Source organism: Oncorhynchus mykiss, chromosome 2 (assembly GCF_057628025.1).
Source record: "Oncorhynchus mykiss isolate SJ-2025 chromosome 2, ASM5762802v1, whole genome shotgun sequence".
Lineage (NCBI taxonomy): Eukaryota > Metazoa > Chordata > Actinopteri > Salmoniformes > Salmonidae > Oncorhynchus > Oncorhynchus mykiss.
The window spans coordinates 83,352,646-83,412,383 of NC_143023.1; the positions used below are offsets into that span (position 1 = coordinate 83,352,646).

A 59,738-nucleotide genomic window follows, 5' to 3' on the forward strand; every position below is an offset into this window, starting at 1 on the left:
TGTGCCCAATCATCTGCCATGATGAGGCAGTCCCTCCTTGTGTGTTCTTTTTATTTACAGCCTGACGAAGACCTTCAGGTCGAAACCGTTGCACAATAGAACTACGGGACTTATGTAACAGACGTGGGCAGTATTTGGAGAATTTGTAAATCCTGAATGATTTCATGATCAAGTGGACATATTGCCCGCTGTCCACCAGAGCAGACCCCAGCATCACGTCTGTTATCCCTCACCATGGGTGATAAACCCAAGAGAGAGGGGACCCAAGGAATCATGGGTAAGGCATTGCTAGGGGGTCAAAGGTCACAGTCTATCACTGTAGTCTTCTTTCTCTTTTTGGATTGGGTTGGAAGGGAGGGAGCGGGTGGGTGGGTGGAGGGGGCACTCGTGGTCAGGTCAAGGTTGAGAGAACTGCATGTTCCCAATGGAGTAGTCTTCTAGGAGTAATTAGGACTGTTTCTGGTCGAAGACACCTTCAACTGGTTGCACGATAATTTGTGAAAAAACTTTAAACTTGTTCCAGCCAGGTTTATGCTCTGTTATGTAATGGAATGCTAAGACACAACACGTTAACTTCAATTTAAATGTTACCCTGATTGTAAGTGATTATCACATTTTTAAATAAACATCACATGGTTTATATCTTTTTTTATCACCTATTTGGAAAGATGAACTGTTCTTTCTCTCGCAGCCTCTTGCTAATGAAATAAAACATATAGCCTTTTTGAAATATATGCCCAGGTTTGAAACCCTTAAACTTAAGATATGGAAGCTTTCACCATCTTCAAAGTCTCTCCAACTCCAACTTAACACGTTTAGAGTGGATGATTTATTTAAGTCGTACAGCTTTAGAGACTTACGAAGAGTGGGGAGTAACAGAAGAGTTCGCATTTTCCCCCTACTAAAGCCGTCCCTCGTTGAATTAGGGAATAACGGAAACTGATGCAGACACACGTGGAGGAGGGAGGGCTGAGGGCAGAACAGTGAGGCTGAGCTCTGGGGGTGTTGGTTGTGAGGAATGGATGTGGTGTCAGTGTCGAGATATTTTCTGTTTATGGCTGTTTTGTCAGGGATGCCAGGGAGCTCTGTGGTTCAGACTGACTGGGCTGCAGGCCCACAGACAGGCCTCTGAGAGACTCATGGCTTCCCATGTGGTTGGGGAAACATAGTAGGCCACATAGTAGACCACATACATCCAAATATATAGAGATTTTTATATACAATAGTAGTATTGACAAAATGTATTGTTAGATCAAATTCCTTTTCCACTTTTCCACAAACAACTGATCAAATTCATTATTATGCAATTATAATTAGATTCACATGCAATAATTGCTATATCGATACATGACTTTAGCGCATTATAAAGAGTTACATTTTAGGATCCAGCTGAGATTTACCTTACACTTTAACAGGAAGCTCTGTACCAATAGGGAATTTGGTTTATGAGTTTCAACCAATAAGGGTACTTGTTGAATTTATAGTGCCAAGTCACTTCTGATCCTGAAATATGATTTACTTCACTTTTTAAAGTTGTTAATCTCTGTCTTTGGAAACCTCTTCCTCCGTGTACTTTTCAGCAGAATGCAGGTGTCTTTAAATGTTATTTCAAGATAGACTGAACTGAAGGGAGGTGATGTGAGGTCCTTCTGTGGGTTGGAAGAGGCAAGGAAGGTGTGTGTGTGTGTGTACATGAGTGTACATTGTGTGTGCTGCTGGCAGATGTGCAGGGTTATAATTTTACAGGATGTTTTTGGGGAACTCTGTCGGGGTGACCCCGGTCCCCTGTACCTGCTCACTCAATTACTGGCCATGATGATGTGTTTAAATCTACATGATGCTCTGGTGACCTCTTGGTAATGTGAAGCATAATATACAGTACCAGTCAAAAGTTTGGACACACCTACTCATTCAAGGATTTTTCTTTATTTTTTAAAATTATTTTCTACATTGTTACTACAATGCAATTTGCAATTCGTTCAAGTCATTGGCAGCAGAGAACTGGAAGGAAAGGCGGCCAAATGAGGTGTTGGCTGATAGTCAGTTTTGCGGCTTGAGTGAGGCTTTGTTGCTAAATAGGAAGCCGATTCTAGATGTTTAATATTTTATCTGTTATTTTACCAGGTAAGTTGACTGAGAACATATTCTCATTTACAGAACGACCTGGGGAATAGGGGGGAGAGGAGGGGGATGAATGAGACAATTGTAAACTGGGGATTATTAGGTGACTGTGATGGTTTGAGGGCCAGATTGGGAATTTAGCCAGGACACCAGGGTTAACACCCCTACTCTTACTACAAGTGCCATGGGATCTTTAATGACCTCAAAGAGTCAGGACACCTGTTTAACATCACATCCAAAATACATCACCCTAAACAGGGCAGTGTCCCCAATCACTGCCCTGGGGTTTTGGGATATTTTTTAGACCAGAGGAAAGAGTGCCATCTACTGGCCCTCCAACACCACTTCCAGCAGCACCTGGTCTCCCATCCAGGGACTGACCAGGACCAACCCTGCTTAGCTTCAGAAGCAAGCCAGCAGTGGTATGCAGGGTGGTATACTGCTGGCTATCAGTCTGGAAGGAGAGTTTACAGTCTAGCCAGACACCTAGGTATTTGTAGTTGTCCACGTCAGAACCGTCCAGAGTAGTGATGCTAGTCAGGCAGACGGGTGCGGGCAGCGAATGGTTGAAAAGCATGCATTTGGTTTTACTAGCGTTTAAGAACAGTTGGAGGCCATGGAAGTAGTGTTGTATGGCATTGAAGCTCATTTGGAGGTTAGTTAACACAGTGTCCAAAGAAGGGCCAGATGTATACAGAATGGTGTCTGCAGCGATACGCCACACCATCCCATCTGGTTTGCTCTTAGTCCCACTATCATTTATTTTTCAACAGGACAATTACCCAACTCACCTCCAGGTTGTGTAAGGGCTACTTGACCAAGAAAGAGAGTGTTTGGGTGCTTCATCAGATGACCAGGCCTCCACAATCACCTGACCTCAACCCAATTGAGATGGTTTTGGATGAGTTGGACTGCAGAGTGAAGTAAAAGCAGCCAACAAGTGCTCAGCAAATGTGGGAACACCTTCAAGACTGTTGGAAAAGCATTCCAGGTGAAGCTGGTAGAGAGAATTCCAAGAGTGTGCAAAGCTGTTATCAAGGCAAAGGGTAGCTACTTTTGAAGAATCTCAAATATAACATATATTTAGATTTGTTAAACACTTTTTTGGTTACTACATGATTCCATATGTGTTATTTCATAGCTGTGATGTCTTCACTATTATTCTACAATGTAGAAAATAGTACAAATAAAGAAAAACCCTTGAATGAGTAGGTGTGTCTAAACTTTTGACTGGTACTGTATATACAGTGTGCATACATAGGCATATTATTTATTCAGCCGATGATATAAGGTAGTGAAATATAAAGTTGTTGTACTTTCCTTGAGGGTGAAGAAACAGTGAAAAAATGATTTAACTTGCAAAATTCCAAAAAATGTTTTGCTTAAACTATGTTCAATTTAATGCGCATCTTTATGTTTTTTATTCCCCCCAGTAAAATTGGCATATATAAGAGTCAAAAGGCCAACAAAAAAAATATTTATTTATAGCCTAAAGAGGTTGAGGTTCCTTTAAATTGAAATATATTTGCTTGAAATAACACACGCATATGTGAATGCATGGTGTAGTCAGTGTTGATTCATTATTACTATGTATTATAGGCTACATTGTATTGCTTTAACAATAACTCCAGACTGATACAGTATATGATGAACAGGCTCGTGCATGCTGAATGCACATTTGAAGCTGGGGATATCCTTTCTTTTGCTCTTCAGAGTATCCTTGAATGAGAAGACAGATTCACTTTTGTTTGGATAGGGGGTGTCCCTCCCTCCACGCTTCATGTGACAAAAAAAAAGACCGCCCCCCTTCAATTCCCATGGATCGAATCACAGAACCCCAGCTTCAAGACATCTGTTCCTCTACAAGAGAGCGTGTCCCGCATTCAGAGCTGTGACCGACTGTCTGTCGTGGTACCCTACATTTGCCCGTGATTATCAGCCGAAAATGAAAATAGACGTTGACCCAAACTCACCCTGCTATTCTTTTCGCAGTTTATAGACCGGGGGGAATCGGAACGAGGGTTTTGCCTCCTCTCCATCACTCGCGCCCAAGCAGAGAGAGCAACCGCCGTGCGTCAACCCGGTGCCATAGAGTAGCAGATTTATTTTTGTCTGCCCTCTAGCCGGGAGTTTCGCATCCTCCGCGTCTGGCTTGGAGGGTGAAGGACAACGAAGAGCTTATTAAAATATCGTGATATCCGATGTGTTAATATTTAGCGTTTATGGACATTTATTTTCTCGCATTCAGTCATCGTTAGAAGACGACTGTCATAATGGAGTCAGTGGAAAAGGAGTGTGGAGCGTTGGGTGGATTATTCCAAGCTATCGTCAACGACATGAAGGTACCAGAGCTCGATGAAGTCGACAGTTTTTTCCGACCTATTGCATGGATAATCTGACTCAATTTACTGCCTTTGTTTCCTCTCATATTCTGTACCGCCTCACTGGCTATGCGAAAGGAGAAATTGTGATAAATATTTTTCCTTTATGTTACTTGCCTAGAGTGGCAGCTGCTCTGATGACGACCAACATGTCTTTGAATATAATCAAGCTGTTGATAGTTTGAGTTAATATTTGTAGGTTATAGGCTACAGAATTTGTTATACAATTATTCCATTGAAAATATGAGTTAGCCTGTACTTTTCAATAATTAAACATACTTTAAAAGGAAGTCAATAACTGAATATCAGAGTAATGACTGAACAGATTAGACAGTGTTCCAACTGATCCACTGCTAAATCAGTAATGGTTACAACAAACTGTAATTGTGGATGTCTTATTGGATATATGGCAGCTCCCTAACCTAATCATAACAAAACATGACAAACAACTGCTGTGACAGGGACATAACAAGTATGAGGCACACACTGATCACATGTTTTTAGTTTAGTGTGTGTGTGTGCCTACACATTTTCCAGTGTCTAACATCAGGCCAATAATGGAGAGGGGTTAATTGATCCAATTTGGCGACCCCTTCTCATCCAGGAAAGCAGCTCTTTGACAAAGACGTGTCAAATGAAATGGCCAGTTTGGCCACTAGGCTGTGATCCATGTTGACCATGGTCTGACTCGCAAGATTATGGTCCCAATGCAGTGTCCACCAGCAAAGATTATGATGTCTCTCTTTATTATTAGATACAGGGAGGGAGGGGAGCCTATTCAGATTATGGTCCCAATGCAGTGTCCACCAGCAAAGATTATGATGTCTCTCTTTATTATTAGATACAGGGAGGGAGGGGAGCCTATTCAGATTATGGTCACAATGCAGTGTCCACCAGCAAAGACTATGATGTCTCTCTTTATAATTAGATACAGGGAGGGGAGGGGAGCCTATTCAGGTCAAGCAGGACAAGTTCACATAGGTCGAGCAGTGGCCTAGTTTGGTCTGTTGTACAACAGATGGAAAGTGTGAACTGGCATGGTAATATGGAGTACAATGTTAGGCCATAAATAGGACTAGGAGTTTTTCTTGACCACATGATCTGACCAGGAACAACTCTGGGCCCCAGTTATAAACTATATAAATATAGAAAGTGTCACATGATCTGACCAGGAACAAGTCTTGGTCCTAGTTATAAACCTTATATATATATATAATAAAATTATTATATATAAAATGTGTGAGTGTATACAGTGGGGAGAACAAGTATTTGATACACTGCCGATTTAGCAGGTTTTCCTACTTACAAAGCATGTAGAGGTCTGTACTTTTGATCATAGGTACACTTCAACTGTGAGAGACGGAATCTGAAACAAAAATCCAGAAAATCACATTGTATGATTTTTAAGTCATTAATTTGCATTTTATTGCATGACATAAGTATTTGATCACCTACCAACCAGTAAGAATTCCGTCTCTCACAGACCTGTTAGTTTTTCTTTAAGAAGCCCTCCTGTCCTCCACTCATTACCTGTATTAACAGCACCTGTTTGAACTCGTTACCTGTATAAAATACACCTGTCCACACACTCAATCAAACAGACTCCAACCTCTCCACAATGGCCAAGACCAGAGTGGGTGTAAGGACATCAGGGATAAAATTGTAGACCTGCACAAGGCTGAGATGGGCTACAGGACAATAGGCAAGCAGCTTGGTGAGAAGGCAACAACTGTTGGTGCAATTATTAGAAAATGGAAGAAGTTCAAGACGATAGTCAATCACCCTCGGTCTGGGGCTCCATGCAAGATCTCACCTCGTGGGGTATCAATGATCATGAGGAAGGTGAGGGATCAGCCCAGAACTACACGGCAGGACCTGGTCAATGACCTGAAGAGAGCTGAGACCACAGTCTCAAATGAATCCATTAGTAACACACTACGCCCTCATGGATTAAAATCCTGCAGCGCACGCAAGTTCCCCCTGCTCAAGCCAGCGCATGTCCAGGCCCGTCTGAAGTTTGCCAATGACCATCTGGATGGTCCAGAGGAAGAATGGGAGAAGGTCATGTGGTCTGAGACAAATATATCTTTTTGGTCTAAACTCCACTCGCCGTGTTTGGAGGAAGAAGAAGGATGAGTACCATGGGGCCATGTATACCGAGATCTTGGCCAACAACCTCCTTCCCTCAGTAAGAGCATTGAAGATGGGTCGTGGCTGGGTCTTCCAGCATGACGACCCGAAACACACAGCCAGGGCAACTAAGGAGTGGCTCCGTAAGAAGCATCTCAAGGTCCTGGAGTGGCCTAACCTGTCTCCAGACCTGAACCCAATAGAACATCTTTGGAGGGAGCTGAAAGTCCGTATTGCCCAGCGACAGCCCCGAAATCTGGAGAAGGTCTGTATGGAGAAGTGGGCCAAAATCCCTGCTGCAGTGTGTGCAAACCTGGTCCAGAACTACAGGAAACATGATCTCTGTAATTGCAAACAAAGGTTTCTGTACCAAATAAAGTACCAAGTACCACGTTCTTCTTTTCTGATGTATCAAATACTTATGTCATGCAATAAAATGCAAATGAATTACTTAATCATACAATGTGATCTCCTTGATATTTGTTTTAGATTCCGTCTCTCACAGTTGAAGTGTACCTATGATAAAAATTACAGACCTCTACATGCTTTGTAAGTAGGAAAACCTGCAAAATCGGCAGTGTATCAAATACTTGTTCTCCCCACTGTATATAGAATTATTTATGCCCTTCCTCTCTCTAGGCTTCTCTGCCTCTATAAGAGGCTCAGGCTGGGATCCAGACCTGAAATTATAAAGTCGAATTTGAACTCAATTACTTACCAGGTTAAGTAAGGTCATGTCATTAGGTACACAGTATTATGTGTGTCTATTGATAAAACGTATGTCTCTGAGTAGGTGTGCTGATCTAGGATCAGGGCCCCCCTGGTCCATTCATTATAATCTAAAAGGCTAAATGTATCCTATATCAGCACTCCTACTCTGATCCCTGATATTGATCATCTACTCACAGTGGCTAACTGACCATGGCCACTCGATAACCTACCTTCTATTTATGGGGTGTAGTTTGCCAAGCACTGTAAGATGCTCAATGAGAAGCACTAAATATCAGCATTTCATACATTATTCTTTTGTCATTGTGTCTACGGGAGAAAGACAACATTTAGAGAAAGGGACCTATTGATAGTCAGCTGGAATCAATGGTCCAGATACAGAACCTTACTCAGCAGTCAGCTCATCTGGCTCGTATTCACTAGGGCATGCAATGGAAAACATCAAGTGTATTGCAACGGATAATGTAAATTAGCGTTTCTTATTGAACAAGTCCAAGTAGTCCCTCCCTGTTTTATTCAGTTTTCTACCGTTTGGTGCCTAATGAATACTACCCTGGTGCATAGTGCTTGGCTTCCTCCCGAGCCAGTCAAGGAGAGAATTAGCCATATGGTTGAACCTGGTGTAGGCTAGGTACACACTGTCAGTGTTGCAGCCTGTTGAGAGGTAACTCTGCCAGTGTATCACTGACTCCCCTATATCCAACAGTGCAACATGACACAGACAAGCCGCTAGCACCTGATGCAGTTGTATAACAGCCTGCTCTGCTCCCTTCAGATGAATTCATTAACTGAGGAAGGAAGGATCTGCCTGGATTTTGGGAGCTGTGTGTGTGTGTGTGTGCATCTTTCTTCACTGCGCTGCATGGATATCTTAACCCTACTTTCACCCTGCACCCTCAGCTGTCCTGTCTCAGCCTCCTCCTGCCATTGTCAGGAGTAGGGCTGAAAAGCTAATTAGCCACCTGTTGCAGTCCAGTGAAGACAGACGGAGAATGGCGAAGCATGGAGAAAACATTTTAATAGTGAATGTGATAGTCTTAATAGTGAAACTTGATCACTTTGAGTTCATTTTCTCATAGAAAGATATCTTGAAAACAGGGAATGATCACTTCTTGGATATGATGACGAGAGAAATAGGAGTTGAGTGAATGATCTGGGATGTTTCTTTTGCCTATTTTCCCCTTTCTCTGCAGTCTTTTCACTTCTCTGCAAGAGAAGCTGGTGAATATGTATATAGACAGCCTGTGTCCCTCTCTCTGGTCTCTATGAGGCTCAGGCTGGGCTCCGATCCTAAGCGTGTTTTGTGTTTTGGCTGGGGCCTGGAGGGAGGAAGGCAGGCAGCTGCTGGGGCCTGTAGGGAAGCACACTCTTAGAAAAAAGGGTTCCAAAAGGGTTCTTCGGTTGTCCACATAGGAGAACCCTTTTGGGTTCCAGGTAGAACAGTTTTTGGTTCTAGGTAGAAGCCTTTTGAGTTCCATGTAGAACCCAATAGGGTTCTAACAAAGGGTTATCCTATGGGGACAGCTGAAGAACCCTTTTAGGTTCTAGATAGCAAATGTTTTTCTAAGAGTGCAGGCTGCTGCAGGGGCTCAGGGCTGGAGGGAGGCAGGCTGCTGCTAGGGCTCAGGGCTGCAGGCTGCTGCTAGGGCTCAGGGCTGGAGGGAGGCAGGCTGCTGCTAGGGCTCAGGGCTGGAAGGAGGCAGGCTGCTGCTGGGGCTCAGGGCTGGAGGGAGGCAGGCTGCTGCTGGGGCTCAGGGCTGGAGGGAGGCAGGCTGCTGCTGGGGCTCAGGGCTGGAGGGAGGGAGGCAGGCTGCTGCTGGGGCTCAGGACTGGAGGGAGGCAGGCTGCTGCTGGGGCCCAGGCCTGGAAGGAGACAGGCTGCTGCTAGGGCTCAGGGCTGGAGGGAGGCTGGCTGCTGCTGGGGCTCAGGACTGGAAGGAGACAGGCTGCTGCTGGGGCTCAGGGCTGGAGGGAGGCTGGCTGCTGCTGGGGCCCAGGCCTGGAAGGAGGCTGGCTGCGTGTCCTCAGGGAAATCTGATCCAGCATGATTCCTTAAAGAGCAGGCACACTACCTGCCCTCCCATATTTCCCCCTCCCTCCCACACACCCCAGCTTTGCCCTGCAGTGAGTCAACTGTATTTTCAGCATGGTTAGGTAAGAGAGAATATGCAAGCTTGATTGGATGATGATGTATTATGTTGTTCTGAGTCATATGAGAAGGCTGAGCACAGGTTTTCCAAAGTGCTGGTCCACTGGAACAAAACATGGTGTGTGTGTGCGCGTTTAAACTAACATTTGATTCCTCTTTCATCCAGAGTTCATATCCAGTATGGGAAGACTTCAGTGCCAAGGCCACTAAACTACACTCCCAACTCAGGTGAGACCTTGATTCTACAGTATGTCTGAGACTGACTATCATGTCCTATCCATCCCACCTTCAATAGATACAAGTTGGCATTTATTGGGATGACATATATACTGGAGGCAGCTCTGCAGGGTAGTCACTAGCTGGCACAGCCACAAAGTCATAACATCGGATTTTAAACCTAACCTGAACCTGAACCCTCACCTGAGCCACACTGCTAACCTTATGCCTAAGCCTAACGTTAAATTAAGACCACTAAGCTAATTTTGTTTTCATACTTATTCACAATATACTTTGCACAGCTCTGTCTTCAGGACAAGATTAATCCCAATAAATGTGAACCTGCTCAGTAGACTTGCTACTCTAACTGTCCAGTGTTGACATTCTGGTCTATTCATAGTTTCTAGTCACTGTTGAGGTTGAATACTGACTGCTGTGTCCTCCTGTGTACTTGTAGGACTACAGTTCTGGCAATAGTGACATTTCTAGATGCCTTTCAGAAGGTGGCAGACATGGCGACCAACTCAAGAGGTAAGGAGAAAATAGCAAGATGAGTGACTAAGGGCCTCTTAAACAGTAAAAAAGAAAAGTGGTTTCCTATCTCTGTCTCTTTTCCTTTGACTGCACTAATCTGAAAACACAGGAGAAGTGAGACCAGAACCAACCTAATTGATTCCTATGTGCTTTTGCTTTCACTTTTTTAGTTATTTCACACTGAATGAATAAAATAAGAAGAGGGAGAAGCCACTTCAGACTTTTGGGAAGTACACTGTGTCTGCTCTCTGCAGTATGTAGGCTCTTTGCTCTATGAAGTGTTCCTTCCTCCCTTGATTCCTTCCTTGATTCTATCATGACATGATTGTAGGAAGGATACATTTCAAGAGTATTTGAATAGGGCTTATATACAGAGTACATTCTCCAACATGAAGAATCATGCTAGGTGAATCTACATGGAGACAGCCCACTAAACTGATCAAGCTGAGCTCATTGTATGTAGGGCTGGTGATGAGGATGTGTTGTGATCTGCTTGGTCACTGTATGGAGCGGCAGACAGATCCTCTGTAGAGCAATGATTAATAAAATTCTCCACCCGGTTGATCATCGAAAGCAGTATTTAGGTGAAAAATCTATATACACACAGATGCATGTATACACACACACACATACACACACACACACACACACACACACAACTAATGATAGTTTGCTGAGCATCTACAGATGGACTATCCAAATATAGTGTTACCATGAATATTGATACACCAGCTAATAACCAAACATATGTCTCCATCCCTGATGAGGCTGCATCACTAAACCTAAAGTGAGCTTAGGTGCTGTAACAATGGGCCGCAAGGTGTGATGAGGCTGGCCAATGGCCCACAAATAAAAAGTCCCAGTATATCTGTCATCCTTACAGCAGGCGAGCTCTCAGAGGGGCTGGATCCTGGCAACATCTGGCAACCTGAACCTGTTCTCGCTAGTAATGTTCTGACTGTGCCAGGGCAACTATTCAGAGAGAGGGAGAGAGAGAGACTAATTACTTTAAACGCTTACAGATAGGACATGATTATAATCTCTATCACTCATGTGCCAACTCACACTCCAATCCCTCTTCCAGTGACCTTAGCTGTAGGATTAGACAGACACCATGGAATCCATGGCAGCAACATCCGAATGTGGCATATACAAACAGTATGGAGAGAGATGTTATAAAACTAAAGATTAAAGAACAATGACACGGCAAGCTCAATCAAGCCCAGATCAAATATTTGAAACTATTTTAAATAGTATTTGAACTCAGGTCTTTCAGAAGACACACAGCATCCCACTGATGCCTGTGTCTATGTGAAGTAGATGGAGGTTTTGAATGTTTGTTTCTGGATCATTAGCAATATGTCAGTGAACCAATTCCATTCCATTTGTCCTCTGGGAGCCCTTTTGTGCTCAGCGCCAGTCAGCGGACTTCACAACTGCAGCCATTCATTTGGAAGGAGGAATGTCGATATTTATTTTAACCGGCTGGTGCTGGAGAACAAAGACCCTTGAACTCTCACTGCAGGCTGGGTAGTGGTTTGGGTCATTTCACCTCCCCCAGTTGATGGTACTACCGGGTTCTCAGGGTTCTCTACAAGTGTTTAAATTGCTGGTTCAAGTCAGGAAGATGTTATAACAGTGTTGTAGATAGCGAGAGAGACAGAAAGAAAGAGAGAATGAGTGATAGAAAGTGTTAGTCTGTGTGTGTGTGTGTGTGTTTATTAGTCTGTGTGTTTGCGTGTCTGTGTGTGTGTCTGTCTAGGGGTTATTGCGCCACAGGGATCTGCTCTGTGGTATGTAGTGTTGGCCATCAGGCCTGATTACCTCTCAGCATCAGGGGATGGACCACAGCTGCTGGCACAGCTGGAGATTTCACCACGTTCTTCTCCTCTAATCTAGCCCTGACACACTCACCCCATAACCCCTTTAACTCACTACCCATCCCACACACTTACAGTATTCTGTCACTCCATTTACTCATCCTGTCTTCTACCTCTCATTCTGCACTCAACCAAACACCCACCTGTCACTGGTCTCACACCCACAAATTGAGAGAGGGAATGAGAGGAGAGCAAAGCAGGAGGAGATGAAGTACTGCTTGGAAATGGACACTGGGTATTATTGGGAAATAGTCTATTTATATCACCATAATCACTGACAGGAAAAGTCTCCTGCATCTCTCTCTCTCTCCTTTCTTTCTCTTTCTCTGTCTCTCTCACAATGTATCTCCACCCAGCTCTCTCTCCTTTCTCTCCTTCTATCTCTCTCTGTCTCTCTATGTATCTCCACCTATCTCTCTACTTTCTCTCCCTCTATCTCTCTCTGTCTTTCTCTGTCTCTCTCTCTCTATGTATCTCCACCCCCTAACTCTCTCTTCTTCCTCTCCCTCTATCTCTCTCTGTCTTTCTCTGTCTCTCTATGCATCTCCACCCAACTCTCTCCTTTCTCTCCCTCTATCTCTCTGTCTCTCTCTCTTTCTCCAGCTTGGTCTAGGTTCAAGTCTGGGCTCCCAGCCGTGTGCCATGTTTTGAAACTTTATGTGCACATTTGGTCACCTACAAACAAGCAAGATTTCTGGCTCTCACAGACCTGTAACTTCTTCTTTAAGAGGCTCCTCTGTCCTCCACTCGTTACCTGTATTAATGGCACCTGTTTGAACTTGTTATCAGTATAAAATACACCTGTCCACAACCTCAAACAGTCACACTCCAAACTCCACTATGGCCAAGACCAAAGAGCTGTCAAAGGACACCAGAAACAAAATTGTAGACCTGCACCAGGCTGGGAAGACTGAAGCTGCAATAGGTAAGCAGCTTGGTTTGAAGAAATCAACTGTGGGAGCAATTATTAGGAAATGGAAGACATACAAGATCACTGATAATCTCCCTCGATCTGGGGCTCCACGCAAGATCTCACCCCATGGGGTCAAAATTATCACAACAACGGTGAGCAAAAATCCCAGAACCACACGGGGGGACCTAGTGAATGACCTGCAGAGAGCTGGGACCAAAGTAACAAAGCCTACCATCAGTAATACATTACCCCGCTAGGGACTCAAATCCTGCAGTACCAGACGTGTCCCCCTGCTTAAGCCAGTACATGTCCGGGGCGTCTGAAGTTTGCTAAAGAGCATTTGGATGATCCAGAAGAAGATTGGGAGAATGTCATATAGTCAGATGAAACCAAAATATAACTTTTTGGTAAAAACTCAACTCGTTGTGTTTGGAGGACAAAGAATGCTGAGTTGCATCCAAAGAACACCATACCTACTGTGAAGCATGGGGGTGGAAACATCATGCTTTGGGGCTGTTTTTCTGCAAAGGGACCAGGACGACTAATCTGTGTAAAGGAAAGAATGAATGGGGCCATGTATCGTGAGATTTTGAGTGAAAACCTCCTTCCATCCGCAAGGGCATTGAAGATGAAACATGGCTGGGTCTTTCAGCATGACAATGATCCAAAACACACGAAGGAGTGGCTTCATAAGAAGCATTTCAAGGTCCTGGAGTGGCCTAGCCAGTCTCCAGTTCTCAACCCCATAGAAAATCTTTGGAGGGAGTTGAAAGTCCGTGTTGCCCAGCAACAGCCCCAAAACATCACTGCTCTAGAGGAGATCTGCATGGAGGAATGGGCCAAAATACCAGCAACAGTGTGTGAAAACCTTGTGAAGACTTACAGAAAACGTTTGACCTCTGTCATTGCCAACAAAGGGTATATAACAAAGTATTGAGAATATTTTGTTATTGACCAAATACTTATTTTCCACCATAATTTGCAAATAAATTAATTAAAAATCCTACAATGTGATTTTCTGGATTTTGTTTTCTCATTTTGTCTGTCATAGTTGAAGTGTACCTATGATGAAAATTGCACAGGCCTCTCTCATCTTTTTAAGTGGGAGAACTTGCACAATTGGTGGCTGACTAAATACTTTTTTGCCCCACTGTACCTCCGTGTACAGGGGTTAGTGTGGGTAAGTAAAGTTAGCCTGGATTTTAGAGTGGGTGATTTAGTCCTCCATATTTTGATCAAGGTGAGCGGGGCATTCACATTGGGGAGAATAGTTACTATAGGTCCCCAATTCTGCCATATTTGGATGAGAGAAGGTGAGTTCTCCATATATGGGTGCGTGAGGGAGAATGGGGAAGTTAGTACAGACAGTGAATGAGGGTGGATGGGTTGGAATTTCCAAAGCTCTCTGGAGGGAGGGAGGGGCGTACAGTTAATCCTCTTATAGCTCCAACGCACATAACAGAGTGGGTTTCCTCTCTTCAGATTAACAGAAGCAGATCCCATAGCTTTAACATACACACTACAGTCTGCTGATCACTGTCATGGGAGGTGTGTGTTCATATACACAGTACTGAAGCTAAGTGTACTGTATGCTAGATCTAAACACACACACTCACATATACTCTTTTCAGATTAATTCACATACACAATTGTCTAGTCAATCAATATACACAGATCAGCATATGCTCTCTCCCTCCCTTTTCTCTTTCTCTCTCTCTCGTTCTCTCTGTCTCTCCTAGTAGATCAGTGTGTCAGTGAGGCAGTAATCCTGCTTGGCCGCTGTGCTTCTCTGGGTTGGCAGATGGCACTGATATCCTAGCCCGGCATCTGGACAACCTGAAGATTACTGTCAGCTTTACCATCATAGCAGTGGATCTATTGTTAAAAAAAACAGTGGGCCCTTGTGATATGGGGATATGAGTCTAGTTTTAATGGGGAGATGTGGATGTAGGAGTGTGTACTAGCCTGGTTCCAGATCTTTTCATGCTGTCTTGTCAACTCCTATGGTCATTGTTGGCCAGACAGCACAAACAGATCTGGGACCAGGCTAGGAATGTACTGTATATAGACGAGACACAATCTGTGTTGTGTATAGGCTGTTATATGATGTATGTGTAGACTGGAATATGTATGGGACCGGATTATTTAGATGTGGACATTGTGTGCAGGGTATTTGTTGTTGAATACATGGTTATTGCGTGATGCTCTTCACCATGGCAGGCTATTCCTACTGATTGTATTGTATTGCTCTTGAGTCTTGAATGAACACCATCGTTACAGCGGTCTGTCCGTCCGTCTGTGTCCGCCTGCCGGTCTGTCATGGCTGTGGTGGCTCTGAGTTCCCATGTGCTTTCAGAAGCATTAACCTCAAGGCCTGTGCTAACCTGCGGTCGCCTCCTAAACCCCGAAATGAACCATTCCAATGATTATTATTACTACAGAGAACGGGAGGAATGGAGGGAAGAGGAGAATAATACTATAGAAGGAGAAGAAAAAAAGTCTCTCTTGGCTCTGTGTAAGGAACACTCTGCAGGCAAATACCGAGCAAAGAAGACAAACATGAGAGTTGAGGAGAACACTGTGTTCAGCTTTATCCTGTAAGGACCGGGTGGAGGGGAGCAAGGGATAGCAGGAGAGGGAAAACAAATGGGAGAGAAAGAGGGACTGAGAAAAGAATGCAAACTAAGGCAATGAGGGAAGAGAGTGAGTGAAGGAATAAAGATACGGCTTGGATCATGGAGTTAAGAGCGTGTTTCTCAACCGGTTTAGCAGGACTCTTTGGAGATCCCATTGGGATCCCTTAAAGGGATACTTTGGGATTTTGACAAGAACCATTTATCTACTTCCCCAGAGGCAGATGGACTTGTGGATACCATTTCTATGTCTCTGCGTCCAGTGTGAAGGAAGTTAGAGGTAGTTTTGCAAACTAGCGTTAACGCAATGTTTGGAAAATCTATGGCAACAGCTGGCATGCTTCCTGTTGCCGTCAGAAGAGGCTGGTGGGAGGAGCTATAGGAGGACAGGAATGGCTGGAATGGAATTAATGGAACGGAGTCGGGCATGGTTTCCATATGTTTGAAACCACTTATTTCATTTCAGGCATTTCAATGAGCCTGTCCTCCTATAGCTCCTCCCACCAGCCTCCACTGGTTACCATAGACTGCCAGTCTTTGCGCTAACGCTAGTTAGCAATTGCGCTTAAGCTTGTTAGCATCTTCCTTCAAACTGCATGCTGAGATATAAAAATGGTAGATAAAGGGCTTCATTGCCAAATTCCCAAATAATCCTTTTAAGAGGTGGAGGCAGACATATCTTCATGGGTGATATCTACAGTATTACCCAATCTGCTCACAGTGAAATTGACCTTGAAAACAAGACAATGGAGGAAGGGCACATGGATGGAGCACAGAGAGTGAGACTGGAAGGCTACTTGTTGTTCGAGACTAGAGTGAGGAACCTTTTAATGTTCAACTAGAACGATACGTAAGACAGACATCAGTTTCTCAAAAACATTAGTGAAAACAATGAGAGTCTATAATATTATACACACTGGTGGATCGCATCTGATTGTGATCCAGTGACTGTAGACTGTGGTGGGTCCTTCCAGCATCACTCCCTTAGGTCAGGGTGTCCCTGACGGTCAGCTCTATGGCAACGCTCCGTGCTCTGGAAAAACAGTCTGGGGAATAGGCCTATACATCTCCTCTGTCTCCCTCTCTCTTTTGTCACTTTTTCACTCTCTTATTTTCTTTCTTTCTTTTTCTTTCCTTCTCTCTCTCTTTCTATCTTCCTCTGTCTCGTAAAACGTGGTGTTTTTCTCCTGCGTAGCTCCCTGATGAAAAGCACATCTGGAAAAAAGAGAGACAGACACAGACAGGATTATTTTTAGCAACACTTATGTCCCAAGGCAGGAAGCTCCTTCAGCAGTAAATATCTCTACCTCCTCCTCTTCCTCCTCCTGTCCATCATCCTAATACAGTCCAGAGGGTGTTATTGACTGCATAGTCCACACCACACTGGAGGTTGTGGAATCTGTTGGTTGTGAAACTGTATAGTCTGTTAATAACTTATGGGCCATAACCTGGGCCATAAGGTGGCCTGAGTCTCACAAAGACAGACAGGCTGGCAGGCAGACAGATGATAGATAGACGCACGTGCACACGCACACATACATTGAAAAACCTGGCATCCATGGCTGCACCTGCAGTGGACCAGTTCCGTTGTCCCCTTATCCCATCACTCGTCAGCCCATCCTCAGTCTATTGCCTCTTTTATCTTCTCCTCCTCCCCATCTTCTTTCATCTATTCAATGGCCTCCGCTGTATCTCTGCCAGCTTGCTCTCTGAACCTCTTAAAAAAAAAGGGGTGAGAGTGGGTAAAGGGAAGAGCTTGTGTTCAAATCAGTCTGATTATCGTCAGCGGTCACTGCTTGGCAAAGGTGCCAACGTGAGGTGTAACAACGTAATCCTTTGAAGTTTGTGCTGGAAGAAACTAATCTTTTGCACTAGGATATTTCCATAGCTAACTAGCTGGATAAGATTCCTATTTCTTACATTTATTTATTTATTTATTTTCACCTTTATTTAACCAGGTAGGCCAGTTAAGAAAAAGTTCTCATTTACAACTGGAGGGTCAGTAATAATATGGGGGTGAGGTATTATTTAAAGATTGGCTGTGTACAGGTACAGTGATCGGTAAGCTGCTCTAAAAGCTGATGCTTAAAGTTAGAAAGGGAGATATAAGACTCCAGCTTTAGTGATTTGGTGGGTCAGAGAATCACCAGCAGCAAGAGCGACATCATTGATATATACAGAGAAAAGAGTCGGCCCGATAATTGAACCCTGTGGCACCCCCATAGAGACTGCCAGAGGTCCGGACAACAGGCCCTCCGATTTGACACACTGAACTCTATCTGAGAAGTAGTTGGTGAACCAGGCAAGGCAGTCATTTGAGAAGCCAAGGCTATTGAGTCTGCCTATAAGAGTGCGGTGATTGACAGAGTTGAAAGCCTTGGCCAGGTCGATGAAGACGGCTGCACAGTACTGTCTTTTATCAATGGCAGTTATGATATCGTTTAGGACCTTAAGCGTGGCTGAGGTGCACCCATGACCAGCTTCGGGAACCAGATTGCATAGTGGAGAAGGTACGGTGGGATTCTAAAAGGTTGGGGATCTGTTTGTTAACTTGACTTTCGAAGATTTTACAAAGGCAGGGCAGGATGGCTATAGGTCTATAACAGCTCGGGTCTAGAGTGTCTCCCCCTTTCAAGAGGGGGATGACCGCGGCAGCGTTCCAGTCTTTGGGGATCTCAGGCGATACGAAAGAGAGATTGAACAGGTTAGTAATAGGGGTTGCAACAATTTCGGCGGATAATTTTAGAAAGAGATGGTCCAGATTGTCTAGCCCAGATCATTTGTAGGGATGCAGATTTTTTTTAGCTCTTTCAGAACATGAGCTGTCTGGATTTGGGTGAAAGAGAAGCAGGGGCCTTGGGCAAGTTGCTACAGGGGGTGCTGAGATGTTGGCCGGGGTAGGGGTAGCTAGGGGTAAAGCATGGCCAGCCTTAGAAAAATGTTTATTGAAATTATCTGAGATTTATCGGTGGTGACAATGTTTCCTATCCTCAGTGCAGTGGGCAGCTGGGAGGTGGGTGCTCTTATTCTCCATGGACAGTGTCCCCAAACCTTTTGGAATTAGTGCAACAGCATGCACATTTCTGTTTGAAAAAACTAGCCTTAGCTTTCCTAACTGACTGATTATATTGGTTCCTGACTTCCCTGAAAAGTTGCATATCGCGGGGGCTATTTGATGCTAATGCAGAACGCCACAGGATGTTTTTTGCTGGTCAAGGGCAGTCACGTCTAGAGTGAACCAAGGGCTATATCTGTTCTTAGTTCTACATTTTTTGAATGGGGCATGCTTATTTAAGATGGAGAGGAAAGCACTTTTAAAGAGCATCCAGGCATCCTCTACCGACGGGATGAGGATAATATCCTTCCAGGATACCTGGGCCAGGTCGATTAGATAGGCCTGCTTGCTGAAGTGTTTTAGGGAGCGTTTGACAGTGATGAGGGGTGGTCGTTTGACGACGGACCCATTACGCAAGCAGGCAATGACGCAACGATCACTGAGATCCTGGTTGAAGACAGCAGAGGTGTATTTAAAGGGCAAGTTGGTCAGGATGATATCTAAGAGGGTGCCCATGGTTACGGAGTTAGGGTTGTACCTGGTAGGTTCCTTGATAATTTGTGTGAGATTGAGGGCATCTAGCTTAGATTGTAGGATGGCCGGGGTGTTAAGCATGTCCCAGTTTAGGTCACCTAATAGTACGAGCTCTGAAGATAGATGGGGGGCAATCAATTCACATATGGTGTCCAGGGCACAGCTTGGGGCTGAAGGTGGTATGTAACAAGCGGCAACGGTGAGAGACTTGTTTCTGGAAAGGTGAATTTTTAAAAGTAGAAGCTCGACTTGTTTGGGCACAGACATGGGTAGTATGAAAGAACTTTGCAGGCTATCTCTGCAGTAGATTGCAACTCCGCCCCCTTTGGCAGTTCTATCTTGTCGGAAAAGGTTATACTGGAAATTTCTGGATTTTTGGTGGCCTTTCTAAATCAGGATTCAGACACGGCTAGGACACCCGGGTTGGCAGAGTGTGCTAAAGCAGTGAATAAAATAAACTTAGGGAGGATGCGTCTAATGTTAACATGCATGAAACCAAGGCTTTTATGGTTACAGAAGTCAACAAATGAGAGTTCCTGGGGAATGGAAGTGGAGCTAGGCGCTGCAGGGCCTGGGTTAACCTCTACATCAGAGGAACAGAGGAGTGATAGGATAAGGGTACGGCTAAAGGCTATAAGAACTGGTCGTCTAGTGCGTTCGGAACAGAGAGTAAAAGGAGCAGGTTTCTGGGCACAGATGAATAGATTTAAGGCATAATGTACAGACATTGTATGGTAGGATGTGAATACAGTAGAGATAAACCTAGGCATTGAGTGACGATGAGAGAGGTTTTGTCTCTAGAGACACCATTTAAACCAGGTGAGGTCACCGCATGTGTGGGAGGTAGAACTAAGTCCTATTGATCAGGGTGGGAGGCTCTACAGTGAAATAAGACAGACAGTCACTAACTAGAACAGCAATGGACAAGGCATAATGGCATTAGGGAGAGGCATGCACAGCTGAGTGATCATAGGGTCCAGTGAGTAGCTAGGCGAGCTGGAGACATGGCGATTCAGACAGCTAGCGGGCCGGGGCTAGCAGAAGGGCCTTAGGGGGACGTCGCGATGGAAGAGTCAAACCCCCTCTGATAGTTACATCGGCAGACAAGTCGTGATGGATCGGCGGGGCTCCGTGTAGGCAGTAAAAGGGTCCAGGCCAATTGGCAAAATAGGTATTGTAGCCCAAGAAATTGGCTGAGGGACATCTTCAGCTTCCTGGGAGGTGAGCCTAGCTCAGGGCTAGCTCCAGGCTAACTGGTGCTTGCCTTCGGGACAGAGACGTTAGCCAGGAGTAGCCACTTGGAAAGCAGCTAGCTAGCTGCGATGATCCGGTGTAAAGGTTCAGAGCTTGCGGTAGGAATCCGGAGATGTGGTAGAAAGAACAAAAACTGTTCGATATGCTCGAGACAGGTAGCGGGCCGCGGCTAGCAGATGGGTCTTCAGGGGACATCGTGACGGAGGAGCCTGTTGAAACCCCCTCGGGCGGATTACGTCGGCAGACCAGTCGTGATGGATCTGCAGGGCTCCGTGTCGGCAATTAAAGGGGTCCAGGCCAATTGGCAAAATAGGTATTGTCGGGAGCTGGGCCTAGCACGAGGCTAGCTCCAGGCTAACTGGTGCTTGCTTCAAGGGGCGGACATTCCTGGGAGCATAACAATGAGGAAGTTCTGTTCTTTATCTACCGCTGAACAGCCTCTATAAACATATTGATGTTTGACAGAAGAAGAACCTATCAGTCAGCACACTAAAAAACACTCAAGTGGTTTTAGCTAGCGGCAACTGGGCCATCCGCAACCGCAGGACTCTCCAGACTCTCCTGGAGGGCATACTACCTGCCCTCCAGGACATCTACAGCACGCGGTATCACAGGAAGGCCAGGAAGATCATCAAGAATCTCAGCCACCCAAGCCACGACCTGTTCACCCCGCTACCATCTAAGGTGGAGACAGTACAAGTGCATCAAAGTTGAGACCGAGAGACTGAAAAACAGCTATCTCAAGGCCATCAGCTTGTTTAATAGTCACCACTGACTACTGACACCACTGACTATACTCATCCCGAGTATTGTTATTACGGTTCTCGTTCTGTGTATTGTTATTACGGGTCTCATCCCATGTATTGTTATTACGGGTCTCGTCCCGTGTATTTATTAGAGGTTTACACCTCACTCTTTGTTTGGGTTACAGCTAGAGGTCGACCGATTCATCGGAATGGCCTATTAATTAGGGCCGATTTCATGTTTTCATAACAATCGGAAATCGGTATTTTTGGACACCGATTTGGCCATTTTTTTTACACTTTTATTTATCCTTTATTAAGAACACATTCTTATTTTCAATGACGACCTAGGAACGGTGGGTTAACTGCCTTGTTCAGGGGCAGAATGACAGATTTTTACCTTGTCAGCTCGGGAATTCAATCTTGCAACCTTACAGTTAACTTCTTATGGCTGCAGGGGCAGTATTGAGTAGCTTGGATGAAAGATGAAAGATGCCCAGAGTAAACGGCCTGCTCCTCAGTCTCAGTTGCTAATATATGCATATTATTAGTAGTATTTGATAGAAAACACTCTGACGTTTCTAAAACTGTTTGAATGATGTCTGTGAGTATAACATAACTCATATGGCAGGCAAAAACTGAGAAGAAATTCAAACAGGAAGTGAGAAATCTGAGGTTGGTCTATTTTCAACCCAGGCCCTATTGAATTCACAGTGGGATACGGATGAAGTTGCACTTCCTAGGGCTTCCACTAGATGTCAACTGTCTTTAGAAACTTGAATGAGGCTTCTACTGTGGTGTGGACCTGAATAGGAGCTTAATGAGTCAGGTTACTGGCGGAGAGCCATTTCCTGGTCACGTGCATTTCTCATGATATCGACCTGCTTCTCTAGACACAAAGGAATTCTCCGGTTGGAACTTTATTGAAGATTTATCATAACAACACCCTAAAGATTGATTCTATACTTAGTTTGAAATGTTTCTTCCAGCTGTAATATAACTTTTTGAAGTTTTTGCCTGATGTTATGCGGGACCTGCACAAGCGTTTGGATATGTGTACCTAACGCGCTAACAAAAGTAGCTACTTGGACATAAATAATGGACATTATCGAACAAATCAAGCATTTATTGTGGAACTATGATTCCTGGGAGTGCATTCTGATGAAGATCATCAAAGGTTAGTGATTCATTTTATCTTTATTTGCGCTTTTTGTGACTCCTCTCTTTGGCTGGAAAAATGGCTGAGTTTTTCTTTGGCTTGGTGGTGACCTAACATAATCATTTGTGGTGCTTTTGCTGTAAAGCCTATTTGAAATCGGACACTGGGGTGGGATTAACAACAAGATTATCTTTAAAACGGTATAAAATACATGTATGTTTGAGGAATTTTAATTATGAGATTTCTGTTGTTTTGAATTTGGCGCCCTGCACTTTCACTGGCTGTTGTCATATCATCCCGTTAACGGGACTGTAGCCCTAAGAAGTTTTAACTAGTCCAATGCTCTAACCACCTGATTACATTGCACTCCACGAGGAGACTGCCTGTTACGCGAATGCAATAAGAAGCCAAGGTAAGTTGCTAGCTAGCATTAAACTTATCTTATAAAAAACAATCAATCAATCATAATCACTAGTTAACTACACATGGATGATGATATTACTAGTTTATCTAGCGTGTCCTGCGTTGCATATAATCGATGCAGTGCGTATTCGCGAAAAAGGACTGTCTTGCTCCAATGTGTACCTAACCATAAACATCAATGCCTTTCTTAAAATCAATACACAAGTATATATTTTTAAACCTGCATATTTAGTTAATATTGCCTGCTAACCTGGCTTGTTGCGAACTCTGTGAAGACTATTTCTTCCTAACAAAGACGGCCAACTTCGCCAAACGGGGGATGAATTAACAAAAGCGCATTTGCGAAAAAAGCACAATCGTTGCACGACTGTACCTAACCATAAACATTAATGCCTTTCTTAAAATCAATACACAGAAGTATATATTTTTAAACCTGCATATTTTGCTAAAAGAAATCCAGGTTAGCAGGCAATATTAACCAGGTGAAATTGTGTCACTTCTCTTGCTTTCATTGCACACAGAGTCAGTGTATATGCAACAGTTTGGGCCGCCTAATTTGCCAGAATTTTACGTAATTATGACATAACATTGAAGGTTATGCAATGTAACAGGAATATTTAGACTTATGGATGCCACCCGTTAGATAAAATACGGAACGGTTCCTTATTTCACTGAAAGAATAAACGTCTTGTTATTGAGATTATAGTTTCCGGATTCGACCATATTAATAACCTAAGGCTCGTATTTCTGTGTGTTGTGTAATAATTAAGTCTATGATTTGATAGAGCAGTCTGATTGAGCAATGGTAGGCACCAGCAGGTTCGTAAGCATTCATTCAAACAGCACTTTAGTGCGTTTTGCCAGCAGCTCGTCGCTGTGCTTCAAGCATTGAGCTGTTTATGACTTCAAGCCTATCAACTCCCGAGATTAGGCTGATGTAACCGATGTGAAATGGCTAGCTAGTTAGCGGGGTGTGCGCTAATAGAGTTTCAAACGTCACTCGCTCTGAGACTTGGAGTGGTTGTTCCCCTTGCTCTGTGGAGCGATGGATAACGCTGCGTCGAGGGTGGCTGTTGTCGATGTGTTCCTGGTTCGAGCCCAGGTAGGGGCGAGGAGAGGGACGGAAGCTATACTGTTACACTAGCAATACTAAACTGCCTATAAGAACATCCAATAGTCAAAGGTATATGAAATACAAATCATATAGAGAGAAATTGTCCTATAATTGCTATAATAACTACAACCTAAAACTTCTTACCTGGGAATATTGAAGACTCCTGTTAAAAGGAACCACCATATGTTCTCATGTTCTGAGCAAGGAACTTAAACGTTAGCTTTCTTACATGGCACATATTGCACTTTTACTTTCTTCTCCAACACTTTGTTTTTGCATTATTTAAACCAAATTGAACATGTTTCATTTTATTTGAGGCTAAATTGATTTTTATTGATGTATTATATTAAGATAAAATAAGTGTTGTTGTAAATGTCATTGTTACAAATAAAATAATAAAGAAATCGGCCGAGTAATCGGTATCGGCTTTTTGGTCCTCCAATAATCAGTATCGGTATCAGCGTTGAAAAATCATAATCATAATATATATATATATATATATATATATATATATATATATATATATATATATATATATATATATATATATATATACAGTTGAAGTCGGAAGTTTACATACTGTTAGGTTGGAATCATTAAAACTCGTTTTTCAACCACTCCTCAAATTTCTTGTTAACAAACTATAGTTTTGGTAAGTCGGTTAGGACATCTACTTTGTGCATGACACAAGCAATTTTTCCAACAATTGTTTACAGACAGATTATTTCACTTATAATTCACTGTATCACAATTCCAGTGGGTCAAAACTTTACATACACTAAGTTGACTGTGCCTTTAAAGAGCTTGGAAATTTCCAGAAAATTACATCATGGCTTTAGAAGCTTCTGAACCTGAAAGGCTGCTCAGCAAGGAAGAAGCCACTGCTCCAAAACCGCCATAAAAAGCCAGACTACGGTTTCCAACTTCACATGGGGACACAGATTGTACTTTTTGGAGTAATGTCCTCTGGTCTGATGAAACAAAAATAGAACTGTTTGGCTATAATGACCATTGTTATGATAGGAGGAAAAAGGGTGAGGCCTGCAAGCCGATGAACACCATCCTAACCGTGAAGCATGGGGGTGGCAGCATCATGTTGTGGGTGTGCTTTGCTGCAGGAGGGACTGCTGCACTTCACAAATAAGATGGCATCCTGAGGATGGAAAATGATGTGGATATATTGAAGCAACATCTTAAGACATCAGTCAGGAAGTTAAAGCTTGGTCGCAAATGGGTCTTCCAAATGAACAATGACCCCAAGCATTCTTCCAAAGTTGTGGCAAAATGTCTTAAGGACAACAACGTCAAGGTATTAGAGTGGCCATCACAAATCCCTGACCTCCATCCTTTAGAAAATGTGTGGGCAGAACTGAAAAAGCATGTGTGAGGCCTACCTGACTCAGTTACACCAGCTCTGTCAGAAGGAATGAGCCAAAATTCACCCAACTTATTGTGGGAAGCTTGTGGAAGGCTACCAGAAACATTTAACCCAAGTTAAGCAATTTAAAGGCAATGCTACCAACTACTAATTGAGTGTATGTACACTTCTGACCCACTGGGAATGTGATGAAAGAAAGAAAAGCTGAAATAAATCATTCTCTCTACTATTAGTCTGACATTTCGCATTCTTAAAATAAAATGGTGATCCTAACTGACCTAAGACAGGGATTTTTACTAGGATTACAATTTAGGAATTGTGAAAAACTGAGTTTAAATGTATTTGGCTAAGGTGTATGTAAACTTCCGACTTCAACTGTGTATGTATATATATATATATATATATATATATATATATATATATATATATATATATATATATATATATATATATATATATATATACACATGTTTGTTTTGGGCTTCGTTCCCGTCATGTTCATAACGTACGCTATTTTGGGTAGAGAAATGTAAAAAACAATTTAGTATTCCTGTGCCTGTCTCCTATCATAATACAACGTCACAGAGACTGCTGCCCTGTGTTCATAGTCATTGAACACTGGTCACTTTAATAATGATTACATACTGTTTTATCCACTTCATATGTATATACTGTATTCTAGTCAAGGCCCATTCTATATACAGTGCATTCGGAAAGTTTTCAAAGCCCTTCCCATTTTCAACATTTTATAATGTTACAGCCTCATTCTGAAATTGAGAAAATATTTTTTTCCCCACATCAATCTACACGCAATACCCCATAATGACAAAGCGAAAACAGGTTTTTAGAAATTTTTGCAAATGTATGAAAAATAAAAAACAGATACCTTATTTACATAAGTATTCAGACCCTTTGCTATGAGACTCTAAATTGAGCTTAGATGCATCCTGTTTCTGTTGATCATCCTTGAGATGTTAATACAAATTGATTGGAGTCCATCTGTGATAAATTCAATAAATTGGACATGATTTGTAAAGGCACACACCTGTCGAGATAAGGTCCCACAGTTGAAAGTGCATAAAAGAATGGCGCCGGAGGAGATGGCTGCCCTTTTACGGGCTCCCAAACAATTGTGCTATTGTGTGTGTTTTTTTCGTGGTATTTGTAACTTATTTTGTACATATTGTTTCTGCCACCGCCTGTTATGACCGAAAAGAGCTTCTGAATATCAGGACAGCGATTACTCACCTCGTACTGGACAAAGACTTTTTCTTTAATGAGTCGGACGCAAAGGATTTACTTCAGACAAGGCCCAAATCCCTGTCATTTGCATTAAGAAGAGACAGAGATATCATTGACGTAGGTCAGGGTGCCTTTGTAAGGATCTGACGGTGAGTGAGTAATCTGCCTTTTCAGTCCTATTAGCCAACGTGCAATCATTGGATAACAAAATGGATGAGCTCCGATCAAGATTATCCTACCAACGGGACATTAAAAACTGTTATATCATATGTTTCACTGAGTGGTGGCTGAACGATGACATGGATAACATACAGCAGGCTGGATTTTCTGTCCATCGGCAAGATAGAACACCTGCCTCCGTTAAGACAAGGAGTGGCGGTCTGTGTCTATTTGTCAATAACAGCTGGTGCACGAAATCTAATATTAAGGAAGTCTCAAGGTTTTCTTGCCTAAAGTAGAGTATCTCATGATAAGCTGTAGACCACACTATTTATGTTTTGCATAGCTGTCTATTTACCACCACAAACCGATGCTGGCACTAAGACGGTACTCAACAAGCTGTATAAGGCCATAAGCAAATAAGAAAATGCTCACCCAGAGGCGGCGCTCCTAGTGTCCAGGGACTTTAATGCAGGGAAACTTCAATCCGTTTTTACCTCATTTCTAGAAGCATGTTACATGTGCAACAAGAGGGAAAAAAAACTCTAGACCACCTTTACTCCACACACAGAGACACGTACAAAGCTCTCCCTCGCCCTCCATTTGACAAATCTCCTGATTCCGGCTTACAAGCAAAAACTAAAGCAGAAAGTACCAGTGACTCGCTCAATAAGAAAGTGGTCAGATGACACAGATGCTAAGCTATAGGACTGTTTTGCTGACACAGACTGGAATATGTTATGTGATTCTTCCGATGGCATTGAGGTGTACACCACATCAGTCACTGGCTTCATCAATAAGTGCATCCATGACATCGTCCCCACAGTAACCGTACATACCCCAACCAGAAGCCATGAATTACAGGCAACATCTGCACTGAGCTAAAGGGTAGAGCTGCCGCATTCAAGGAGCGAGACTCTGACTCTTATAAGAAATCCCGCTATGCCCTCCTATGCCCTCCGACCATCAAACAGGCAATGTGTCAATACAGGACTAAGATTGAATCGTACTACACCGGCCCCGATGCTAGTCGGATGTGGCAGGGCTTGCAAACTATTATGGACTACAAAGGGAAGCACAGCCGCGAGCTGCCCAGTGACACTAGCCTACCAGATGAGCTAAATAACTTCTATGCTCACGTCGAGGCAAGCAACACTGAAGAATGCATGAGAGTATCAGTTGTTCCGGACGACTGTGTGGTCACGCTCTCCGTAGCCGATGCGAGTAAGCCCTTTAAACATCTCAACATTCACAAGGCCGCAGGGCCAGACGGATTATCAGGACGTGTACTCTGAGCATGCTCTGACCAACTGGCAAGTGTCTTCATTGACATTTTCAACTTGTCCTTGACCGAGTCTGTAATACCAACATGTTTCAAGCAGACCACCATAGTCCCTGTGGCCAAGAACACCAAGGTAACCTGCCTAGATAACTACTGGCCAGTAGCACTCACGTCTGCAACCATGAAGTGCCTTGAAAGCCTGGTCATGGCTCACATCAACACCATTATCCCAGAAACCCTAGACCCACTCCAATTTCTATACCGCACCAACAGATCCACCGATGATGCAATTTCTATTGCACTCCAAACTGCCCTTTCCCACCTGGACAAAAGGAACACCTACGTGAGAATGCTACTAATTGACTACAGCTCAGTGTTCAACACCATAGTGCCCTCAAAACTCATCACTAAGCTAAGGACTCTGCAACTGGATCCTGGACTTCCTGACGGGCTCCCCCCAGATGGAAACCTGGCACCGTCCGTACGGTGAGCGCTCAGGACCTCAGACTGGGGTGCAAGTTCACCTTCCAACAGAATAATGACCCTAGGCACACATCCAAGAGACATCGGGACAAGTCTCTGAATGTCCGTGATTGGCCCAGCCAGACCCCAGACTTGAACCTGATCAAACATCTCTGGAGAGACCTGAAAATAGCTGTGCAGCGACATTCCATCCAACCTGAGAGAGCTTGAGAGGATCTGCAGAGAAGAATGGGAGAAACTCCCCAAATACAGGTGTGCCAAGCTTGTAGCGTCATACCCAAGTAGACTCGAGGCTGTAATCACTGCCAAAGGTGCTTCAACAAAGTAATGAGTAAAGGGTCTGAACACTCATGTAAATGTGATATTTCAGTTTTTAATTGTTAATAAATGAGCAGAAATGTTTTTTTTTTAAACTGCTTTTGCTTTGCTATTGTGGTATTGTGTGTAGATTGATGAGAAAAAAAGAGATTTAATCCATTTTAGAATAAGGCTGTAACATAACAAAATGTGGAAAAAGTCAAGGGGTCTGATAATTACTGCTGTACACAACTTTTCTATTCATATACTGTCAATAAGTTCTATACATACCATCAGACTGACATTGCTCTTTCTAATATTTCTATATTTCTTCATTTATGTTAATTTTTGGGATATGCGTGTATTGTTTTGTACTGTTATGTATTACTGTCCTGTTGGAGCTAGGAACATAAGCATTTCACTACACCCGCAATAACATCTACAAAATATATGTACGCGACCAATAAAATTAGATTTGACACGCACAGACCATGCTGAAGACGATGATGGAGGCCCCTGGCTCTAGTCCTGTAGCTCCTGGTGGGGCCAGTGCAGCCCCTATAAAGCCAGCCTGTTAAAGTAGTGATTCCCCTCCCCTGAGGATCACTGGGGATAATCAGGACCAGAGGTCTGGGTCTGGAACCACTCACCAGTCTATGAGCCTGGTCTGCTCAACAATACTGTACACAACCACTTTTACTATGGTGGTATACAGCTATGTAGCTACCTGTGTGAGTATGTGCCTATACGTTCATCCACCTCTGAGATGTGACTATTTACGATGGCAGCTGTTATTTCTTACATTTTGTTATACACAGCTGGTTTGCGTAATGGTTATTTCCCACTTTGTCTGTGTTGAGGACATCCAGAATGGCAATTCCCTTCAATGTGCGTTGCATTGGATGGATCCATTTTAGACAGGCGTTAGTGAGGGGAGAGTTTGAGGCTATCCCAGTGTCTGCTCCAGCAAGGCCTGTGGTGTGGGCTATTTTGGTGGCTGTGGGACTCCAAGGCGTGGAGCCTAGAGCGTGTCCGCTCAGGGCCAGGTCTCCAGTATGCAGGAAGGCTGCTGTACAGGACCCCTCCAGGATGTAGCTGTCAGCTGATCCCTTCTGGGGGGGAAGGGAAGGGGAAGCTGGCAGGTGTGGATGGGAATGAGGGACGGGGTTAGGATGGAGAGGGGATGTGTGTGTGTGGCTGACAGTGACATTGGGAAGGTCTGTTATAGAGATAAAAGGTCCATTACTTCCTTCCTTCCTCCATCCACCTCCTCCTTCTTCGTTCCTCCTCCTGCCAAATCACTCTTTAGAGCTGATCTGCAGCTGTGGACGCCTCCTGTAGTGAAAAGACGTTGTGGAAAGAGCAACACTGAGAAAGTGTGTGTGTGTCCTGTGTATGTGTCCCTGTGTGTGTGTCCTGTGTGTGTGTGTGTGTGTGTGTGTGTGTGTGTGTGTGTCTCTGTGTGTACATTTCCATGTGCAATACTTAAATGTATACAAATTTATGCTTAAGAATTTTCTCTGTCAGGGTTTCTTAAACCTTTTCAGCTGAAGTCCCAAATGAGAAATGTACTGTCCTCCCGTGACCCAAATCGTTCTCCAACTACTCAAACTGTAAGAATAAATAGTGTGTGATTATAGATTATTATATATACAGTTGAAGTCGGAAGTTTACATACACCTTAGCCAAATACATTTAAACTCAGTTTTTCACAATTCCTGACATTTAATCCAAGTAAAAATTCCCTGTCTTAGGTCAGTTAGTATAACCACTATATTTTAAGAATGTGAAATGTGAGAATAATAGTAGAGAGAATGATTTATTTCTGCTTTCATTTCTTTCATCGCATTCCCAGTGGGTCAGACGTTTACATACACTCAATTAGCATTTGTTAGCATGTCCTTTAAATTGTTTAACTTGGGTCAAACGTTTCTGGTAGCCTTCCACAAGCTTCCCATAATAAGTTGGGTGAATTTTGGCCCATTCCTCCTGATAGAGCTGGTGTAACTGAGTCAGGTTTGTAGGCCTCCTTGCTCGCACACGCTTTTTCAGTTCTGCCCACAAATTTTCTATGGGATGGAGGTCAGGGCTTTGTGATGGCCACTCTAATACCTTGACTTTGTTGTCTTTAAGCCATTTTGTCACAACTTTGGAAGTATGATTGGGGTCATTGTCCATTTGGGGTCATTGTCCATTTGGGGTCATTGTCTTGAGATGTTTCAATATATCCACATAATTTTCCTGCCTTATGAAGCCATCTATTTTGTGAAGTGCACCAGTCCTTCCTGAAGCAAAGCACCCCCACAACATGATGCTGCCACTCCCGTGCTTCACGGTTTGGATGGTGTTCTTCGGCTTGCAAGCCTCTCCCTTTTTCCTCCTAACGTAACGATGGTCATTATGGCCAAACAGTTCTATATTTGTTTCATCAGACCAGAGGAGTGCGCTTTTTGTCCTCATGTGCGCTTTTTGTCCTCATGTGCAGTTGCAAACTGTAGTCTGGCTTTTTTATGGTGGTTTTGAAGCAGTGGCTTCTTCCTTGCTGAGCGGCCTTTCAGGTTATGTCGATACAGGACTCATTTTTACTGTGGATATAGATACTTTTGTACCTGTTTCCTCCAGCATGTTCACAAGGTCCTTTGCTGTTGTTCTGGGATTGATTTGCACTTTTTGCACCAAAGTACGTTCATCTCTAGGAGACAAAATGTGTCTCCTTCCTGAGCGGTATGACGGCTATGTGGTCCCATGGTGTTTATTCTTACGTACTATTGTTTGTACAGATGAACATGGTACCTTCAGGCGTTTGGAAATTGCTCCCAATGTTGAACCAGACTTGTGGCAGTCTACATTTTTTTTCTGAGGTCTTGGCTGATTTCTTTTGATTTTCCCATGATGTCAAGCAAAGAGGCACTGAGTTTGAAGGTAGGCCTTGAAATACATCCACAGATACATCTCCAATTGACTCAAATTATGTCAATTAGCCTATCAGAAACTTCTGAAGCCATGACATCATTTTCTGGAATTTTCCAAGCTGTTTAAAGGCACAGTCAACTTAGTGTATGTAAAGTTTTGACCCACTGGAATTGTGATACAGTGAACTAACTATAAGTGAAATAATTTGTCTGTAAACAATTGTCGGAAAAATTACTTGTGTGATGCACAAAGTAGATATCCAAACCGACTTGCCAAAACTATAGTTTGTTAAGAAGACATTTGTGAAGTGGTTGAAAAACAAGTTTTAATGACTCCTTGTCAACTTTGACTTCAACTGTATGTGTGTGATACTGGCATATTCACATTGATTTGAAGGCCAAACATCCTTTAAATAATTATCAAATTCATCAAGAGTTGTAAAGAGACTAGACAGAATGGGGAGGTGAGTCCAATCCATAGTTTCACTAAAATTGGCGATATTGGTGAATGCAAATACACAGGTAGTTATGTTACAAATCAGCACCTCTTTCAGGAGAGATAAATACAGATAGGTGTTTATAAGCACCTTCACATGCCCCCTGTTCCCTATATCAATTCCTCTGTTGTCCCAGTGGGTGAGATTCAGCTGGCTAACCTCTGACCTCTCACCTTTACCCCTTTCAGTCACCACTTCTGTCACCTGGGAAGGAAAAAGCGAAATCACAACACGACTAAACTCCCCTCACATATCATCCCATCCACACATGATTGTCAGTGGATACATCCATGGATCCCCCAAAGCCTTCCAGCATCTGGCTGGAAACCCCTGATGCCTTTGGGAGATGGAGGGTCTGTGAGGTGGAAGGCTTTTCATGTAGTCCCAGGAGCACTGAAGTCAATAGTTAGGGGAATGTGTTGTGAATCATTCTTGGTCTTATGATGAGTTTGTTTCAGCAAGGATTTAGTATAGTCTCTGGTTATACAAATGGAATAGATTACTCTTCATTGTTTGCAACCATCTTCAGTATTCCTCAGTCAGATAATGTTTGTTTTGACCCAGTTATATCAGCAGTTGTACTCTTTTTTTTATTTTTTTTTACCTCTAATAGCCTTTTCAGAACTACTGAACTGAGCCGAGCTGTAATGCTCTGGCCTGGCTACATATCCACCATTGTTCCGGGAGCCATTACAGTTCAGGTTGGCACAGTAGTTTTAAAAGAGTTTAACTGTGTGCAGGCCCAGGGCTGGTAGGTTGAGCCTTTCTCATGGACAGACAGGTTCAAGCCGGTCTCTCCTCGCTCCCCTGTAAGAATGGTGTTTAGGAAACACAGAGAGAACAGGAAAGGCAGAGCAGGCTGGGGAAGAATAGAGGGATATCCCCTTACAGGGTTCCCTCCTTTTTCCTTCAGGATAGAGGGCTGAGAAGTTGGGAAGGGCGGGGGGGGGGGGTTGTTATGTAAATCACTTCACCTGTCTACACAAACAAGACTCATACAAACATATGCCTGCACATACACACATCAAACTTCATCGGAGGTAGTCCTCGTCTGGCAGATGTTTTGGTGTTTCTTTGTGTGTGTGTGTGTATGCGTGTGTGCGTTCATGCATTTGTGTGTGTGCCTGCCTGCCTACCTGGGTGTGTGTGTGATGATGTGAGACCCTCCCGACCATCCCCCGATCATCCCTCTGTGGATCAGTGCATTAGAACAGGGTCAATACTGTCAGATATTACTGCAGTACCCTGAGAAAAAACCCAGGATGCAGCCTGCAGCCGCTGGAGCCTGCAGCCGCTGGAGCCTGCAGCCGGTGGAGCCTGCAGTCAGTGGAGCCTGCAGTCGGTGGAGCCTGCAGCCGCTGGAGCCTGCAGCCACTGGAGCCTGCAGCTTGGGGCCAGCCAGTGCTTAACACCCCATTTTAATTACACAAGAGAGGAAAAGTAGTACAGCAACTCAGACAAGCTGTTATTTACTGGGTTGTGGGGTGGGGTGACTTAATCACCGAATGCAATTAAATTGCATTGGTGTAGTTGGTGTCCAGACCAGAGTAGTAGATACAAGATTATGTTGAGGATGAATGGGCTGCAGCCTATAGATGTTGGATTGATTACTTTTGACATATTCCTCAAAGATTTTCGTTGGAGAAAAGAACTGCAAAAGCTGAGCTGACTAGGGTCCCTTGTTGTAATATGCAATGCCTCCCCACAGTGGTTGTGTAAACCCATACTAATAGAACCAGTCATTTTCCTCTCTCCAGGTGGCACCAGGGACATTGGTTCAGCTCTGACCAGGATGTGCATGAGACACCGCAGCATTGAGACTAAATTACGCCACTTCACCAAGTATGTACTCCATGTTCAACCTTGCCTAATTGCTCTCCCTACATCTCTGTGCATTGCTAATGGTGCTACAAGTCATACAAGTCCTGTCCTTACTCTCCCTCTTCTTTCCTCTCCTTTCCAGTACTCTTATGGAAGGCCTAGTCACTCCTCTCCAGGACAGGATAGAGGAATGGAAGAAGACAGCTAACCTGCTGGACAAAGACCACGCCAAAGGTGAGGAACAGAACAACCCCGCCGTTATGGGGTCAAAGCTTAAGAACTTTGTGACAAATGTAAGTCATAACTCCATTAAATGTCATAACTCCAGAGTGAATTGTCCCTCTCCTCCTCAGAATACAAGCGGTCTCGTCAGGAGATAAAGAGGAAGTCCTCAGACACTATGAAGCTCCAAAAGAAAGCCAGGAAAGGTAACATCTAACCGCACCCTGTAGCATGATCTGATTGGCTTCTTCTAGAAACTAATGGCTACTGATTAGCGACTGTCCAAAACAGACTGTAGACTTTAGATAGAGGATGTTGATAGTGCTGCTAGTTACCATCACCTAACTGGGAGATTGCACCACCTAGTGCCCTGGATGTGAAATTCTTTGTCATGGGTTTCCAATGAGGGGTAATTCAGAAATGTGTTATTCAAAAAGTTTGGAGCGTTTTTGAGGAGTCAAAAAAATCAAAGGTTTATGTTTACAACAGCAAGTCCTGCTTTTATCTATTTCCATGCTTACAACGATGACAGTGCCAACTCTTATATTGAGCTTTTTGTCTCTGACCCCCCCCCCCCAACTTTCCTCTTTCCACCCATGCTACCTATCTGTCTACTCCTCTGCCCCCTCGCTGGCCTATTCCCCTGATGTAGAGCTTTTAGGTATGTGTGCTGTTCTCACGTTCTTATATGCATTGCATGAGGCATTTCCTGATAATATTCTAGTTGTTGTCCGGTGTGTGTCTGTGTGAATGTGTGTGCATCATCACTGCATTATGTGTGACCATCTTACCCGTAGTGTTGTGTCTGTCTGATACTGGTGTCTCCTAATATTCCTCCCTCACTGTTATTGTCCCTCCTCCTCTTCATACCCCTCTTAGTCGTCATGTCACCATGTTTCATAAGGCTGACTCATACATGGCAGCTGAATATTTCATCACAGTGTTGTATTTTCCTGTGCTTGTTAATCATTTTCATTTCAGGACCTCCATCCATATCAAGTGGTTGTTGCTGATCTCATTTAGGACTCACATGGTCTCACACAGTTTAAGTTGGAAGTCTACATACACCTTTGCCAAATACATTTAAACTCAGTTTTTCACAGTTTTCCTGACATTCAATCCTAGTAAAAATTCCCTGTTTTAGGTCAGTTAAGATCACCACTTTATTTTAAAATGTCAGAATAATAGTAGAGATAATTATTTATTTCAGCTTTTATTTCTTTCATCACATTCCCAGTGGGTCAGAAGCTTCCCACAATAAGTTGGGTGAATTTTGGCTCATTCCTCCTGACAGAGCTGGTGTAACTGAGTCAGGTTTGTAGGCCTCCTTGCTCGCACACAGTTATTCAGTTGTGGCCACAAATTTTCTATGGATTGAGGTCAAGGCTTTGTGATGCCCACTCTAATACCTTGACTTTGTTGTCCTTGAGCCATTTTCCCACAACTTTGGAAGTATGATTGGGGTCATTGTCCATTTGGAAGACCCATTTGTGACCAAGCTTTAACTTCCTGATTGATGTCTTGAGATGTTGCTTCAATATATCCAAATAATTTTCCGTCCTCATGAAGCCATCTATTTTGTGAAGTGCACCAGTCCCTCCTGCAGCAAAACACCCCCACAACATGATGCTGCCACCCTCGTGCTTCACGGTTGGGATGGTGTTTTTCGGCTTGCAATCGTTCCCCCTTTTCCTCCAAACATAACGATGGTCATTATGGTCAAACAGTTCTATTTTTAATTTTTATTTTTGTTTCATCAGACCAGAGGACTCCAACCTAAGTGTATGTAAACTTCCGACTTCAACTGTATGTGCTGTAGTTTCGTCCTAATCTCACTGACACATTTAATTTCACTGAAGTGTTGTTTTTTAATGGCGGTCAAACTTAGTAGAGTGTTATAATCACCAGTCTTTCTTTTCCCCCTCCCCTCTCATTTCATCCTCATACTCAATCCATCTTACCCAATGCCCCTCATTGGCACCATGTTCCCCTTCACTCACTATTGACCCCTCCCTCTGCTATCCCCTGACCCTCTCTCTTCTACCTCTTCTCGTATTCCCTCCTCTATCTCCTCTTCTCTCTTTACCCCCCTACCCCTCCTCAGGCCGGGGGAACTTGCGTCCCCAGCTGGACAGTGCCATGCAGGACGTCAGTGACCTCTACCTGCTGATGGGTGAGACAGAGAAGCAGGCGGTGCGCCGGGCCCTCCTAGAGGAGAGGGGGCGCTACTGTTCCTTCATCAATCTTCTGCAGCCTGTGGTGGTGAGCATAGATCGAGGATCAGATTACCCTCCCCATATCTGAACCTTAACCAGTATGTGGAAAAAACTTGCCTGACTATATTTTATGGTGATGAGAGAGGAGGGCTGCTGAGATACCAGGGGTGGGCTCTGGGGAGAAGTTGCCTTGTTTTTAGGCACAGATTTAGAATCTGTTTACCTTCCCGTCATCGTACCATTAACCATTACATGGAAAATGTTGACGGAATATAGGTTAGTGTTAGGGGAAACTGCATCCTATTATAGGATTGTTTAGTGGGCTTAATCTGGGTAGAACATACAGGGATGTGTTTCAGCTTTCATGTTAGTTATTTCAGTTTGTCACAGTTATTTCAGCTAATCTATTTTGTCTTTGACTGTGTGTTGCTGAGTAGAAGGTCTTGTTGTTGATCCTCAGAATGGAGAGATAGCCATGCTGGGAGAGATCACTCACCTGCAGGCCATTGTTGATGACCTCACAGTGCTGACTGAAGACCCGCACAAACTGCCCCCGGCTAGTGAGCAGGTACGTACAGTACTCTCCAAAATACCTGAACCCAAAACACACTCCTGTCCATACACATGTACTCATCATGCAAGCACACATGCTCAACGAGGAGCAAACACAGATAACCAGCGGCAATTAACACACATACACACAGAAACCCTGGAGTTATTCAATCAACTTGACGTCAAATAGGTAATACGATATTCAGACTTCAGATTTAACTCTGATTTTTACACAAGCCTCCCATTGACACCAATGACTGATTTACATGAAAGTCTGAGTTTAGTGAATAGATCTCAGGTCTGAAAACTACACTGAGTGTATGTCTTGCTTGTGCTAACTGTGTGTTGTGCTATGCTTCTCCCTCCTCTCCTCAGGTGATCGGGGACTTGAAGGGTTCAGACTACAGTTGGTCCTATCAGACCCCTCCCTCCTCTCCCAGCAGTGCTGCTTCCAGGAAGAGCAGTATGTGCAGTATCCTCCAGATGCCCAGCTCCGCTGCCCACCGCCTCAGCAGTGTCTCCTCCCACGACTCAGGCTTCATTTCTCAGGATGCCAACACCCATTCCAAGCCCCCCTCACCCATGCCCTCTGACATCACCAGCCAGGTAGGCACACCTCTGAGTCAGTCAGGCCCTAGACTACACTCCAGGTTCACCGGCATGTTCTTGATTAACAAGACTTGAGAGTATGGTAACACTAGAAAAAGAAAAGGAGAACCGCACACTCTAGGAGCTCAGATGCAATAATTTTATAACCAATGTTTCGACAGACAAGCTGTCTTCATCAGGGTATAATGACAAACAATGCGGTTCACTAGTTTATATAGTGTCAAAGGACACACACAGGCGTCTGTAATCATGGCCGGGTGTGTCCTGATATCAATGGTTAATTCTTAGATATAAACAGAACATACAAAAAACATGAATGATAGCGTACGATCAAAGATACAATTTGGCTACATAGGCCTACAAACATTTACTGTGAACAGCAAAATCACAATCATCACAAGAATGGCTTCAGATCAAAGTCTACGTTGAGACCGAAGGGAGCAAGGGTCTTTAAATTAAAGATCCAGGCAGCCTCTCGTTTAAACAATAAATTGTTGAGGGTGACATGTTCGTTGCCAATATAATGTAGGGATGAAATCGAGTGGTTCACTTCCAAAAGCAAAAAGTGTTGCAACTGGGTAAGTCGAGTTTTTGCACCTAATGGTGCTACGATGCTCCGAGATTCCTACTTTTAATTTGCGCTTTGTTTTACCCACATCATTTTTTCCACAACGACAAGTTATAAGATAAATAACTGTCTTAGTGGAGCATGTGATAACATCTTTGATTGGGATCTGTATCCCTGTTTGGGGGTGTTTGAAGGATCTACATTTGTAAGTGCCATTGCATTGAGCATAGCCATTGCACTGGTAGTTTCCATCCGGTAGAGGTGTAAATAGAGGTGCAGGGGTATTTTGGAGTGGTAAATCAGAGTTTACCAATTGATCTGAGATTTCTGCCCCACGAGAATACGACCAAGGGAGGGTCCGAAAACACATTACAGATGCTGTCATCGGATCTTAGAATGTGGCAATGTTTGTGAATGAATCCCTTAATTTGTTCAGAGCACTTTGATTAGCTGGTAGTTAGAATGCAAGAATGCTTCTTTTTGCGAGACTGTCCTTAAAAGAGATCATGTCTCGATTTGTTTTGAATTTTCTCTATGGCAGTATTAATCTGACCATTTTTGTACCCCCTCTCCTTTAATTTTCTTTACGTCTCAGCCATATTTCTGTCAAAATCTGATTGTTTTTTGCAAATTCTTTTGATTCGACAGAATTGGATGTAGGGCAAACTGCTTTTCAAGGGAAGCGGGTGACAACTATCATCCCTCAACAAACTATTACGATCAGTAGATTTCCTGTCAAGATCAGTGTATAGAACATTATCCTCACACAATATCAGAAGATCAAGGATACTGATTTGACGTGTGTCAGATTGCATAGTAAATCTCAGATGCTCAGAACAAGAGTTAAGAAAGCTGTCTGGAGCTGTTTTGCATCACCCCTCCATAGAACAAAAATATGATCAATGTACCATTTCCAAATAATGTTTGTCAAGAAAACATTTTGAAAATTTACTGTTTCTCCATGTAACCCACATACAACTTAGCATAGTTAAGAGCCATTGGGGATCCCATAGCAGTACCCTTCATCTGAATAAAGAAATAATTTAGAAACATGAAGTAGTTGTGTGTGAGTACTATTTCAGCCAATGTTATAATGCATGCACTGAAAGGTAGTTCATTAGGGGCGGCAGGGTAGCCTAGTGGTTAGAGCTTTGGACTAGTAACCGAAAGGTTGCCAGTTCAAATCCCCAAGCTGACAAGGTACAAATCTGTTGTTCTACCCCTGTTCAGGGGGCAGTCATTGACCCCTTCCACCTCGGGCCCCGTTCTTAACTGAGTTAAATAAAGGTTCCATGGCAAAAGAGAAATGTTCTGTTTGTTTGTTTGTTCTCCTTCTCCAGAAGACCACCAGCTCAGCCTCTTCTGAGACATCAGAAACCTGCCAGTCTGTCAGCGAGTGCAACTCTCCCGCTGCGGTTAGTACACAAATGAATTGTGGCCCCCAGGGATCTTCCTACGGTATGGGATAAACATGCTGACTCAGACATGTTTGTCCATTCCGCAGTTTGGCTCATGCTCATCCTTCGGTACCTTCCGCTCCACTCTCTCTTACACTGGCTCTGGCATACTTCCTGGGTCCCCCACATTTAACCGCTATCCTGGATCCAACACCCCCTCACCCACATCAAAGGTTAGCTGGAAGGTTTGTTTTTATTTGCCTAATTGCTTTTTGGTTTTATCAACTCATTTGCATAATGCATGATGCATAGTAACCTCTTTATCCATTCTTTTGTCAAACTCAGCTTTCAAATATCTCATGCCAAAGATTTGCTAAAACACATTGTAATAACATTTTCATGCTTAGGCCTCAGCATTTTAGCCTAGTCTCAGATCTATTTGTGTTGTATTGCCAAATCCTATGGTCTTTGACATGAGTTAGCAAGACAGCACAAACAGTCTGGGACCAGGCTATTTGAGACCAGGCTAACCTCTTCATGGACCCCCATACTGCTTCCATTGTACCACAATGAAAAAGACTCCTGAACAGCTGATTGATAGACGTCCTATCCAAGGGTACATTGTTTAGTTCGTTTATTCATTGCCTCAATAATATCGTCACAGGATTGGTCCAAAACGAGTACCTACGAGCCCTTATTGGCTACCACGCTACAGCGAAGGAGAGAGTCATTGGACAGGATGAGGGAGCAGGAGGTTTCTTCCAGTCCTAAAGGGTTCTCTGGGATGCACCCAGACACTCATAGGTCCATTCTAGCCCAAGCTGCCATAGCCACAGCCAAGGTAATGATGAGCACACAGTGGATACAGCACTCAACCATCAGCATTCATTGTTGAAATGTGGATCTTAATCGATGTCACTACTGTATGGTATTATGAGTCTCTTCTCTTTCTCTCACTCTCTTCCTTCTGTGCCTGCATCTCTCTCTGTGGGTGTGTGTGTGCCTGCGTCTCTGTGTGTGTGCAGCACAGCGGTGAGGCCATGTCCCCAGCAGCCAGTACACTAGCCATGGTGCTGATCCGGGGTCTCAGTGTAGAGCATCAAAAGAATAGCAGGGAATCTCTGCAGTACTCCAGTGGCTACAGCACCCAGACAAACACACCATCCTGTTCAGAGGACACCATCCCCTCACAGGGTAAAAAACACTACACATATATACTGTACAGTAGGGTACTGTTTAAAGGGATATTTTTTTAAATGTTTATTTATGCAGTTTATTATCATTGAGCTAAAATATCTTACATACAGTACCTAGAAAATATACCTTCTCAAAGCAACATACACGCTCAAAGTAAAATACACTCTAGTATACTAATTTCTCCTCAAGGTAAATACTTTATCATAGTAAATAAAATGTATTCATCCTTCAAATTATCACACATTATTTGATCAGAAGCTAATATAATCCATCCTCTTAGAAAAACCCGCTCTCATTTGACCAGATCAGTTTAACTACATTGTCTCTCTTTTGTTCAGGGTCGGACTATGAGTGCTACTCTCTGAACGGGGATGCTGGCACCAGCAGGGAGGCCGACTTTGACAAGTCCTCCACCATCCCCCGCCACAGCAATATCGCACAGAACTACCGCCGCATGATCCAAACCAAGAGGCCTGCTAGCACCGCTGGGCTGCCGGCCGGAGTGAGCCCTCCTGGGGGTACGCATGGAGAGACTGCAGGGGGTGATGGAGGTCGTGACGGGGGGCATGGAGCCATCACCTCTGGAACAGCCACCATCCGCCGAACCCCCTCCTCCAAAACAGGAGTGAGACGTACCCCTTCCACCTCGGGCCCCATCCCCATCTGCCCCCCCATCGTTCCAGTCAAGACCCCCACTGTGCCAGACTCTCCAAGCTACTCCCCTGGCTACTCCCTCAGCCCCACCCAAAAGCACATGGGCAGCGATGAGTACCAGTATGCAGATGGGACTCCACCCAGTGCCCTGGAGTACAGGAAGGTCTCCCCCAAGCTGCTGAGCCTGCCTGACACCAGCACCTGGGGCTCCGAAGGGGGGCTGGAACGAAGCGGCTACGCCCAGCAGCCGCCTAGCATGGCTGGCCTCAGCCCAGAGGAAGACTCTCAGCTAGCCGCCAACCGCCACAGCCTGGTGGAGAAGATAGGAGAGCTGGCGGCCAGTGCCTATGCCCTTGGTGAGGGTCAGTTTCCTTTCCCCCCTCTGGACACTCTGCCAGCGAACCCAGTCGGGACAAACTCTGTACCCCAACACCCACAACACCTACCCCCCAAGTCCCAGGAGGGAGTGGACATGCTGGTGTCCATACGGAGGGGTGTGAGGCTTCGCAAGGCGGTCTCCAATGACAGATCAGCCCCCAGGATACTCCAGGATACTGCCGCAGCCTCCAGGATACTGCGGTAGTATCTCCTGGGACTGACCCCAGAACTGTGGTGCCCTTTCTTATAATAAGCTCAACCTGTAGTTGTAAAATGAATGAACACTCATCCTATACAGGATTAGACTGTATGAAATGAAAGGGAATCAAGTGTCAATGTGTAAAGATTTAATGAATGGCCATGGGTGACCAATGGATAAATGTCACATTTTATGTTGTATTGCTATTTCCTATGTTGTCTTTGGGCTTAGTGGTTTTGGTTGTCTATTTCCTCTGTCTCCTGATGCGTCAGGCCAGACACCTCCCCCGTATTCACAAAGTGTCTCAGAGTAGGTGTGCTGATCTAGGATCAGTTTAGCCTTTTAGGTCATAATGAATAAGACTATATGGACAAGGATGACCTGATCCTAGATCAGCACTCATACGCTTTATGAATATGGGGATAGGTCACTCCATGTAAGGGTTGAATGTGTCTTATTGTGTGTGTACTAATGCCACATTCACACGCTAGTCGGAACTAGGGAACTCACAAATTCCCAACTAGCTAATTGGTGACACGTTCAAACAGTAATAAGTCATACATTTAAGAGTTTCCTTGTTCCGACTAGCACGTGATCGCAGCATAACACAGCCATCTGTCATCTGAAAGTGATGGGGTCAAGCTGCTCCGTGAACCTGTCTGTATGTTATGTATTATTATACTGATGTATATATTACTGTTTGTAAAATAAGCTGAAAACCAGTTGTGGATGTCACATATCGGAGAAATGTAAAAGTCATGTAAAATAGGACGCGATGTGGCTGTGGTTTTATTGGTGTACTGTACTATCAATATATTCTGCAATTAAACCAACCATTTCTATAGAACAATGTAGAACTTTATTTTGGATCTGTGAGATTTTACATGATGCACAAACAATGGAGGTTTTAATGCCTCAGCCTATAGGCTAATTGAACATCTAAGTAAGCGTAGTTCTCTTATGGAATTATTATATGGCTATGTATTAGTTTTAGATGAAGGAGCAAAAGGCGCGAGAAGAGCACATACATAGTTATCAGGACAGATACTGGAGGTGTAAAGAGCCATTTTGGTAAGATGTATGTTTATCTATTGGTATTTGTCTTGGTCTGTCACTTCTCACCACTAGAGAGCAGTCTCACCGGTGTTATTATGGGCCCCGTGGTGGTGGTGGTTCATGTGTATAAAGTCACAGGTAAAACAGGTTATAATCATGCATGGGTGAACAGGAGATACGTTTTTTACTGCTACTCACAAGATTACTCTACCACAAACCTTAACCACAGGAAAACACAAGTTCATCTGTCACCTGTATCATTGGATTTATCATTGACATTTAAACTAGCCAATACCTACAAAGGGGCTCTCCCTGACAGCAATCTCTGAGACAGAAGGGAGCACTTGATAATAACCAAAGTGTCTGTGATATGTTGACTGGACTGATGGTGGCGCCAAAGACCTTTCATATGCTTGGGGAAGCTTGGCCGAGTTTCTACTTTCCAATATAAAACCACAAGAGGAAGTCCGACTCAACAGCAGTGGGTGGTAGACTTGCCGAAACTTGTCATTCTGTGGAATTACTTTTGTGCCGTTAATATCAAGCAACCCTTTTGAATTCGAGAACAAAATTCTTAGTATTGCAAATGAAAATGAGATTAATAACAAACCTTTAATATTTAATATTGAGAGCAAAATGAATAATATTGCAAGGAAATAATTTGCAAAGGCAAGAACAAATTAATGATATGGTTTTGGGGATGACGGTGTTTGGTATTCCATTTAGCTATTGAGTTAGCAGCAGCTTCACTGTATATACAAAAGTATGTGGACACCTCTTGAAATGAGTGGATTTGGCTATTTTAGCCACACCCTTTGCTGACAGGTGTATACAATCAAGCACACAGCCATGCAATCTCTATACACAAACATTGGCCTTACTGAAGAGCTCAGTGACTTTCAACGTGGCACCGTCATAGGATGCCACCTTTCCAACAAGTAAGTTCATAAATTTTCTGCCCTGCTAGAGCTGCCCCGGTTAACTGTAAGTACTGTTATTGTGAAGTAGAAACGTCATGGAGCAACAACGGCTCAGCCGCGAAGTGGTGCGCCACACAAGCTCACAGAACGAGACCGCAGAGTGCTGAAGCATGCAAAAATGGTCTGTCCATGGTTGCAGCACTCACGGAGTTTCAAACTGCCTCTGGAACACAGGAGGTTGGTGGCACCTTAATTGGGGAGAACAGGCTCATGGTAATGACTGGAGCAGAATCAGTGGAATGGTATCAAATACAGCAAACACATGGTTTTCTGGAAAGCCTTCCCAGAAGAGTGGGGGCTGTTATAGCAGCAAAGTAGAGACCAACTACATATTAATGCTTATGATTTTGGAATGAGATGTTCGACGAGCAGGTGGCCACATACTTTCGATCATGTAGTGTTGTCTTCTTGGGGTCCACACAAAACATGATATAATACAGAGCATTAATAGACAAGAACAGCTCAAGGACAGAACTGCAAACATTTAAAAACAGCACACAGCCTACATACCATATCAATACACATCGTGCCATGACTTTAAAAGCATTTCATGGCTACAGATATGAGTGCTACGGGGCATAGTCATTTCAACAGGTTACCTTGGCGTTCTTGGGAACAGGGACTATGGTGGTCTGCTTGAAACATGTGGGTCAGGGAGAGGTTGAAAATGCCAGTGAAGAGTCACTGTTCTATTACCAATGGCAGTTAGGATAGGTCATATCTATCTGTCACATAAATGCACATAAATACAACAATGCATTTGAAAAGTATTCAGAAACCTTGACTTTTCCACAGCCTTATTCTAAAATATATTTAATAAACAATCCCCCCCATCAATCTACACACAATACCCCATAATGACAAAGCAAAAACAGGTTGACATTTTTACACCAATTTCTTTATTTTTTTTTAAATATTGCATTTATGGAAGTATTCAAACAGAATATTTAGAAGATAAATACACAACGCAGAGACAGAGAAGTCAATAGAATAATAATGATCAATGGAAATAGTGTTTTTTCTGTAATAGGGAATTATCAATGGAAATAGTGTTTTTTCTGTAATAGGGAATTATCAATGGAAATAGTTGGTTTTCAGTTCAACATCTGCCAGGAATGACAGTCCTAAACCTATTAATAATACAGAACGTGTAGCACGTTCTCATTGGTCCAACCTTATTTGGCCGTTGGCTTAGTTTTATTGCAAGGAATTCTAATTGGTTAACCACAGGCTAGGGCTGGGTTATGAAACTACATGCTGTCCCTTTGTTCTGTGGAGAGAGTCTCAGGAGAGCATCACATCTCCACAGAGGAACTCTGGAGCTCTGTCAATACCATCGCCCTTCTCCCCCGATTGCTCAGTTTGGCCGAGCAGCCAGCTTTCGGAAGTGTCTTGGTGGTTCCAAACTTCTTCCATTTTAGAATTATGGAGGCCACTGTGTTCTTGGGTACCTTCAATGCTGCAGAAATGTTTTGATACCCTTCCCCAGATCTGTGCCTCGACACAATCCTGTCTCGGAGCTCTACGAACTCATGTCTTGGATTTTGCTCTGACATGCAGTCAACTGTGGGACCTTATATAGACAGTGTGTGCCTTTCCAAATCATGTCCAATCAATTGAATTTACCGCAGGTGGACTCCAATCAAGTTGTTGAACCATCTCAAGGATGATCAATGGAAACAAGATGCACCTGAGTTCAATTTCGAGTCTCATAGCAAAGGATCCAGACGCCAGCCTCATCTCTCATTATCTGACCTGTTCAAACTTCAACATACAGTGCATACGGAAAGTATTCAGATCGCTTGACTCTTTCCACATTTTGTTACGTTACAGCCTTATTCTAAAATGTGTAAATAAGGCATTTCAGTTTTTTTATTTGTGTTTCCTCATCAATCTACACACATTAACCCATAATGACAAAGCAAAAACAGGCTTTTAGGATAAAAAAAAATAAAAAAACTTAAATACCTTATTTACATAAGTATTCAGATCCTTTGCTATGAGACAAATGTTCTAATAAGGCTGGAACGTAACAAAATGTGGAAAAAGTCAAGGGATCTGAATCATTTCCCGAATCCACTGTATGTTGAAGTTTGAACAGGTCAGATAATGAGAGATGAGGCTGGCGCCTGGCAAAAGCATCTACAGTAATCTTAAATCTGTAAAAAATAGGCTGAGCTAAGGCAGTTATTTTAGTTTTTTATTCACTTTTATTTAATCAGAGGAGCCCAGGGTCTCATTTTAAATGGTGCCCTGAGAACATAAAATAAAATATAAAACTACAAGATACAAGATATAATAACAAGTACGTTAGAACATCACAAATATCACAGGCTTCAGACAAATTATTAAATTCAATCAATCAAAACAATTGCACACCTCAGTGAACTCATCATCAGGCTTTTAAACTGCCTTAGTGGAACCAGGGAATCCAAATGTAATGAATTTTGTAAATGATTCCAAAAATGTGGAGCGTTAAAACTAAAAGTAGATTTACTTAGCTCATTGGAGACCCAAGGAATCTCAAGAGTTAACCAACCCCGTGAGCAGGTATGGTAAGTCATGTTTTTATACTTAAACAACGAAGTTAGGTAAGTCGGAAGCTTGTATAGTAGAGCTTTGTAAACAAAAAGGGAGTAATTGAGTGATATACGAAAATGTAATGAGGACCAGCCAACTTTTTGATACAGGATACAGTGATGTGTATTAAAACTGTCACCTGTGATAAAGCAAAGGGCGTTATGGTAGACGGCATCCAAAGGTTTAAGAGTAATGGCTGCTGCAATCTGGTAAATGGTGTCACCCTAGTCAAGAACCGATAGAAAAGTTAACTGTACAATCTGCCTCCTGCTGTTCAGGGAGAGGCATGATCTACTTCCATAAAATACATTTATCAGTGACACATGGAATGAAAATACTGAACTATATTATTACTAATCACCTCCAGTCCCACATGGTGGAAGTGTTGAGTGCCAGGTCTCTCCATTCAGAGACATCATTATCAAGCCTGTCTGTTGGTCAGGACTCCATCACATCATCGTGCAAGTCTCCAAGTGCTGGCTCCATAGATGTATCTGTGAACAAATACAGTCATTGTTCTATTAGAAATGGCAGTAAAGATAGGTGATATCTGGCAAACAAACATACTATGTTAAAGTTTGAACAGGTCAGATTAAACCTACATAATTCTGGTCTCCCCATCGATGACCATTGGTGAGCAGACGAGGTAAGGCTGGAGGTAAGGTCTTTTCCAGTGCCCCATTGATGGGAAAGGAAGCATAGATCAGCTCCTGGCCCCTCATCAAAGATACTGGTCGGTCACACCCAAACACACACACAGAGCATTGATTCCTGCATTCACCTTTCAATTTCACTTCAGATATCATGATATGTGAAGTGGAATAGAATGGTAAACGCAGCGATCAGGCTGGTTCCACCAGGCTCGGTTATGAAGGTGAATTGGGACAAAACTCCAAACTGTTTTGACCTTTGATTAGGTCAAAGCCACCAACCTGATTGAAGTGTCTTTCCTGTTCCATTTACAGGAATGCTCACAGCGAGGGCATGTCTGCATGATGCTGAGGGTCCCCTTCCTGGTCTTCTCTATGTTGCAATGTGGGCATTGTCAGGAGGCAGTTTCCAGCATTGCTAAATTCATGCAAGAAAGTGTGCAAGTGCAGGGTGGAAGGGTGGAGAATCGAGATACAACTCACCCAGCAACATGACTTTTAGGTCAAATTCATATTAGTACAGCCTATGAGGAGAATCAGTGCCAACTAATGACTTGTAATGACTTGCAACCATAGAGTTAGATACTGCAGACATTATCTACCTCTATGCTTGCAACAGCCATCTCCTATCTATACAAGTAGTAGTAGGCCTACCTAATATAGGATTGCTACTTGTATCATCTGGTATATTCGGAAAGTATTCAGACCCCTTGACGTTTTCCACATTTTGTTTCATTACAGCCTTATTCTAACATTTCTTAAATATATTTTTTCCCTCATCAATCTACACACAATACCCCATAATGACAAAGCAAAGACAGGTTTTAGAAATGTTTGCAAATTTACACTACCGGTCAAAAGTTTTAGTACACCTACTCATTCAAGGGTTTTTCTTTCTTTTTACTATTGTCTGCATTGTAGAATAATAGTGAAGACATCAACACTATGAAATAACACATATGGAATCATGTAGTAACCAAAAAAAGTGTTGAACAAATCAAAATATATTTTACATTTCAGATTCTTCAAATAGCCACCATTTGCCTTGATGGCAGCTTTGCACACTCTTGGGATTCCCAGAATAAAAGTCATAACAAAAGTAAGGCTAGAGTACTTATTCTAATGACCTGGGCTTAGTAAGAAAGAATAGGACATTCTGGGAATTATTTAATCAATTTTCATTCTATATGCATCACCCTCTAAAAACGCTTTGTTGTCTGAATAGTAGGGGAGACTGGGCCACAAAGTGACAACTAAATAACTAAAATTAGAAAACACTTAGAAAGCTGTTATTCACTGTGCTAATGCTTGGTTAGTGTAACTAAATAACTCAAATTAGAAACCACTTTGAAAGCTGTTATTCAATGTGCTAATGCTTGGTTAGTGTAACTAAATAACTCAAATTAGAAACCGCTTTGAAAGCTGTTATTCAATGTGCTAATGCTTGGTTAGTGTATACATGCCTAGGAAATTCTGTGGAAAAAAATAATACATTATTATTGTCATATGGAACATTCCCCATGTATATAATCATATATAATTTTATGACAAATCTTTTGATTGGTATAGTTGATTACAGTAATTATTATTGTATTTTTTTTATGTTTTATTTTTAATTTTTAATCAAGTTTGACAATACAACTAAGATAACTGTTGAATGCTAAAAGTATCTTATAGAAAACATACATGTTGACTATTCCGTTTTAGGTCAATATGACATGCTTAGAAGATCAAATTAAAATATTTTTGTCAATTTTGTGTATTTTCAACTCACTTATCAGTTTCAAATCAGAGCAGTTGTTAATTACCCCGAATTCTTTACCTTTGAAGACCTTGTTTCAATTAGACTTTGAGAAATACAAGGGGGGGGGGGAGCGGGGGTTATGTCCTAGAAACATTGTTACAGTGAGTAATAGTTAGAGCCAGGGCTGCGTTATTTTTGTGTGTGCATACCATGATCATTTAACTTAATTATACAATTAGTCCCAAATAAATTCCCAACTGTGTGGATTGACTTCCAATTAAACGTGTTCAGTCAATTATTCTCATCAGCAGCCTATGCTTTAGCCTAATGCACCAAATTATGCCCCTATTTTAAGGACATGATCAACATAAATATTGAACTTATTCATATTTAGCTTATTTTCATTCGCTTTAGAAATACATGTAAACACGTAAATACTGAGGATATGGCTTTTGTAAGCGCCAACATCTCTTTCGAAAAAGTTAGCAATCCCAAAACGCGTGCTTTCATTAATACACACGTAAAGAACAGAGGTGCAGTCTGTCAGTAGCGTAGCTTAATCATGACGGGCCCCTATCACCACCCATATTTCCCTTAAAATTACAATTATTTTATTGGTAAGGGTGTTGAATTGTAAGAGCAGAGCAGAACCTAATCTAAGGGCACATTTGAAGCTGTTGCCAGAGAAGCCGCAATATAGCCAATACTTTCAGCACCATGGACGGCGGTCAGAAATTAACCCGTAAAAATCGATCAGCACCACGGAAACCACAAAGCGGTCAAAAAACACCCTATTTTATATGCAAATAATAGGCAATAGCCTATATTATAAAACATAAATATATAGATCAATTTCTTGACAGAAACACCGAACACAGCTAATGATCCAGTACATGCTCGCAGAAGTTATGCACGCCGGCAAAACTGACATACCAGTATTTCAAATGATCTGCCTCCGCAGAGGCCTATAGCAAAAGCACCAGCAAATCAATCAAGTGGAGCATTCAAGCAGATTGCTTATATGGCAGCATGCCTTTTAACAGTATATGATGCGTATGTGCTTACTATTACGTTATAGCCTAGTTAAATCTATAGGCTATGATGACAATGAAATGGCTCAGCGGTCGTGCACCAGAACGAGGTTTCCAAAGACAGATCGAGCATAGTCGTAGATTGACAAGAAATGTCAATTAATCTTAATAAAGCTTGATTTATATAGGCTGTCTGGGTAGCCTGCCCTGTAAAAATATAAGCTTGCTCACTCAATTGATTGACCTTGCGTTCTGCGAAGTCGTTGACTATGGCATTCAAAGTCATGGCCCTGGCCCTGGTGTTTTCAATGGACAGAACGGCCAACCCACTCAGTCTCTCCTGTCTGCAACTCCTTTGGAAAAGGAGCGCTCGGCACTGGCTACCCTTACAGGCAGAGTCATAAAAAAGAGCATCGCTGTAATACTTCCCCAAATGTAGCAGTGACTGAATTGTAATCCACAATGAGCACATTTCCTTCTTAAAACAGGCCCTGAAAGAGCGTAATTGTCCAGGGAATCTTGTGGATATATCTGATATATCAGCCGGCTGGCGGTCTCGTAGAGCGCATCATCAACTGCGTTGGCCAGGGTAGTGGGATGGATGGAGTCAAACAGACTCGATGTTGCCCGCTGACTTTAAAATCTGTTTGATAGCTGGTGGATAACGATGTCAAGGTTTACATGCATCAGACAGTCGCTGGTCCTCCCATAGCTAATCAAAATGACACCTTCTCCGAGTGTCTTCAAATGAAATAAAAATCAAATCAAATGTATTTATATAATAGTCCTTTTATAGAACATCAGCTGATATCTCAAAGTGCTGTACAGAAACCCAGCATAAAACCCCAAACAGCAAGCAATGCAGGTGTAGAAGCACGGTGGCTAGGAAAAACTCCCTAGAAAGGCCAAAACCTAGGAAGAAACCTAGAGAGGAACCAGGCTATGTGGGTTGGCCAGTCCTCTTCTGGCTGTGCCGGGTGGAGATTATAACAGAACATGGCCAAGATGTTCAAATGTTCATAAATGACCAGCATGGTCAAATAATAATAATCACAGGCAGAACAGTTGAAACTGGAGCAGCAGCACGGCCAGGTGGACTGGGGACAGCAAGGAGTCATCATGTCAGTTAGTCCTGAGGCATGGTCCTAGGGCTCAGGTCCTCCGAGAGAGAGAAAGAAAGAGAGAAAGAGAGAATTAGAGAGAGCACACTTAAATTCACACAGGACACCGGATAGGACAGGAGAAGTACTCCAGATATAACAAACTGACACATAAACTACTGCAGCATAAATACTGGAGGCTGAGACAGGAGGGGTCAGGAGACACTGTGGCCCCATCCGATGACACCCCCAGACAGGGCCAAACAGGAAGGATATAACCCCACCCATTTTGCCAAAGCACAGCACCCACACCACTAGAGGGATGTCTTCAACCACCAACTTACCATCCTGAGACAAGGCCGAGTATAGCCCACAAAGATCTCCGCCACAGCACAACCCAAGGGGGGGCGCCAACCTAGACAGGAAGATCACATCAGTGACTCAACCCACTCAAGTGACGCACCCCTCCTAGGGACGGTATGAAAGAGCCCTAGTAAGCCAGTGACTCAGCACCTGTAATAGGGTTAGAGGCAGAGAATCCCAGTGGAAAGAGGCGAACCGGCCAGGCAGAGACAGCAAGGGCGGTTCGTTGCTCCAGAGCCTGCGTTCTGAGCTCCTCATTTGTCGGCAAGGGTCTTTGCAGTGACTTTGGCCTTGTCGGAATCCGGACAGGACCCCTGTCATGTCCTTTAGTAGGCTAACTGCCCTGTGCAGGTCTGCGTCTTTGGCCTGTAGCATTTTGGAGACGACGTTCACATTTTCTAAAACCTTAGTCTGCAGAACGACAAAAAAAATGAAACGAAATTTTTCCATTTTATTTTTCAGTGCTACTGCATCATCCCTCTTCTACTTCTTGTCACTTAAAGCACAATCTCAGTGAGAGCCTTCATTATGTCCACATATCTGTATCTCAGGGCGGCAAGGGATTCGTTTTAGTTTTATTAGTTTTCGTTTTATTTTTTTGGTGCAAAATCAAATATACCACTCAACATTGACCATCTCTTTATGCTATGCCCGAAGAAGGTGTATAACAGTTCAACAGTATCATAAAACTGTTTAATCTCTAGCACATTTTTGACAAGGTCGTTGAGAGCCAGGAAGTGGCTTTTTTAAAAGATTTTCTGACCTGCACACCCGAATAGACCCCGCTCATGTTAGCAGCTCCATCATACCCTTGCCCACGACATTTTGAAATTTCCAGCTCATTATCTTCTATGCTGCCCAGGATGTTATATTGAAGCTCAGCTGCTGATGTATCAGCAGTCTCCAGAAGTCCCCAAAACACTCTGTGATCGTCAGATCTGTGGCGATATTATTTGCATCCATTATCACTCTCACATAGCGATAAACGTGGCTTAACTGGTCTACTTTGCATAACAGAACATGGCCAAGATGTGTGGCGTCCATAATAATAGAAAAAAATGGGGCTTCCTGCAGCTCTCCCTGAATGTCACACCTCACTCGCTAGGCTAAGATATAAATCAGATCCTTCAGATCTAGCCTCTCTACACTGGCTTGCTGTTAAGGCAAGGGCCGATTTCAAAGTTTTACTGCTAACCTACAAATTGGTCTACACGGACACGTTCTGGCTTGGTTTAGATCTTATCTGTCGGAAATATATCAGTTTGTCTCTGTGGATGGTTTGTCCTCTGACAAATCAACTGTAAATTTCAGTGTTCCTCAAGGTTCTGTTTTAGGACCACTATAGTTTTCACTATATATTTGACCTCTTTGTGATGTCATTCTGAAACATAATGTTAACTTTCACTGATATGCGGATGACAAACAGCTGTACATTTCGATGAAACGTGGTGAAGCCCCTAAATTGCCCTCGCTGGAAGCCTGTGTTTCAGACATAAGGAAGTGGATGCTGCAAATATTCTACTTGTTATAGGTCCCAAGAAACAAAGAGATCTTCTGTTGAATCTGACAATTAATCTTGATGGTTGTACAGTCGTCTCAAATAAAACTGTGAAGGACCTCAGCGTTACTCTGGACCCTGATCTCTCTTTTGACGAACATATCAAGACTGTTTCAAGAACAGCTTTTTTCCATCTACGTAACATTGCAAAAATCAGAAACTTTCTGTCCAAACTTTATGCAGAAAAATGAATCCATGCTTTTGTCAATTCTAGGTTAGACTACTGTAATGCTCTACTTTCCAGCTACCTGGATAAAGCACTAAATAAACTTCAGTTAGTGCTAAACACGGCTGCTAGAATCTTGACTAGAACCTAAGAATGTTATCATATTACACCAGTTCTAGCCTCTCTAAACTGGCTTCCTGTTAAGGCAAGGGCTGATTTCAAGGTTTTACTGCTAACCTACAAAGCATTACATGGACTTGCTCCTACCTATCTTTCTGATTTGGTCCTGCCGTACATACCTACACGTACACTACGGTCACAAGATGCAGGCCTCCTAACTGTCCCTAGAATTTCTAAGCAAACAGCTGGAGGCAGGGCTTTCTCCTATAGAGCTCTATTTTTATGGAATGGTCTGCCTACCCATGTGAGAGACGCAGACTCGGCTTCAACCTTTAAGTCTTTATTGAAGACTCATCTCTTCAGTAGGTCCTATAATTTAGTGTAGTCTGTCCCAGGAGTGTGAAGGTGAACAGAAATGCACTGGAGCAACGAACCGCCCTTGCTGTCTCTGCCTGGCTGGTTCCCCTCTCTCCACTGAGATTCTCTGCCTCTACCCCTATTACAGGGGCTGAGTCACTGGCTTACTGGTGCTCTTCCATGCCATCCCTAGGAGCGGTGCGTCACTTGAGTGGGTTGGCGCCCCCCCCCTGGGATGTGCCGTGGCGGAGATCTTTGTGGGCTGTACTCGGCCTTGTCTCAGGATGTTAAGAAGTTAGTGGTTGAAGATATCCCTCTAGTGGTGTGGGGGCTGTGCTTTGGCAAAGTGGGTGGGGTTATATCCTGCCTGTTTAGCCCTGTCTGGGGGTATCGTCGGATGGGGCCACAGTGTCTCCCGACCCCTCCTGTCTCAGCCTCCAGTATTTATGCGACAGTTGTTTATGTGTCGGGGGGCTAGGGTCAATTTGTTATATCTGGAGTATTTCTCCTGTCTTATCCAGTGTCCTGTGTGAATTTAAGTATGCTCTCTCTAATTCTCTTTCTTTCTTTCTTTCTTTCTTTCTTTCTTTCTTTCTTTCTTTCTTTCTTTCTCTCTCTCTCTCTCTCTCTCTCTCTCTCTCTCTCTCTCTCTCTCTCTCTCTCTCTCTCTCTCTCTCTCTCTCTCTCTCTCTCTCTCTCTCTCTCTCTCTCTCTCTCTCTCTCTCTCTCTCTCTCTCTCTCTCTCTCTCTCTCTCTCTCTCTCTCTCTCTCTCTCTCTCTCTCTCTCTCTCTCTCTCTCTCTCTCTCTGAGGACCTGAGACCTAGGACCATGCCTCAGGAATACCTGGTCTGATGACTCCTTGCTGTCCCCAGTCCACCTGGCCGTGCTGCTGCTCTATTTCAACTGTTCTGCCTGCGGCTATGGAACCCTGACATGTTCACCGGACGTGCTACCTGTCCCAGACCTGCTGTCTTCAACTGTCTAGAGACAGCAGGAGCGGTAGAGATACTCTGAATGATCGGCTATGAAAAGCCAACTGATATTTACTCCTGAGGTGCTGACCTGTTGCCCCTTCGACAACCACTGTCATTATTATTATTTGACCCTGCTGGTCATCTATGAACATTTGAACATCTTGGCCATGTTCTGTTATAATCTCCACCCGGCACAGAGAGAAGTGGACTGGCCACCCCTTATAGCCTGGTTCCTATCTAGGTTTCTTCCTAGGTTCTGTTCTTTCTAGGTAGTTTTTCCTAGCCACCGTGCTTGTACACCTGCATTGCTTGCTGTTTGGGGTTTTAGGCTGGGTTTCTGTACAGCACTTTGAGATATCAGCTGATGTAAGAAGGGCTTTATAAATACATTTGATTTTATTTATTTTTGGATTTGAGGACTGAGACAGTTAACGGATCCTGCGGGGCGTTCAAAAAGTTATTTCAGAACTGGGTCGTAAAATGACAGTAGTTCATTGATACTGAGAAAATCTCCACTGTTGGCCTGACACAGCTTTTCATGGTGCCCGCCAAATTACATGATGCAAGTGTGAGAGTTACATTAACTATGCGCTCCAACACCTGTCACCAGAAATGTGCTGCGTTACACACGCCTCTCAATTTCTGTGTCAATAGTGCCATTGAGCTTCCATTGCTCATATACCAAACAGGCACCCATGTGAATCTCATTACATGCTATTTTGGATGTTAGATGGTGTCAATCTCGAACCCCATTCACCCATGCTTCAGAGAAGAAAGGTGCACTCCTATCTACTAACAGCCAGCAAGGCTCACAATACGAGCAATCTAGCTTGTCCGAATGACATAGCCATCCATGTACGTGGTAATTTGATTCCAGCCTTGGTTGTAGTGGTGAAAAACCACTGAAAAACATAATATATTGGGAATGGTCCAGTAGGCTTACACGAGCCTAATGCAATAACGTGCCGTTTAACTTTCAAATGGTACCAAAAATCTGCATATCCTTGCTTCAGGGCCTGAGCTACAGGCAGTTAGATTTGGGTATGTCATTTTAGACAAAAACATTTTTTAAAAAGGGTCCGATCCTTAAGAGGTTTTTAAAGAAAGATTTACTCATCAAATCGTAGACCTGACAAACCCACGTCAAGAATTAATACTTGGTCATGGTGGGGCAGTATTCAAATGACATAGGGGCCCCGCTACGTACATGGACTGGGTGACGGGCTCGGAGCCACGTCCCCCTATATAATTTGAATACCGGGCCCTGTTGCGGCTGCACCGGAAGAAGCTACGCCGCTGAGTCTGTTAATTGATATCCTCCACAACCTTCTAAGGGAGAATAATTTTTCAGAGACATCATGTTTTTTTTTGTTCATTTTAGATGCTTTATATCCCGTCTTTCCGTTTATAATCTAATGCTAAATTGCAGGTTTTTTTTCGGTCCGCCAACAGATAGCCCTTGCGAGATGTGCCACACAACAAACTTCCAGTAGTGGCGAGAGGAGGGTGACGGAGTGACTGCTCCCCCAGACGCGGCTCGAGCCCAGCCCCGCTTCGCACCCCAGCCCGACTGACCCAGCCCTTAGAGCCAATCCTTATCCCGAAGTTACAGATCTTTTTTGCCAACTTCCCTTAACTACATTGTTATAACATGCCAGAGGCCGTTCACCTTGGAGACCTGCTGAAGATATGGGTACGGCCCGGCGTGAGATTTACATCCTCTCCTCTGGATTTTCAAGGGCCAGGGAAAGCTCACCGGACGCCCCCGAAACCACATTCTTGGGCCCCTCTCTCGGGGCCGACCAATTCCAGGGCGCCCTGCCCCTCACAAAGAAAAAATAACTCTCCCCGGGGCTCCCGCCAGCTTCTCCGGGATCGGTTGCGTTACCTCACTGGATGCCTCACAATGTCCGTCTCCACTGGTCACATGACCAAGGAGCTATTGAAATTTGAAACATTTATGTAAAAACATGTGATATGAAAATGGACAAACTAAAGGGTGTGCAATGTGTAAGCCCACTGAGTGTACAGTCTGAACCTTGTTTGAATTCAGTAGGTCACATGACCAAGGAGCTATTTAAATGTAAAATAAATCCTTAACAATAGTGTAAGATGTAAATGGACAAAAAAAGTGTGTGCAGTGTGTGCCCATGCCATCGGGTTAGCTTGAACCAGTTTTGAAAGTTTTAGGAGTAATGGTTAAAGAGCGATTGAAATTTGTTCCCTAACTGCTGTTGGTGGACTTAAGGAAAACTACAACCTTAATCTGTCTTTTCCTCTGTCTTTTTTGTTTGGATTCATAGTCTCTCCCTTCAACTGTCCTAATTGCCCAGTTTTTACAACCTCCAAGGATCTGGGATTGTTGGAGAGGATCAGTTTAGGAAAAAATAGTATTCCCTACCAAATAATAGGTGATGCGTAATTAACATTTATATGCTACGCCTCCCAGGGTTAAGGCGACCCCCCCCCCCCCCCCCAACAAAACACCCACACAAAACCAGACATTGAATGATTGATTGGAGATAAAGATTATGGATATACTGCCAAGATAGGGTACTTTGTAATTTTCACAAAAACACAAGATGTCACCATTTTCTTTCAACAGTTCCTCTGGCTGCCATTAGTCTTGATCAACTACACATTTCCTCTGCTACATCAAAAAATGTAAGTAATTCCATCAAAACAATTTTGAGGTAAATTGCTATTTTTTTGTCATTTAGAAAAAGTTACATATATAATCCAATGGTTGATCGTTTTCTAGCTATAATTTAGGCACTGGCAAGCCCAGTTAACTAACTAGCAACTTCACTGGCAGAAAGTCAAAGGTGAAAGAAATCCCGGCCCGCTAGTTAGCATAAGCTAACGTCTTTTGCATAGCTAGCTAGGCCCCAATTAGCTAACTAGCGATCGCACTAGCAGAAAGTTTGAGGTGATATACATTGCCTTCGGGAAAGTATTCAGACCCCTTGAGTTTTTCCACATTTTGTTACGTTATAGCATTGTTCTAAAATTGATTAAATAAAAATAATCCTCAGTAATCTACATACAATACCCCATAAGCACATAGTGAAAACAGGTTTTTTAGAAATGTTTGCAAATGTATTAAAAATAAAAACAGAAATACATTATTTACATAAGTATTCAGACCCTTTGCTATGAGACTTGAAATTGAGCTCAGGTGCATCCTGTTTCCATTGATCATCCTTGAGATGTTTCTGCAACTTGATAGGAGTCCACCTGTAGTAAATGTAATTGATTAAACATGATTTGGAAAGGTACACACCTGTCTATATAAGGTTCCACAGTTGACAGTGCATGGCAGAGAAAGAACCAAGCCATGATGTCGAAAGAATTGTCCATAGAGCTCCAAGACAGGATTGTGTTGAGGCACAGATCTGGGGAAGGGTACCAAAACATTTCTGCAGCATTGAAGGTCCCCAAGAACACAGTTGCCTCCATCATTCTTAAATGGAGAAGTTTGGAACCACCAAGACTCTTTCTAGAGCTGACTGCCCGGCCAAACTGAGCAATGAGGGGAGAAGGGCCTTGGTCAGGGAGGTGACCAAGAACCAGATGGTCACTCTGACAGAGCTCTAGAGTTCCTCTGTGAAGATGGGAGGACCTTCCAGAGGGACAACCATCTCTCCAGCCCTCCAGCACTCCACCAATCAGGCCTTTATGGTGGAGTGGCCAGACGGAGGCCACTCCTCAGTAAAAGGCAGATGACAGTGTCACGCCCTGGCCTTAGTTAGCTTTGTTTTCTTTATTATTTTGGTTAGGCCAGGGTGTGATATGGGTGATGTATGTGTTTTGTCTTGTCTAGGGGTTTTTGTAGATTTATGGGGTTGTGTTCAGTTTAGGTGTCTAGGCAAGTCTATGGTTGCCTAGATTGGTTCTCAATCAGAGGCAGGTGTTTATCGTTGTCTCTGATTGAGAACCATATTTAGGCAGCCATATTCTTTGGGTATTTTGTGGGTGATTGTTTCCTGTCTTTGTGTTTTATGCACCAGTTAAGACTGTTTCGGTTTTCAAGTTTCTTGTTTTGTAGTTTGTTCATGTTGCGTGTCTCTTATTAAAGAACCATGAACTTCAACCACGCTGCGTTTTGGTCCGCCTTTCCTTCGCAGGAAGAAAGCCGTGACAGACAGCCCACTTGGAGTTTGCCAAAAGGCACCTAAAGACTCTCAGACTATTAGAAACAAGATGCAGACTGGGGCGAAGGTTCACCTTCCAACAGGACAACGATCTTAAGCACGCAGCCAAGACAACGCAGGAGTGGCTTCGGGACAAGTCTCTGAATGTCCTTAAGTGTCCCAGCCAGAGCCCGGACTTGAACCCAATCGAACATCTCTGGAGAAACCTAAAAATATCTGTGCAGCAATGTTTCCCATCCAACCTGACATCGCTTGAAAGGATCTGCAGAGAAGAATAGGAGAAACTCCCCAAATACAGGTGTGCCATGCTTGTAGTGTTGGATCATACCCAAGAAGACTCGATGCTCTAATTGCTGCCAAAGGTGCTTTAACAAAGAACTGAGTAAAGGGTCTGAATAATTGAACATGTTCATGTGATATTTTTATATTTTTAATAAATTAGCAACAATTTCTAAAAATTAATTTTTGCTTTGTCATTATGGGATGTTGTGTGTGTAGATTGATGAGGGGGAAAATACAATTTAATCAATTTTAGAATAAGGCTGTAACCTAACAAAATGTGGAAAAAAGTCAAGGGGTTTGTATAATGTCAAGCAAAGAACTGACGTAATTGACCATTAATTAGCATAAACACATTTAGCATCTCCTGGCTTCCACGCAAAGCCTACAAGCCACGGAACATCAACATTTTAAAAAGTCTAAATCCATTTAATACAGCCTACCCCATCACAATACATCCATTATTTATTTTAGACGGGTCTAAAGAAACATGATATGAAGAAAATGTAGTCTATTTCAAAAGAACAGAATAGCTTACTCTGTGTTCTTATGTCAGTCCCTGATATGGCTATGCCAAGCATTTCGCTACACCAC

The 59,738-nt window shown here is 43.3% G+C and overlaps 1 protein-coding gene across 4 annotated transcripts; it reads left to right on the top strand.

The window, feature by feature from the left end:
• The first annotated feature begins 3,758 nt into the window (after positions 1-3,758).
• Positions 3,759-42,875, top strand: LOC110497903 (protein MTSS 2). 4 transcript variants are annotated; one of them, XM_021574379.3, is made up of 14 exons: positions 3,759-4,463; positions 9,677-9,738; positions 10,184-10,257; positions 33,976-34,060; positions 34,182-34,273; positions 34,393-34,467; positions 36,366-36,523; positions 36,938-37,045; positions 37,405-37,635; positions 39,547-39,621; positions 39,711-39,848; positions 40,268-40,444; positions 40,629-40,797; positions 41,139-42,875. In XM_021574379.3, exons 1-14 carry the CDS (start codon positions 4,395-4,397, stop codon positions 42,035-42,037), a joined length of 2,412 nt encoding a protein of 803 aa, XP_021430054.3. In that variant the 5' UTR covers positions 3,759-4,394; the 3' UTR covers positions 42,038-42,875. The 4 variants fall into 4 exon arrangements, with proteins under 4 accessions (XP_021430054.3, XP_021430070.3, XP_090065892.1 ...); XM_090209766.1 differs by having other exon boundaries at positions 3,842-4,463; positions 39,550-39,621; XM_021574395.3 differs by lacking the exon at positions 39,711-39,848 and having other exon boundaries at positions 3,792-4,463.
• Positions 42,876-59,738: the final 16,863 nt, after the last annotated feature.

Coding starts and splice junctions, on each gene's coding strand:
- LOC110497903 (XM_021574379.3), top strand. CDS start 4,395: ATGGAGTCAGTGGAAAAGGAGTGTGGAGCGTTGGGTGGATTATTCCAA. Junction 9,739..10,183: donor AAACTACACTCCCAACTCAG/GTGAGACCTTGA, acceptor GTGTACTTGTAG/GACTACAGTTCTGGCAATAG. Junction 40,798..41,138: donor GGACACCATCCCCTCACAGG/GTAAAAAACACT, acceptor TCTTTTGTTCAG/GGTCGGACTATGAGTGCTAC.